This window comes from Epinephelus lanceolatus, chromosome 10 (genome assembly GCF_041903045.1).
Source record: "Epinephelus lanceolatus isolate andai-2023 chromosome 10, ASM4190304v1, whole genome shotgun sequence".
Classification (NCBI taxonomy): domain Eukaryota; kingdom Metazoa; phylum Chordata; class Actinopteri; order Perciformes; family Serranidae; genus Epinephelus; species Epinephelus lanceolatus.
In genome coordinates this window covers 42698963-42771051 of record NC_135743.1, presented here as the reverse complement: position 1 = coordinate 42771051, position 72089 = coordinate 42698963, and the positions used below count along the sequence as shown (strand labels likewise).

Sequence of the window (72089 nt, the reverse complement as noted above, 5' to 3'; positions counted from 1 at the left end):
TGTTTCATTGCGGGGTGAGTTCAGGCTCCATTGCATCCCCCTGTTGTTCTTGTGCTGAAAGAGAAAAAAAAAGAAAGAGGAGAAATGGTTAGTTGCCTTGTGAGATAAGGCACAAGTATGACAAGTGGCATCAGTTTTAACTGCATTTGTTTGAAGTTGTCTCATGGATATGTAATGAGTGTATACATGTTCAGTAAGTATAAAGTGTTCCCAAATACTGTATGCATTCAACCACTATGGGATATGTTTGTGGGTAGACAACAGTGAGTTGTGTGTGGGAAGTCACTGCAGGCACATTTTGGTGCAGACCAGTTTGCCAAGACCAAAAAGGGCAAGACAAAGCTTAGAGCAGATTTAATTCCCACCATCTTTGTGCATCATGTGGACCTGTAACATCATTGTTATTGCCACTCCTGAACTGTAACATTAATGGTCCTCATCCTGCAACACTCCTGACGTGAGGCACGCCGCATCACTGCAGTATAATTCCTTAAAATGTTTACTTATATTTCAGTGTTGGGTGCTGTTGTAACTGATCAGCACACTGGAAACCAGCAAGTGGGTCTACCAGCTCTGGTGTATTAATTTGCACTTGTTGTAGTGACTGACTGGAAAGCCAATTTGCTTTTGTTGTGCTAACCTCAGCATTTGCCTGCTGTGTTTCATGTGACTGGCTCTCAAATATTCATCCCTATCTCATAAGTTATCAGACTTTGATCCTGTGTCTGGTCGTCCCTGTGTCCACAGATATCTCTTTATTTGAAAAGGTCTAGACTATTTAATTGTTTAATATCATCACACTGTTATTTATATAAGCAGGGGATTTTAATACAAAGTTGTAACCACTGTATGTGAATGTGTGAATCGGTCAGATCTGCACTCCAGAGGAGAGCCTTCATTAGACTATGCAAAATCGCCCACTACTGGATTTGTAAGTTAATGAACTGTAATTAAAGCTCTCTGTGCTTTGATTAGCCGCTATGAAACAACATGACCCTCTTCTATTTTATAATGCCTATTAATATTATAATATTATAATGACGGTAACTGGTAATATGCAATGTATTACATTTTCAAAGTAACTTGCCCAACACTGTATATCATATATTATATTCAATATAATTACTCATATAATTAATATAAAATGCAGTATAATACATATTAAGTATGATTCCTTATCTCTGGAACTACTTGAAACACACCTTGTTAAGTTTTAAGTCTCACCAAGGTCGACTCAGCACTTATCTGCAGCGTCCTCTCTCACACAGTGGTCTTGCAGCATCACTCCTCCGCCACCACCCAGTGCTCCTACAGCAGGTTACAAATATACAAGATTACATAACTCATACTGTGATAGAATATATGTTTAGCATGATCATATGTATAACACAGTAATATATTTGGTATTTAGAATAATTCCCCATTTAGCCTGGTATGTTTCATTTATCAGAATTACTTATCTTGTGTTTTAAATCTCATTCCGGTCCTCAAACTTCCCTCTCACTTCGCTATCAATGTAATATCAGCTGATCTGTAACATATTATAGACAGGTATACTCAACAGAATCACAAAGCCTAAAAAACAGACCATAAGTTACGTTTTTGTTTCATTTCACCTCCTCCACTCAGCAATCACGCAGCAATGTCATATTTAACTGAGCTAATATCTAACTCAGACTGGCTCGCAAAAAATCAGGACTGGAAGCACTCTAACTTCCCAATTTTAGATAAAATGGTTTAGGAGAAGACAATTTACAGGCTGTTCATGGTTAGCTACGGAAGCCCTAAACGGTCATACATACATACATTTTATTTCCTCTGTTTTCTTGTGATAATGAGATAATTCCTACGTTTTCCCGTGATAACGAGATAATTTTCCTCCGTTTTCCCATGATAACATAATTTTCCTCCGTTTTCCCGTGATAACGAGATAATTAATTTGAGAGATAATGACTGAAACGTGATAGGCCTGAGATTTCCATCACAGTGACATGTCATGCTGACTGACGTCTCCTTGAACACCAACGTTAAGCCTAGTTCTCTGCTTGCTTGTGTTTTGTTTTGTGTTTTGCAGCGTGCATATCAGTCTGCTCCTCTCACTCAGGAGAAACTGGACACAAATAACCATTCATGCTTAATATACATCTGCAGCCAGAGCGCAATACACTGTCAATCATGGACGTTGGAACTATTTTCTGAGAGGGGGGGCAGGATTTCTGTTGTGAGGGGCGGGGAAAGCACGCTCACTTATCAGTGATTAAGGATTTGATTTGAAGTTATTTTACAATAACATGCAGTTATAAGAGAACTAGAATGGATGAACACGGCATCTTTATGGTTAAGAAAATGAAACTTTGATAACTAAATCAAGCCATTTAAGGAACATAACAGCATTATTTGTAACCTTGAATGAAAAAAAAAGAAAAGTCTGCGTTCCTGACTCAGGGCTTTCATGCATTTCCAAAAATGGACCTTCTCTCAGTTGACCTACTGATGAAGATTTTAAGCAGGGTCGAGACATCGCTTTCATCCATGAGGTCACGGTGAGCATTCATAATAGACTTTCCACCGATCAGATCGGCTTGATCGGATCGGCCGATATTTCACATTTTTTTCAATTTTTCTGACCGGCCCTAAAGTCTTCATTCACCGATCCGATCAATGACGTCATTGTCATTTTGAAACTGTTCCTGTTACAGCCGGCTTGTGATCTGTTTCAACTGTACTGTGACTGCACCGTTTGCTAGTGACGCTATTGATTCAAATTTCAAAAAACTTTATTGTCCGTCCGTCACATAGTAACAGAGCTCAAAACATAAATGAACATAAACATAAAACCCTCATTCACACCGATTAAACTTTTTTTTTTAACAAACAAAGCAAAATAGACACATCTCAGTAGTTTAAATGTGTTTTTATGTCTTTGTGGCATTTATGTTTTGAGCTCTGTCACTATGTGCTGGACAATAAAGTTTTTAGAATCCCGAATACGCTGCACGTAAAACCCTCTTTGGCACGTCGACGTGGGTTGCAAACAAAGTAAACAAACATGTGGGTGGTATGGAATTTTTTCACCGTGAACCAGAGCGATACAACAAAAGCTGTCTGCAACCTGTGTAAAGTTTTAGTACATCATGGAGGAAACTCTGCTAAAGCTTTTACCACAACGAATTTAATTCGGCACTTAGAGAAAGAACACAAGGAGGAGCATGCTGATTTCAAAAAGCGGAGTGCAGAAAAGGAAAAAGAGACACCCAGGCGGCTACAGCAAACGACTTTGGACCGTGTCCAGCCGTACAGCCGTGACAGCGAGAAGGCAAAGGGGGGTACAAGAAAGCTGATGGAGTTTATTGTGCTGGCCGACCTGCCATTTAATATAGTTGAGAACCCCACATTCCAACGCTTGCTGGCGTACTTCGATCCGCGCTATCTCCTCCCAGGGCACTCATACTGCGGCCATACTGGACTAAACGAGCTGCACCGGGTTGTTCATTCTCACGTTGAGGGCCTTCTGAGAGAACACAGTCCCTCGATTAGTTTGACCACTGATATTTGGTCATCAGATGTGAGCCCCATGTCACTGCTTAGTTTAACCGCCCAGTGGATTGACCCAGATTTCAAGCTCCGCGCAGCAGTACTACACGCCCAGGAATTCCGCGGCTCACACACTGCTGCAGCGCTGGTGACGAAATACAACAACATGCTCCAGGTGTGGCAGATTCCGAGAGAGAGGGTTCATGTCGTACTGCGAGACAATGCCGCAAACATGGCAAAAGCCATGCGAGAAGGAAGACTGCCGACCTTACCGTGCATGGCGCACACACTCCAGCTGGCTGTCCATGACGGGCTGCTGGCACAGCGCATAGTGTCAGACATCCTTGCTACGGGAGACGTATCATCGGGCACTTCAAACGCTCCCGTCAAGCGTACTGTGCGTTCCACGACGTGCAGCTGCAGCTGGGCCAAGATGTCAAAAAATTCCAGTAAGACGTTGCCACCCGGTGGAACAGCAGCTATTACATGCTCCAAAGTCTGCTGCAGCAAAAACGGGCACTTGCTGCTTTTGGAGCCGAGCATTAAGTTCCTGCTTCCTTCAATTCCAACCAGTGGGGTCTGATAGAAAACATCCTAAAAATCCTGGAACCATTTGAGGAGCTCACAAAGGCAATAAGCACATCCACTGCATCTGCCACTGATGTGATCCCATCTGTGATGGCCTTTAACCGGTTCCCGAGCAGAGATTCCCCATCAGATCATGGTGTGGGCACCACAAAAGCCGAACTGCTGAGAGCTGTAACCCGGAGATTTGATGGGATTGAAAACGAGCCTCTCAACACTTTGGCTACTCTATTAGAACCAAGGTGAGGAAAAACATTTAGCCTAAAATAATCTGCAAAATATACTTAAGTTGACTTAATAAAACAATGTTATTTATTAGCCTAACACTCACATTTAGAACAGCAAACATATGTTCTGTTAATTGAATAATATCTGTTCTATCTTACATATTTGGCTTTTACACAGTTTTACAGTTTTACACAGAAAAATCCTCAGTGTCAATGTAACTAATGGACCATTTGGTTAGAACAAATGCCCAGTTAAATTAATGTGATATTTTATTTATTATTTTTGTTTTAATAAAGGTACAAGGATCGATGCTTTTCTGCAGAGCTGAAGGCACACACACGGGGGCTGCTGTTAGATCTGCTGGCTACACAGACGGGCCCTGATGAAGGACAAGAACCTGGAGACAACAACACAGATGAGCCAGCTGAGAAGATGCCACAACCTGGTTCCTTGTCATCGATGTTGGATGAGATCATGCAAGAAGAAAGGCCACAGCAGGCCACTACAGCAATGTCTCAGTTGAATCTCTACCTGTCAGAGCCAACCTGTCATCTCTCGAGATGCTGACCCACTGGCTTACTGGAGAGCCAATCAGGATCGCTTTTCTGCCCTCACCATTGCTGCAAGAGCTTACCTGTCAGCACCCTGCACAAGTGTGGACAGTGAGCGCCTGTTCAGTGCTGCATCCAACATCCTGGATGATCGAAGAAGCAGGCTTTCAGCCAAGAAAGTTGAGATGCTCCTCTTTGTTAGAAAGAATCTGCCATTGATGCATAAATAGGCATAGGCATTTATGTAGCCTAAGTAATATAGCAGCAAGTTTAAACCTCCTTTTCTGAATTTAAAATAATGTTTGTTTTGCCTGGGAGGGGGAGCATTGTTTACATTTTATTTAGTACATATACTCGGCTGCTACTTGTTTTATTTATTTTATTTAAGTGCTCCTATACAGACATTTTATTTATTTTATTTGTTGGAAATATATGTGGCCTGGGTGCCTTGCCATATTTTCTGTTCACCTGAGTGCCATTTATGAACGTTTTGAGGGAGCATTACTGCCTTCATTTGCACTACTGTTACTGTTAATTGGAATCATATATATATGAATGTTTTGAGGGACCATTACTGCCTTCATTTGCACTACTGTGGCTGTTAATTGGAGTTATACATTTTGAGGGAGCATTACTGCCTTCATTTGCACTACTGTGGCTGTTAATTGGAGTTATACGTTTTGAGGAAACATTACTGCCTTCATTTGCACTGTGACTGTAAATAATTTCATAGAGTTATATGAATGTTTGAGACAGATTACTGCCCTTTATTTGCAGTATACTTGAAAAGTAATTTAATTACATTAAAGTAATTTAATTACAATAAGTTAAGTTGTTGTGCCCATTATTTGTGTCTCAAATTATTTTGGTTTGTCCTGATTAAACTTGAATGCCCATTAGAGGTTATTGATGTTTAACCTTTTCATCTCAGTCAGTTCAGGACAAAAAATGTCAACAAAAATCCTTTTTATGATACTCAGTAAACTGTATAAATACGGGTAAACAAGTTATTTAAATAGACACATTTGCTTTCTCACGTGATCGGATCGGTGATCGGTGATCAATTTTTTTAAACTATCTGATCGGTGATTGGTGATCGGCCCTTAAAATCCTGATCGTGTAAAGCCTAATTCATAATGGCCAAAAGTCTCTCCTGCGTCATGGTGTTGCGCAGCCAGGTTTTCAGCCTGCGCAAGGCTGAGAAAGAGCGCTCGGATGCCGCGACAGATATGGGCAGGGCCAGACAGAGCTTGATGAGCTTCTCCACCTCCGACAACATGGAGCGGGTTTGGGGCTGCAAGGTTTGCAGAATGGACACAACATCCTGGATGGTGCTAACTTCTCATCCCCTACACACATCCCTCAGTATGTCCAGCTCAAGGCTTAGCCGCTAGACCTTAGATTCTCTGCCCGAGCCCGAGCCCGGCCCGACCCAGGCTGCGGGCCCGAGCCAGAATGAATGGATCACTTTTTAATATTTCCCTCTCTGCACAGAGATGCATTTATTTATAGTAAACACATTTTATAGTGAGCAGCATACATATGTCCCCTACAAATCCCAACCGTGTTTACAAAGTTTGAATGAACGAGACGGATGCAAAGCAAACGGAGGCTGCGCATTGATCTTTTTGCCCCTGTCTGCAGGGACGGACGGACCGCATGATGGGGTCAAACGGATCATGTGCATAATTAACCACAAAACAAGCAAATACTTCATCTTAATGACATATAACACTCATTATGCTTCAGCTGAATCCTCTAAGCAAATGACCATGTTGAATTGAAATTAGTTTATCATGTTAAATGTCTGAAATTGTATGAACTTGCTCCAATGCGTTAAACCAATCTTTGTGGACAATCACACAGCCTGATATGCCCTGGCAAACACAGTGGGACTATTTTCTGAAAGCACAGAGCAAAGAAATGTCTTTTTTTTTTCCTCCCCCAGTCTGCTGTCAGCAGGAGCGGGAATTTCAGCACCACGGACAGAGTGTGTAAAAAGACTTGACTAGCGTCTCCTTTAAATGTGTTTGCTGCTAGAGAAATTATACATAAGAAGTGAAGACAGTGATATTTTCAATTAAAAACAATGAGTTGAACGTTCATTTCAAGCTTTTGAAGTACAACGAAATTCAGAATTGTGCGAGCGCGGACAGAGAGCAGGCGGCAGTGTTTGATGCAGGAATCTCGATATGGACTTGAAAATCAATTTCGGAATGGAGGGCTGTCCCCTGTTGGAACATTGTGCACGCACAGCCCTTCACCACCTGGATCCTAAAATAAACACCTGTTTTATTACATAATCATGTTTCCGTGTTGCGCCATTCATTAAGATCCTATATTTCTGTCATTCAAATAACAAGAATTGTGGTTTAATACTCTTAATTATAACAGCCAGCTTATTGAAAAATAAGGACATAACATGCACGGGCTTGGGCCGGGTTGGGCTGGATTTTTTGGGCCCGATCTAAGCTCTATTAGCCGCTCTTGTGGAAAGGGGGTCAGTTCCGGGGAACCCACATTCACTCATTTCCCCTGAGCTGCCTCAAGAACTGCCTGCTCTCACCCTGCAGCTACGCGGAGTCCCTCCTGATCAAAACGCCGATCCACCTCTGAGCGCAGCAGGTCCAGGGCCTGACAGGCTGCATATCACATCAAAAGCATAGATCTATGCATTCATGATATGAAAGAGATAAATGTAAGTCAGACAAACTGAGTTTAAATTCAGATTCTTTATTTTTTAAAGCGTAATGCAGTGGGTAGGGAGGCTGATGGGGTGCGGGGGGCGGATGGGAGGGGGTGCGGCCGCACCCCTAGTTCCGACGTCTATGCTGTCAATAGGCTTTATGTGTGGGGAATACCAGGATGTGTTATCCAAATAAGGGCATGTACGTCCCATATAGCAGATGGATGTGATTTCCCGTCGATGAGATAAACGCAACTGTCCTCACAGTCAGTGCCGGCGCAGTGAGGGAGAAATGCACAGACTGCTTTATGTTGGAAGTGTTGTAGTTGGACTAACGGACGGTTGGACTACTGGGTATGAAATCTGATGGTCGGAATAATGGCATTAAAATGGTCAGATTAATGGGCAGTCGACATTATGGGACTTAAACGATAAAACTCGTTGTAGACCTGCATGGTCAGATTAGCAGGTTGGAGTTATGGGTAGTCGGACCCCCCTGGTGGCGCCATTGACGTTAGGTATCAATACACACGGGGTGGTTATTTGTGTCCAGTTTCTCCTGAGTGAGAGGAGCAGACTGATATGCATGCTGCACATAAGTTTTATTGTGTGTCAGTAGCAATATGACCAGCGGCGGCAAGCGGTAAATAAGTGATATTGCACACTCTGATACGGTAAGTCACCTTTCTTTTTTCCCTCAACCAAACCATAAAGAAAAATACAACAAAATTATATTGGTAATGAACCAACTATCTTTAGGATCACAGCAGCGTTCCCTCCAACTATGAGTGTGAGGCATAAGTCCAGGGTCATGGAATTCCTGGAACCTGTGTAATTAAACGAATATTTGTAAAAGGTTTTTGAACACAATTGTTTTCATTTATTTAATATATTAATAGACATTTAAATTTAAGAAAGTAAGTTAGAGTACTACTTAAAAATCTATTGCTGCACTGCGCAGGCTGCATCAACTAATATCAAAATTATGTAAAACTTACATTTTTGTAATTTATTTATCACTTACTGGAATACATATAGAAAAAAACATTAAAAACATTATGTTAATGGATTTTAATTGAAAACTACACTATTTCAGTGGGTGCATAGCTGGTCAGCTGATTTAAAATTGTGAAATATGTTTAATACATACAGTTACAATTATATAACAAATATATTATAATAATGGATTACTATTTAATTTTGATCTCGGTTTATCCAGTATCTCTGGTGCAACTAAAAGAAATTTTGTTCCATCTTGCATTACTTGTGCAAATTAATAGCAAGGCAGCAAGCTCTTGAGGGCATACTTTCAAGTATCCAAGAATGACATATTGCTTGAGACAGATGGAAGTTATTAAAAACATAAAAATGCACTTTGGGATTGCACTAGACCAGGGGTCGGAAACCTTTGCTATAAAAACAGCCATTTTTGGCCAAAAGAGGGGGAAAAAATCTTTTTGGAGCCATTAAACATATTTGAAAACATATTTGAGCCTTGTAATGAAGGTGACAGCCTATTAAGTCTAAATTAGTCTACCAATATTACTAATAGGTTTAAAAGAACATTCATTAATTTGTTTTACCATATGTGGCTATTCTTGTTGTCTTGTTGATTCTTGTTGTACCAAGTAAATTATTTTTTAAAAAGTAACATATTTTAGAGAAATATCAGTCTGGTTTTAGGATGAACCACAGTACTGAGACAGCCCTTTTAAAGATTTTAAATGATATCAGGTTGAATGCAGATTCACAAAAACTTTTTGTGAATCCTTTAATACAGCCTTTGATACAGTAGATCACCACATTTTATTAAACAGACTCAGAAACCTGGTGGGCCTCTCTGGTACTGTTTTTAACTGGTTCAGCTCTTATCTCACAGATTGTTGTTTCTTTTTAAGTATGGATACATGTTCCGCCAGAACGCATGAAATTAGGTGTGGGGTGCCCCAAGGGTCAATTTTAGGTCCACTTCATTTTAATCTATATATGCTTCCCCCTGGGGACGTCATCAGGAGGCACGGCATCAGCTTCCACAGTTACGCAGATGACACACAGCTGTACATCGCCGTGTCTCCTGATGACACAGGGCCAACTGATACACTTTTAAACTGTATTTTAGATATCAAGTCATGGATGGCAGTGAATTTCCTACAGCTCAACCAGGACAAAACAGAGGTTTTAATTATTGGTCCTGAAGGCAAGAGAGAGAAACTTTTACCAAAACTACAAGATTTTAAACCTTTACAATGTGTAAAGAACCTGGGCGTCATTTTTGACTCTGAGCTTAGTTTTATTCCACACATAAAAAATGTAACAAAGATAGGTTTTTATCATCTTAAGAATATACCGCACCACAGGGAGAGACAACGTAACCACAGAGCTAAAAGATAATTTGCACTACGGTCTTTTAGCAAAGGACAGCCCAACATGTCTGAAGACTTTGAAACTGAGGAGGAACAGCATTTCTTTGTTGAGACATATTTCTCTCATTTCTCAGCTCATTAGCCTAACCCTCAGCCAGCCGCAGACTACCGGAGTCGAGCACTGGAAACCTGGTGGTGTAGTTGTTTCAAATGCAAAGCAATGCCAACGGTTGAGGAAAGTCTTTGCTGCTCAGACTGGGAATTGGCGATGCCTGCACTTGAGAATCTGGACATCAGTACTGACGAGACTGCTGCTCTTCAGAGACCGTGCATCACCGATCACCCTGAGCGCGTGCACAGAGAAGCAGTCAGAGCTATAGGCTACAGTGAGGCTAAAAACAGAGTTCATATGACGTTTTTCGAAACAACTTTTTATGTTGCAGCTGCAGCACACTTGGATCACTGTGGATGAGCAGTATGGAGGTACTCTGTGGATTCAATTTTGTGTTCTTGGACGTTAGTCTGGGACGCCGTCTACCATTAGGTGTGCTAGCCGCTCCACCCGCCGATCTCTGCAAGGGATGTGAGGACTCTAAAACTTCACCAGGGCCTCCGTCGGCATATGGGTGAGTAGATAATGGCTGAATTTTCATTTTTCAGTGCACTATCCCTTTAAAGTCAGTACTGGAAACCTCTGTTACAGAGGGACATGGTATTAAATTTAAAGCCGATGGAATCATTTCCTTAAATTTTGCTACAGCACTATCTGATAAACACCTAGTATAGTAACTGTTGCAGAGTGGCTTGTAATCGAGTAAAAAGACATCAAAAGTTATTAAACTTTGTGAATAAATATATTTTTATAGAATCATATCTGCTGTCTGTTTAATGTTGCACAAGAGTGAATGAAAAGTCAACCTCTGCTATGTCAAGAAGTCCGAGATCCTTCAGGTTTTTTTTTATTAATTTTGGTTATGGTTTTTAATTTAATTATTAATCGAAAATTCCAAATTGATAGTTTAGTGAACTTTATGAGACTGATATCTTTAACTGGCTTTCATTTTTCCCTTTTTGGGAATGGTGCCCCACAAGGTGATTTAATGAAAATTAAGTCACATTATTTAACATAATTAAAGCCTACATCACAACAAATAGTTTAAATATTAAATATTGTTCCTACATTAATGGTGCCCCTTGGTGAGGCCTATTATTATAATTCCCAACAACTGTAGTATGTGCGGACCATTCCTACGCTAAGTCTCATAAGTTGTTGCAGCAATTTTTGGACTGACACCTGCCTTCAATGAAGGGCTCCTGAGATGCCAGGTCAGGTTAGGCGTTAGAGTAACTCGGGGGAAAAAAAAAATTGGAATCTAGGAGGGTTTGCTAGAAATTGTTCTGACAGAGAGCGTCCTGACGGGGAGCATCACTGCCTGGTACTGAAACGGTACCAGGCAGGAACGAAAGGCCCTGCAAAGTATGGTTCATTCAGCTGAACTCACCATAGGTGCTATTTACACCAGATGCTGCAAAAATTAGGCCAGTAGAATCATTTAAGTTCCCAAATCCCACCCGGATAACTGACTTTTCACCGTGCTGAGGGGAGAAGGTACCGGTTACACCAGGCAGCACTAAGAGGCTCAGAAACAGCTTCTACCCTCAAGCCACAAGAATACTGAATGATGACCCTGCTTCATCCCAACATTAATATTTATGTGTTTATTACTACTATATTTGAGAAACTGACAGCTATTAATTTTACTGAGATCATATTTATGATTTCATGTACAAAACCCAAAACCAGTGAAGTTGGCACGTTATGTAAATCGTAGATAAAAACAGAATACAATGATTTGCAAATCCTTTTCAACTTATATTCAATTGAATACACTGCAAAGACAAGATGTTTAATGTTCAAACTGAGAAACTTTATTTTTTTTTTGCAAATAATCATTAACTTAGAATTTAAAGGCAGCAACACATTGCAAAAAAGTTGGCACAGGGGCCTTTTTACCACTGTGTTACATCGCCTTTCCTTTTAACGACACTCAGTAAACGTTTGGGAACTGAGGAGACCAATTTTTGAAGCTTTTCAGGTGGAACTCTTTCCCATTCTTGCTTGATGTACAGCTTAAGTTGTTCAACAGTCCGGGGTCTCCGTTGTCGTATTTTACGCTTCATAATGCGCCACACATTTTCAATGGGAGACAGGTCTGGACTACAGGCAGGCCAGTCTAGTACCCGCACTCTTTTACTATGGAGCCATGCTGTTGTAACACGTGCAGAATGTGGCTTGGCATTGTCTTGCTGAAATAAGCAGGGGCGTCCATGAAAAAGACGTTGCTTGGATGGCAACATATGTTGCTCCAAAACCTGTATGTACCTTTCAGCATTAATGGTGCCTTCACATATGTGTAAGTTGCCCATGCCTTGGGCACTAATACACCCCCATACCATCACAGATGCTGGCTTTTGAACTTTGTGCCTATAACAGTCCGGATGGTTCTTTTCCTCTTTGGTCCGGAGGACACGACGTCCACAGTTTCCAAAAACAATTTGAAATGTGGACTCGTCAGACCACAGAACACTTTTCCACTTTGCATCAGTCCATCTTAGATGAGCTCGGGCCCAGCAAAGCCGGCGGCGTTTATGGGTGCTGTTGATGAATGGCTTTCGCTTTGCATTGTAGAGTTTTAACTTGCACTTGCAGATGTAGCGACGAACTGTAGTTACTGACAGTGGTTTTCTGAAGTGTTCCTGAGCCCATGTGGTGATGTCCTTTACACACTGATGTCGGTTTTTGATGCAGTACCGCCTGAGGGATCGAAGGTCACGGGCATTCAATGTTGGTTTTCAGCTTTGTTGCTTACGTGCAGTGATTTCTCCAGATTCGTTGAGGAATGTTGTTCTTAAACTGTTCGACAATCAGCTCACGCATTTGTTCACTGAGTGGTGACCCTCGCCCCATCCTTGTTTGTGAATGACTGAGCATTTCAGGGAAGCTGCTTTTATACCTAATCATGGCACCCACCTGTTCCCAATTAGCCCGTTCACCTGTGGGATGTTCCAAATAAGTGTTTGATGAGCATTCCTCAACTTTCTCAGTCTTTTTTGCCACTTGTGCCAGCTTTTTTGAAACATGTTGCAGGCATCAAATTCCAAATGAGCTAATATTTGCAAAAAATTACAAAGTTTACCTGTTCGAACATTAAGTAACTTGTCTTTGCAGTGTATTCAATTGAATATAGGTTGAAAAGGATTTGCAAATCATTGTATTCTGTTTTTATTTACGGTTTACACAACGTGCCAACTTCACTGGTTTTGGGTTTTGTAACAACTGAATTCAAGCTGTTCAAGTATCTGTGCTCCTATCAGTGGTTCAAGTGTACTAGGCCCAGGTTCAAATGGTGCCCTGCTCCCTGCTCCACTCCAGCTCCACTTGGCTGTTCTGATAGCCACAATTCTACATCCTATCCACCTTATTCCTAGCCCCCATGATACCTTGCATGAATTATGTGCACAACTTCCTGTGTTGAACCGAAACCGGCAATTTCCAAACAGTTTGTTTAGAAAACTCTATTCTTCTTTCCAAGAGCAGTTGGGAAACAAAACATGATGGAACACATCACCTGTTATAGGTCAAAGAGAATTATGTGATCATCCCTCTGCCATCTCTGCCAGCCATCTCAAAGCATTTTTTTTTCTTTTCAACTGAGCACGCTAGCAATTAGCTTGCCATGCTCTGTTAAAATATTGTTACTTTTAACATGGCCTGAGCTGGCTTAAGGTAAACATCTGGTCCTCTTAAAGGTGATTTCTGATTCCTGGTGACTTATTAAGAGATACTAACATGTTCGGCAACAATTCAGTATTAACTGTAGCTCCATGTAAAGTGAATGAATGTGATGTTTCCCAGCTAATCCTCCGCTTGTCTGCATTAACAACCCAGTTTACATGTTTTTTTAACTTCTGATTTATTAAGAACTGTATTCTGAGTGAACCATGATGCTGAATTTAGCAGCAGACTTCAGTAATAGTAATATAAAGTACAAGTAAAAGAATAAACTTTTGGCATTCATATTTTGTATATGATACAAAGTATGGTAAATCAATAACAAATTCTCAGCCCTAATGACTAAATACATATTTCCAGGTATGTTGCTGAATTTATTTTATAATGAGCAATTTTCTAATGTAGGTTGAGAATGAAGTCAGATGGGGAAAGTCAGGGATATCATGTACTGACATTGAGTGACGGTCCTGTCAGTCTACGTGTCATTCTCTTCTGCAGATTCTGATTTAATACTTTTTGGCTATGTCTGGTGAAACTCTTGTGTCTTTTATTTATCTACTCATGGTACCTTTGGCAACAGGAACAATCCCTTTTTGTTCTGGTTACATGTTCAACACAGTTGCTGAAGACAAAAATTTAGCTTAGACTGGTTGTTAGTCGTTACAGACACGGACAGTGCAACAGGTCCCAGAGCTCCGCAAAGACATTTTAGAAAATGCTAAGTTAACATTAGTTAAATATTTGTTAAAAAATAAATCAGTATTTGCTAAACTGAAGGCAAATTACTTTCGAAAAGAACCAGCGTTGGCAGTTAGCCGTCAAGAGTAGCCACTGGGACTAACCACAGACAGTCGACGTTTAAATCTGCATGTGAACAACAGTGTTTTCATTTGGTCTCTATTAACCTACATACAAATTTCTTAGGAAAATGGTGATACGAACAGTCTGTTCATTAAAGGGCAGAAGTTAAAATAGACTCTTTTTTTTTTTTTTTTTACAAAATAGTCATGATGTAAATTAAAGCTGCAAGAAGCAACGATCGGGCCCTGGCACCACTGTGAGCGGCAGGGATACTGGTAGGTTGCTGGCTGATGCGGCTTTTCATTTCTGTGGCAGTTAGAAACAGCATGCAGGAGTGAGATGGTATATCCTTCAAGAGCGAGGGCGCTGAAATGACCTATTCTACAATTTATACCACTTCCTGTGTCCACAATGTGGTGCTGGAGAACACACTAATTATATGTCATGTTGCTGTAAATGACCATGATGACACCATGTAAATTCCATATAAATCAAAAGATAATTGTCTACCAAGTCATCTGTTTTGCATGTGGAGGCCTTTAGGTGAGGAGTCTTATAAAACAAGTAAAAGGACTGAAACCAGATCCACATAAATGGCTTGTAGAACACTAGATTCTTTCTTTTCCCCCCATCTGTTCAAAATTCAACAGGCTGCCATTTATGTTCTAATACTGCCATCTAGTGGTCTTGTAGGAGAACACATTATGAACTGAATAAGATGACCAGTATAATATTGTAAACAAGCTACATTTATTCTCATTCTAGTAACCACTAGTCTACAAGCTGAACATAGGTTGGTTTGTTGTTTTATTTATTCAGAAAACAGTGTTTTTCAGTTTTGTGAAAAGATTAGTTGATTGTGATGTTTTTTTTATTACTCCATAAAGCTTTAAGGTGTGCACAGTGTGACATTGTTTTCTATGTTGTTGCCTGTTATAAATAAATGATAACTGTAGACAGTAAATGTGAATGTGTAGCAGGTGCTAGGTGTATTTAGTATAGATATTTAGACACCTCATAAGTGAGCTAGACAGACATTCCCCTGCTCATTACTGTGCACAAATGTACTGTATGTACTGAGGCCTCAACCTCAAAACACCCTCTGGTGCTGGTGGATAGAAACCTCCCGCAAGAGTTCACGTTATGTGCACTGTTGTTGTTTTTTTTAATTATGTGGAAGGGATGCCCCCATCTTCCACTTTAGCACCTGCCCTGTGAATTGTCTGTATACGGCACTGCTGCAGAGACATACACATAAGCGCACTGGCACATTTCCCTATCCTTCTGTGTTTCACTGCATGGAAAAGGATGAGAGCACCTTTAATGAGAATGTCTAATAATTCCATGGACAAGGTGAGAAAAGTGGGATAAGTCCACTGGAGTTGTTTCCCTGATTGAAAGAGCTCCAGGTATGACAGCAAAACACTGAATTAACTAACAGAACAAGACAAAACAATGCGCACCATCATGCTGAGGCAGCCATCGGTGGTGCCATCTTGACAGCAGGATGAAAAGAAACCATGATAGATGACAGATGACTTTGGTACAGGAATGCTGCCTCACATGTGACACTGGATAGCAGCATAGTGTAGAAGTCATGGAGATAAGGACAGGATCATCTGGAGGATGGATGCAAAAAGAACGAACCGGTAGTGGGTGTGTCCTGTAGTGGCTGCTGTCACATAAACAGGGAAAAAAGAAGCACTTTCAACCACATCTTATGACTCACAGGAGTGCTGTCAACTCACTTAGGACTCAGGTCTGAAGAAAGCCTGACATAACTCCTGGGGAAGAGGATTCTTCAGTCTACTGCCCATCGCAGAACAACATGGCACCGACTAAACTGGGTAAATCTGCATTTTCATTCATTCATTCATTCATTTCATTTTTTTTATATTATTGCATTGCATTCATGTTTGCTTCCTTTGCTTGTGCAAACTGTGCTTCAAAAACACAATTAGTAGTGTAAATGTGCTTCTCTTGTAATTATTCTTTGAGTTATTTTATTTTCTACATGCTTAGCATACAAGTCCTTTGTAATGACTTTGGAGGGCTTACAATTTAGACCTTTTTTTCTACTTTTACTACCACGGTCGTGGTTTAAAATCATATGTGTTGGAATCACATGCAGAGTGAGAGCAGATAGGAATCACTGTAGTATGCTGTCTCTGCTGGGTAAACCTGATTAACCAGTTAGTTCAGAGTCTCTGATTGCAGGCTCGTCACACCTAACAAGGGCGACTTTACTTACTTACAAAGCTCAACAGAAAGTCATTTGAGTCTTTCAGAGGTAAATATGAGTGAAAATATAGGAATCTGCTATTCTGTTAAACATTTGTCCAGTCATTGAAAGGTTTCACATTTCATGTTTAATCATGTCAACCCAGGGCACCCACTAGCTCACCTGGTAGAGCGGGCCCCTCATATACAAAGGCCATGTCCTTGTAGCCCTTTGCTGCATGTCATACCCTCTCTCTCCCCCTTTCCTATCCAATAAAGGCAAAATGCCAAAAAATAATCTTAGAAAAATCATGTAGACCAGTGGCTGTATTCACTAACATTCTAAGAACACTCTCAGAGAGCTCCTAACTTAGCCTAAATACTTTTAGTAAAGAGTCTTAGCTTAGGAGTGATTTAGGAAGACTCTCAGAGCAACTCTGAACAAGGAAGAGACAGAAACTTTCACCATAGTGAGGAGGTGTGGTTGACCCTGCCGCTAGGTGTGATGCATTCTTTTAATAGATGTGATTGGTTGTCATAGACACACCCCTTTGTGAGCCTGCAAGGTGTGGACATCCAGTGGAAATGAAATGAACTGCTAACTGTGAAAGTTAAAGCATGCATTGTTAGTGTTAGTGTGATCACTCTGCTGATGGAAGGATTTCACAGACCCAAATCATTAGTGGTGCATTTCTCCAGTTTTCCAAATATCTTAGTATTTTGATCATTTTTATTTCTGGCATTTTAGGATTAGGTGGGAAATATGTGCGTATCCCTATATCAACCACACATATTATCCCTGCACGATCTAATCTGTGGCATTTCATTTACTCACTGTCATCCAGTGTTTCGAGGATATTTCTCTGACCTCTTTGTGATTTCACCATTTTCTTCTCTGCTTGAGAAACTTTTAAGTCTTTTAAAAGTCCTCCTCTCTGCTCCTAACAGTTTTCACCTCAGGAGCTCTTTTAAGGTCTAGGGTGCTCTGTAGATAAATTTTATTTGTACAAGGACCTAATCTTAACTTAAAGGGGACATTCTAAAAAACGTCACAATAATAAGTATTTTCTTTTTGTCACTAGGAGTCACTCTTTGTTCTAGGAGGCTTTGTGAATATGGCCCAGAAGAGCAACTATACAAAAAAGGGCCGGGTCAAGGGCGGGTGTTGGGCAAATTACTCTCAAAATGTAATATATTACATATTACTTGTTACCTTCATTTGAAAGTAATATGTTACTTCACAACATTCCACTATGTGTAAAGTAATAAGTTACTCATTACACTACTTTTGCATTACTTTGATCAAAATTACCTCAGAAGAACTAATGTTGATTTTAAATGGATGAGGGTCATGTTGTTTCACAGCAGATAATCAAAGCACAGAAGCTCCAGTTTATTACATTTAATTTCAAATCCAGTGCTGTACAGTCCTGACCCATTAATGTATTCACATACAGTGGTTACCACTTTGTATTAAAGTGAAAAAAAAATGATACAAAGCGATTAAATAGCCTAGACCTTTTAAAATAAATGAGTAGCCTTGGATACAGGGCGGGTCAGGCAGAGGATCAAAGTCTTATAATTATGAGATATGGCTCAATATTTGTGGGCCTGTGATATGAAAAACAAAAAACAAATGTTGAGGTTGGCACAACAAACAGAAGGGCATGCGATTAAGTCATTTTGACGAGTGCTGATTAAGACACTGGAGCTGGAAGACCAACCTGCCGGTTCCTGGTGCGCCCGTCAGCTACAGCAGCATCAGAGAGAGAGTTATGCATAAGAACCGGACTGTGTGCCTGTGTTGCTCTCTTATCCCCGCTGAACTTCAGGCAGCCTTAGGATGCAAAAGCAGAACGAGATATGTTGTACGTTGTTATATTGATGGAAACACACTGAACATGACAATGCACAGTACGACATGACCCAGCTGTGTTGACCCCCAGCATCCTTCTATAATGTTTTTTGTAGTGACATGACAAGACACATGACATGCGGTGCATGCTGCTGTGTTTATCCCAGGGCGCAGCTGTCTGGCCTTGAAAAACAGGCGCTTGGGAACGCTTGCACATTTCTAAGGCACTGTTCTTGCTTTTGAGTGCCTTGTACGTGTTTATATTAAAAACAGTGGAATTGAGGGCACAAAAAACACGGCATGTGTGCGGGACCTTAATTGTCCTTCACTTCACTAAGCGAAAGACAATCATAGAAATCAATAAAATCAATAAACAGTATATTGCAGTAATTAAGTACATGATCTGCTATTAATCAGGACACAACACTTAACAAGTAATTAACATATCCATCAATCATGGAATGGACCTGCATTTGTATAGCGCCTTTCTAGTCATCTGACCACTCAAAGTGCTTTATACACTACAAGTCACATTCACCCACTCACACACTGATGGAACAGCCATTGGGAGCAATTTGGGGTTCAGTATCTTGCTCAAGGATACTTTGACATGCAGACTGGAGGAGCTGGGGATTGAACCACTGATCTTTTGATTGGTGGACGACCTGCTCTACGTCTAAGCCACAGCCGCCCCATCAGTGGCTGACAGTTTTGTTCTTGTCTTGTTTCAGGAGCTTGGAGTCCTTTAACAGAGGCAGCTGTGGGGTTTGCACTGGGAGCAGTGGGAGGTTCCATACTAGGAGCCACAGAGGATCCAGTGGACAAGATCCTGTCAGTCATGACTTCTGCAGGTCCACTGAAACCAGTGATGGAGGAAGTCAGGACAGTGGGTGCTCTCGGGCTGGGGACCCTTCTTGGAGCCACAGCTTTGACCACTGTGATGACCTCAGTCGTAGCTGGTGTGATTTTGGCAGCAGTGGTAGCTTCAGTATTTGTGGCCATGAGAAGCTGCGGTGCCTCCCACACAGACTCTGCTGGTATGTGGGCATCAGCAGCACTCGCTGGGGCCTTTGGGACCACTCTCAGTGGAGCCACGCTTGGGATTACTATTGAATGGATTGTGAGGGCCTATGGCATGGTGGGCCTCTTGTGGGTGCTGAGCATATTCACCATGCTCAAACCGCCCCTGCACTTTGTATTTAAATTCCTCTGGAAGCAGGGAGAGGCCTGTTGCACTCTGGGATCTACCGTCTGGGACAGGGACAGGAAACAGATGGAGATTACAGAGTTGCAGCACAGGCAGAGAGCAGCTGAGCAGATAGAGCAGACGATACTGACGCTGGAGAAGGGAGGCAGCACCGGTGGGATGGAGAATAAGACGACATGGGCCAGTGAGCGAAGGCAGAGAGAGGAGATAGAAAGGAGGAAGATAGAGAGTGAAGAGGCAGAGATGGAGCAAAGAACAATCCAAGACTGGATCACCACGGTGGTGATCAAATACGTGGATTTCTTGGCTTTCTCTGGGATTCCAATGACAGTGGTCGCCATAGTAACATCAGGGTTCGGGGTGTTTGGTTACGGAGGCCACCAATCTGTATTTATAGTGCTTCTGGCTTTGGTTGTAGTCATAGCCTATTTGCTTATGAAATCTTCTGACTTTAAGTTCTGGATGTTGATAGGTTGCATGGCAATGCTTGCTACATTTGTCATTGCCATACTCACCCTACATGCCGGGCAGGTGGTTGTAACAACTGCCATGAAGATGCAAGCAGCAGGACAGAGTCAGTCCACAGAAAACATCAGTGCTCGTATGAACTACCAGTCCTCTCTGGAAGCTTTGAATGCAGCTGTCTTTGTGGCAAAATTATTTGAGCTGGGTTTAGGGGCTACAGTGGGGGGTCCGCTGGTGAGGCGAGCAGCTGGAGAGGTGAAAGTTATAGCAGGGGCGGCTTCAGTTGCGGGGGGTTTACTTGTGGGGTTGGAGGTTTTAGGCCCGGTTCTGGGAGAAGGGGGGAAAGCTGGGGCACTGCTGGGGGTGGTGGGGGCAGCGGGGGTGTCTGCGGGTGCAGCTGCAGCCTTGGCTGGAAGGTGGTCCTCATGGCTAGGAACTTTGGGAACAATAGCAGGGTTGGTCATAGGAGCATTAGGGGTGGGAAAATGGCATATTGTTAACATTGGACTGCAGCTGCCTGTTGCCTATATCTTTGCTATGACCAATCCCTTTTAACACAACAACCATAAGGCGACTGTCAAACATGTTGTCAAAGCACTAGGAGTTACCAGTGTGTCATTTGTACTAGTTACCTGTTTTGAGTTAATTGAAAGGATAAGTGTAGTTATATTCCATATTTTTCCCTACAATTAACAAATCCCATGTGTAGAGCCAAACCAGCAGTGAAGGTATTATAATAACAAGTATAATATATTCTTCCTCTATGCCAAATGATGACTATGAAAAATGCATCAGCGAGTCACATTGGGTATGTTTACATGCACACTAATAGTGCCCTATCAGCCTTACTAAGAATAACTAATGACCCCCTTCTAGCTGCTAACTCAGGTAATTGCTCCATCCTCTTGCTCCTAGATCTAATTGTAGCCTTTGACAGTGTGGGTTACTCTACTCTCATTCACAGAGTTAAGGAATAGGTGGGCATCTCTGATCCTGCTTTAAACTGGTTCCCTTCATATTTATCCAAAAGATCCTTCTTTGTCTATGTCAGCAACTCATTTTCTTCCTTGGCCCCCATCTACTGTGGTGCACCCCAAGGGTCCATACTTGGTCCAGTCCTCTTCTCTATTTTTTTTTTTACTTTCGTTAGGCCACATTATTCAAATACATAACATGTGTTTTCACTGTTATGTGCATGACACGCAGATCTACCTTCCCTTAGAGCCAAACAACATCAACAAACTAACTGAACTTGGGAACTGTCTTCATGACATCAAACCCTGCAAAGATTCCAGTTTTCTCCAGCTCAATGAGAGTAAAACTTAACTTATTGTATTTGGCCCACATCACTTGACCAGCATTATTTCTCCTTATCTTGGCCCATTGGCCCCCTTTGTTAACCCACATGTTAAAAATTATATTTGTTATATTTGATTCAGAATTGAAGTTTGACAAACAAATCAACCAAGTAGTAAAATTAAGTTTCATGCCGCTGCACACCATCTCCAAACTCAGATCAATTCTCTGTACTTCTAACCTAGAGAAAGTCATTCACGCCTTCATATCCTCCTCTGCTTTGATTACTGCAACTCATTATATACCTGGGAATAATTCTGGACAATAAACTCAATTTCGATCAGCACACCAGAGACATACAAAAAAGGAGCCAACAAAGACTGTCAGCTATCCGAAAACTCAAAGGACTCTATGTCGCCCCCCATCTACTGCTACTTCTGTACCAAAGCATCATTCATTGTTTCTTCACCATGCTTTCTGTCACCAATCGGGCCAAACTGACACACATCACACACACCGCTTCCAAGAGATCCCATTGACTCAAAGTGTCCACCTCTGTGAATGAATGTGATGTTTGTGATGTCTGTTATATGTCTGTACCTGTGATATTTGTGATCGATCTCTGTAAATGTACAGTTAGTGGAAACAAATTTCCCTCTGGGACGAATAAAGTAAGTCTAAGTCTAGTCTAAGTCTATATGTTGGCATTACTCACTCTTCTTTCTCCTGTCTTCAGAAAGTCCAAAAGGCAGTCCTGAGATCCAGGACTAAGTATTACAGGTACAAGACTTTCTTTGTCACTCCCCCCAAAGTCTGGAATTCTCTTTCTCCCACCATCTGATTCTCCCCCACCACTGAGATTTTCAAGAGTCAATATAAAACACACTTGTACTCACTACCCTTTAATTGTGCATAATGTGATTGTCATTATTGCTGTTACTGTCACAGTGTGGTGACAGTATAAAAACAACACTGATGCAGTTTTTTGCTATTGGTGCAATAATCCTGGTAATGACATGTTATCATTGTTGTTATTATTATTTTGTTGCTATTATCACTCAGATTCTCTTGTTTCTCCTTCAGTTGTACACTTTTCTCTGTGTGTGCTATAAGAGCACTTTGGGTCAACTCTGTGTTTAAAGTGTTACATAACTAAAGTTGATTTGACTTGACTATTATTGTGAATATATCAATTTTCTGAATATGATGCAAGTGGCGTGAACAGCATATTCTGTTTAGATATTCCAAATTAGGCCATTATTTTCAATTTTAGATTTTTTCTTAGAAAGTGGAGTATGGAAATATTTTAATAGATTTTAATAGCATTATTTAGTCATGTACTGTATACAGCACATGCCTGTGGGACTGTCCGGTCAAGCATTGCATCACTTTGAGGGCAGAAAGTGCATCCTCATCCTCAGCAGTTACATCCTCAAGCTCTTGCGGGAAATCTGGAACATCTTTTAGGAGCTCTTAGATTTTGCACATTTCAAGAAGGTGGTTGAAGAATTGAAAGATGGAAGGTGTATTTGCTCAATCCAACAAGTCCTGCAGCGGAAACTTTGAAAAAGTCATATTATGATGCAAAGAAGCAAAATGACAAGCAGCTCTAGCTGTTCCACTTTTCTGTTTTAAGAAGTGATACATCAACAACATGTTAAAAAAACAATTAATCTGAGTATGCAGGGTGATATACAGGAGTTTTATTGGAATATTCTTTTTTTTTTATCAGCTACGTAAACACCTTAGTAGGAATATTACCTTTTTCAGAATATGGGCAAAAAATAGAATATTTTGTGTGTAAAAATGTAGTCACTGTTGCACTGGGTGACATGTTCCGTCATTACCATGAACACACAGACACACACACACACACACACACACACACACACACACACACTGTATTTCATACACTGTGATGACTTAATCCCATATACACCATGCTTTTGAAAAGTAGAGCACATCATGTGGATTCATCCAAAAAATAAGCCTTTTTTTAAAGATGAAACTTTATTTTTTTATTTATTTATTTACATCTTCACTGGGAACCAGTGGGCTTGGGGCTGAATGCCACAGAGAGAGTAGGGATGTCATAAAGTATTGAGACATGCACAAACACACTGAAGGTTTTGATTTTTTAATAAGATTTTTAACCATAAGAAAAAAAAAACAGAGTAACATTCTGACTGGTCCTTTAAAGCTAAATTCCACCCACTTTTGACCAGGCAGGGGCTCAGGTGAACACTGGAAGAAGTGCAAGCTAGTTTGTAGCTGCATACTGTTGCAAGACAACAGAAGTCACTAAAATTACCAAAGATTTAATTACCAATTTCCTGGTCATCTCAAGTTTGCTGGAAATGTTATTCAAGGCCCAGTTTTTCTGCTGGTTGTCCTTACAAGTTGCTGGCGCCATAATGCTGGGTGTTTAGACGTCATCATTATCAGTTCCTCCATCTTGTCTTCTCTCTGCTTCAGTGATTCACACTAGTTGACTGGCTAAAGCCAGGCGACAGCTGCCTCATTGAAATGACTGGAGGCAGCGAGATAGCGTGCAGCGGTGTGAAAACCCCTATAGAGCTTGAAATCTTTCCTGCCAGATAAGGCTCTAAAACCAACAAAACTGTAACAGTTCACCTACAAAATCCAACTCCTGTTTTATACTTTATATTGAAGCTGGGGCAGCACTGTGTTAGCACTGCCACCTCACAGCCAAGAGGGTTCTGGGTGTAACCCACCAGCCAGTTTTTCCTTTTGATAGTTATCTGTAATGTTTTGTAGTGTACACTATGCTTAAGATTATTGCATTCTTACATGTCTGTACCAGGGGCCCACTGCAATATAACCTCTCTGTGTAAACTGATTAAATTGAAGATGTGTTATCTTTCAGAAAAAGATCTACCTCTGCTCTAAATCATTTCACATTTTATTTGAAGGTTATCTCAAATATCTTAATAAATAAAATGGTGGGATGCAAGAGATTTTTGAGTCATAAGGATGTCTCTGTGATCCAGTTCCACTAAACATACTGTGTCTTCTACTATGGTCCTAGGAAACCAAATCCTATATTTGTGATTCCACAGGCCAGTAAAGGCTGCCCCTTCTCCTTATACGCTGACTAAAGATCAACATTGTTAGTTTAGCCACATGACAGTTCACATTAGAGTCAGTATCTTGCATGAAAAATTGCACAATTCAATTCAGTTTAGCTCAATCCAATTCAATGCAAGAAATCTTTATTTATCCTGAAGTTACAGCAACACAAAATACATACATGTCAGCATCCTCCTGTCTGACACCTCCTCTACAGACTCCTGTTCCACTACTAGGACAGAACCAGCTTTCCTGATGAGCTTATAGAGCCTGTTAGCATCAGCTGCCCTCACCCTGCTGTCCTAGCACACTACAACGTAGAAGATGACGCTGGCTACTAAAACATCTGCAACATAGTTCTGCAGATGTTGATATATCTGAGCCTCCCGAGAAAGTATAGGCGATTTATAAGTAAAGCAGTGATATGACAGGTTTATGTATTCTCTCTGTAAGTTTCAGCCTCAGGAAAGACCTGTGTACGTTTAACTGCTTCTCTCAGGTCCCTTCAAGGAACATGTATGGAAATGAAAGGCTTTTCAAGTCATGTCATCACCTACATGTGATAAGTAGTGTGTGAAAGAATGTGGCAGAACCTGTTTTTCATGGTAAACCACCACACGTCTGAACCTCCAGCTACCAGTGAAGGTAAAAGAAAACTCAACTGTAAAATACAAAGAAATTCAAACTGTCACTATGCCTTGTGCCTTGTTCCCAACACAGATCTTTCTCAGTTTAGAGTTTCATGTTTTATTAAATTAAATATATTAATCAATTACATTGTTTCTGAAAAGCATAGCAATTATGGTCATTTTGTTTCTTTCTCACATGAGCAGTCCACTTAGAAACTGCTGTTATTAAAGCAATAATGCAACACCAACATCAGCATTACACTCTGCAAAACATGAACGAAAATGTCTAATGAAAAACAACTACAGAATACAAGTGAGTGTGAACTATAAATGCATAGAGATGCAAACAATATGCAACATGACATTTCACCACAATGCCAAATTTCTGCCTCTTCAATCAGTTTCCTGTTTTATCATGTGACACACAGCAGTCACATGACACTCAGCTTACCTTACCAGGAAGACATAAATGCTGCACCTGAGGGGAAAGTCCAGGAGAAGACAGTGTAGGCCTGCCTGCAATAACAATCCTGACACTGGGTTTATAGATCAGCCGTGTGCAAGTTAAAGTTTCAGGTAAACAGGTAGGAGACCGTCATTTTCATCATTTTAATAATGGCTTCATACCTTTTCACTAATGTAAAAAATCTTGAACAGGCATTGTTACGTCTGAGTGTGTGTGTGTGTGTGTGTGTGTGTGTGTGTGTGTAAACAGGATCTCAGCTGCTCCAGTGATCTTTGACCCACAGAGAGCTTTATTTTGTCTTGCTAAGATATCATGCATAACTCATGCAGAAATAAGGGAACAAATCGTAAGGGGGAAGTGGTGGTGGGAGTGGGAGGGGTCATCTTATTAAAGAGCTGTTAATAAAGTAACTTCATCAATGATGGTCCATCTACAAGGTTGTGATTTCCATGCTGATCCAAATGTTGTTTAAGAACCCTTTGAAATCTCATGTTAATTTTAATTTAATCTTGTCAATATTGTGTAATCTCATTTGGAATTTACAGCACATTCACAGGTTCTCTTAAAGGGTAACTTTTAAAATTTTAAAGTGGAGCCTATAGCCAACATTTGTTTGTGGGGTCCATGTGGGTAGTAAATGGGCTGAAAAATGGTCCGTTTATGGGATTGTTCACAGGTCAGAGTCCTGCATGGGTCCATTTCTGAAAACCCGCACCCATCCATACCCGTAAAACTCAATGTCACAAACCACCTGTTATCTGTTATTATGTCTAAGTCAAATACACACCCGCCCACACCCGTTAATAAAAGTCCCATGACCCGACCTGCACCTGTGATTAAACACAAACACATGCACATCTTTTTCATTTGTCGGTGAAGATTCTCAGTCATCCAGGTCATGGTAATCGTAAGTGCTATCTCGTAGGCAACTGGACTTGCTTGCGTTTCTTGAAGACATTTCAGTTCTCATCCAAGAAGTTTCTTCAGTTCTAAATGGCTGGTACGAAGTTGCAGGCTATAAACCCTGTGTGGATGGGAACGGTTACAGAGTCGTAGGGGTCATGTGAGCTCTTAGTTTCAGAGTCCTTAAGGTCACAATGTGAGTCGTTGACCCACCTGGCCACCATGTGAGTCGTTAGGGTCAGGTGGGACCAGGGGTGAATGGGTGTGAAGTCATCTGGGGAGGGATCTCAATGTAGTCTTGACTTCTACGACTCTGCAAGGGTTCCCACCCACACAGGGTTTATAGCCTGCAACTTCGTACCAGTCATTTAGAAGTGAAGAAGCTTCTTGGATGAGAGGCGAAACGTCTTCAAGAAATGCAGCTAAGTCCAGTTGCCTATCTTTTTTCATTTGTTTTATGTTGAAAAATTTTTTTTTTAGTTCATTTTTACCCTTGAATTTATATATATACAAATTGTTTACCTATTACACAGCTTTTGTGGGTTACCTGTCGAGTACCTGATGATACCTGACCCAGTGCAGAACTCATTCAGTGAATGTAGAGTCTGTAGGCAAACTCGGAGATCTTGCCTCCGGAAGAAGAGCGGAAAAGCCCTGGTTTTCGGTTGTAGGCTGTTTGTAGTCCGCATGATATTGTCCAATCACGTTTGAGCCGGCTGCAGTTGTTGCCAGGTTAAACGGTCCATGTGATGAACTAACGAGGCAGAACATAACTGGCGTCACTGCAAACTCTGAATCCATCACAGTGGTTCAGCATATTTACTTATAATGGAAGTCGGAAACGGAAATTCGCCTCCTCCGCCCAAATCAAACCGGAATGCCAAAAAATCGGGGGTCTGCCCCCAGAGGCTGTATCGCCGTCTGCCGGAAGTCAGACGCCGAATACAGCCGATGGGTTCCGAGAATGGGCACAACCTAACGTGGGGTAAACAAGAAGAAAGACTTTTTAAGTAGTTACACAGCCCCAAGGGGCACAAGCCAGTGTTCTCATTGGGCCGGTCCCAAGCCCGGATAAATGCAAAGGGTTGTGTCAGGAAGGGCATCCGATGCATGCAAATCACGAAAATGACTTCCATACTGGATCGGTCGAGGCCTGGGTTAACAACGTCCACCACTGGTGCTGTTGACCTACAGGATGCCAGTGGAAATTGGACACAGGGTTGATCCTTTCATGCCTCCGGCCAGTTGACCAAAATACTGCCAAACGGTGACCCGTGAAATGTAATGAGATATTAAGTCAAAATTATGAGATACTAAGTCAAAATAATGACTTACTAAGTCAAAATGAGATACTAAGTCAAAATAATGACTTGCTAAGTCAAAATAATGACTTGCTAAGTCAAAAATAATGAGACACTAAGTCAAAATAATGACTTACTAAGTCAAAATGAGATACTAAGTCAAAATAATGACTTGCTAAGTCAAAAATAATGACATACTAAGTCAAAATTATGAGATACTAAGTCAAAATAATGACTTACTAAGTCAAAATTGTGAGATACTAAGTCAAAATAATGAGATACTAAGTCGAAATAATGACTTACTAAGTCAAAATAATGAGATAGTAAGTCAAAATAATGTGATACTAAGTCAAAAATAATGACTTGCTAAGTCAAAATAATGAGATAGTAAGTCAAAAATAATGAGATTACTAAGTCAAAATAATGACTTGCTAAGTCAAAATAATAGATACCAAGTCCAATAATGAGGTGAATGAGTACAGTTTCAGCCTTCAACAATCCATACTGTTCATCTCTCAGTCACAATGGTTAACATCGAGGGATACTAACTCAAAACAATGAGGTCATAACTCATGTACATCGGATATGCCACACACTACACTTTGATGTGACGTATGTTTGGCTACTTCACATCAAAGTGTAGTGTGTGGCATATCCGATGTACATGAGTTATTACCACACTGTTTTGAGTTAGTATCCCTCAATGATGTTATCCATCGTGACTGAGAGATGAACAGTATGGATTGTTGAAGGCTGTAACTGTACTCATTCACCTCATTATTGGACTTGGTATCTCATTATTTTGACTTAGCAAGTCATTATTTTTGACTTAGTATCACATTATTTTGACTTACTATCTCATTATTTTGACTTAATAAGTCATTATTTTGACTTAGTATCTCATAATTTTGACTTAGCAAGTCATTATTTTGACTTAGTATCTCATTATTTTGACTTAGTATCTCATTATTTTGACTTAGTAAGTCATTATTTTGACTTAGTATCTCAATATTTTGACTTAGCAAGTCATTATTTTGACTTAGTATCTCATTATTTTGACTTAGCAAGTCATAGTTTTGACTTAGTAAGTCATTATTTTGACTTAGTATCTCATAATTTTGACTTAGTATCTCATTATTTTGACTTAGTAAGTCATTTTTTTTAACTTAGTATCTCATTATTTTGACTTAGTAAGTCATTATTTTGACTTAGTATCTCAGAATTTTGACTTCGTATCATTATTTTGACTTAGTAAGTCATAATTTTGACTTAGTGTCTCATTATTTTGATTTAGTAAGTCATTATTTTGACTTAGTAAGTCATTATTTTGACTTAGTATCTCATTATTTTTGACTTATTAGATCTTATTTTTTTCCATCAAGTGGCGGAAATGGGCTTCCATAGATGACAGAGACCTCTGCTGATCTCACAAGGAAAAAAAACAAAAAAAACATCAGCACCATCTAGTGGACCAAAACAGCAACTGATTTTATTATTCTAGTACCAAAAGTTGGGGAAGCTCTAAAAAATTTGTGGTTGTCCCAGTTGGACCTTTGTGAAAACAGCAGCCCATTCCAGGAAGAACAAGGTGGGTGATGAAGAAAAGAACAAACGCAATAACATTGTCATCCCCTATGTGTCTGGGGTATCTGAAAAACTCAGGAGGATCTTCAACAAACACCGCATCCCTGTGTATTTCAAACACAGTAACACACTCAGACAAAGACTGGTACATCCAAAAGACCATACACCCCACAGCCAGAAGAGCAACCTGGTGTACCCTGTCCAGTGAAGTGAGGAATGCCCAGACTTGTACATTGGTGAAACAAAACTAACTTGTCAGGGCAAGACTCAGCTGTCTATTTACACCTCAAGGAGGAAGTACACTCCTTTGAAGGCAGCAATGTGCCCATTTTGGACAGGGAAGACAGATGGTTTGAAAGAGGTGTAAAAGAAGCCATCTATGTGAAATTGGAAAAACCATCTCTCAATAGAGGAGGAGGTCTGCGACACCACCTATCCCCCACCTATAATGCTGTCCTTTCATCCTTGCCCAGGATATTTAACAGCTTAACTTCCAAAAACAATGGTCGTTCACAAATGGCCTCATGTGACTCTAACGACTCCAAGGACCACCGTTGCAGCAGGAGTTTCCACGACCGTCATTGACACACCATTGGAGCACTAACAAATCAGTGACATCATTGGCCTTGTGAAGACCTCCTCAGAGGTTAAATACCTGGGTGTTTTCCACACCAATTTGTCAGACTAGTTCCAGCCTAGTCAGACAAGCATGAACTGATGAAGCCTCTTGGATAAAAGGTGAAATGTCTTCTAAGACAAAACTAAGTCCAGTTGCGTTCGATTCAGTTGCCTTGAGATAACTATGACCTGGATAAATGAGAATATCCACAGGCATTAAACTGTGTATTTGCCAAAATTTAAAATGTATAGCAAGTGTTACAACTGACCCTCTGCCTGTTAATGAACTTCACCCATGGGGTGTGTTGCAACATTTCACCTCCACCATTGTAGAAAAAGGTAAGTACTAGGAAAAAAAACAACTTAATTTGTAGCAGAGTTGTACACGTTAAAATAAAACAAACAAAAAAACCCCCAACAATTTCACTGTTTTAATACATTAGCCGTAACTAAAATGTGTTAGGTTGTGCCCCACTCTCTCCTACAGTTGCTGAAAATTCAGACAATATTTTTATTTTGTATGTATGCTAGTGTATGCAAGTATTTTTTTTTAATTATTATTATTATTATTATTATTATTATTTTTTTTTTTTAGAAATGGTGCCCGTAGCAGTAACTCGGCTCCTCGCCTTGATCTCACTGACTGTGGCCCTAGACAACGGATTGCTGAGGACTCCACCTATGGGATGGATGGCCTGGGAACGCTTTCGCTGTGAAATTGACTGTAAAAATGACCCAGAGAACTGCATCAGGTCCAATTGATTGGGAAATTTCTGTGATTAAAATTATCCTGGATATTCTAAGCAAAGATATTGAAAGCTTAATCACTAACAACATAAAATACTCAGGTACAAACCAATCAATATCCAGCAATTACAGAGGGCATGACAAAGACAACTCGGTCAGTTGCTAGAGTGGGAGGAAAATAAGGGACTGTGTCAGATTACAATATGATTTCATCCAATTTTATCTCACAGAAATATGTCAGATGACCAAAACCTCTTAACACGGCATTACGTTGTGGTGGCACGTATTGTGTTGAAATCACATGGTGGCAGCACAGTGGGTCTGGGCACCAAAACTCCTTTGTTAGGTTTAGTAAGAGACTGTGTTTTTGGTTAAAATAACTCTTAATATATATATTTTTTTAATCTACGGGATGCAAATACATAATGTAACAATACTACATAAAACATGTAAGTATGTTATCTTAAAATAAGTCGACACGTACTGGGTAAAAGTCCATTGTTTATTTGACCCATCTACCACCCCAACCTTCTCCCTATGCAGACTTTCTCACTCAATATACCATCTATGGGGCTGTAGCAGTAACCACCACCCACTGTGTGATGATGTTGAACCAGGAAATTCATACACCACACCAAAGCATCCAAATTGACTTTCCATTGGCACAGTTTCTGTGATGCTGGCAGGTAATTTCAACACAATATGGGCCACCATATAATGTGAGAGAAAGAGGTTGTGGTCTTTTCATGTATTTCTGTGATCCCTGCTCGTCATATTTTGACGCTTGGGCAGAATCTCCTAACACAAATTTAATGATGCTTGGGGCAGCCTTTTGCATTGTATCTTAAAACAGATGCCATCAGCAGATCTTGATAGAAGGGTTGGCAGTAAGTCATGTTATCTTTCAATTGGTGTAAGATCAACCCTACCTCTTGAGCCACAGCTGCCCCAAAATATGCCATTTAAATTTGTTTCCAATAGCACAGTGCATTCAAAACTTTTTGTTATGTACCAAATTTGTACAGTGGGGAAAACTGTGCAAAAAATTAAATGCATGCAATCTCATGGATAGGAATTGTTGTGGTGATATACAGGTATGTATGTGTTGGACTCAGAAAAAAAGATTTTGATTCATTGCCTCACAGTTGTTGGGAATTATGGGTTAAAACATTAAGTGCACTAGAAATGGCCCCATGGCGGTGCCATTCACAGCCCAAAAAAAAAAATCTTCCTTGGCCAATGACTTAACCTCCACATTTTATGGGACCTTGTTTAAAACACAAATGATGCAGAAAATGTGACTTAAATGTACATAAATGTGTTTCATGAATGGCTGACAAAGTCTTTTCCTTTCTTTGATCCACAGCGAGAGTCTGTTCAGAGACATGGCCGACCGGCTGGCTGAGGATGGCTGGAAGGAGCTGGGCTATGAGTATGTAATCATAGACGATTGCTGGATGTCCATGCTGAGAGATGAACAGGGGAGGCTGCAGCCTGAACCCTCCAGGTTGATATACTCTGCTTACTTTGCAGATTCATTATGTCTGTGTTCCATCAGTATTCATTATGATTCAATTATTTCTCTTGAAAGCACTGCAGTAGAGACTTCCAGATTCAGTAATTTAAATTGTTTTTGATGACCTCCTGAAGTAAAATGTTAAGGGTCGTGTATCTTTCCCTTTAAAAGGATAGTGCACCCAAAAATGAAAATTCAGCCATTATCCACTCACCCATATGCCGACGGAGGCCCTGGTGAAGCTTTAGAGTCCTCACATCCCTTGCAGAGATCGGAGGGTGGAGCGGCTAGCACACCTAATGGTAGACGGCGCCCCAGACTAATGTCCAAGAACACAAAATTGAATCCACAGAGTATCTCCATACTGCTCATCCATAGTGATCCAAGTGTGCTGCAGCCGCGACATAAAAAGTTGTTTCGACAAACGTCATATGAACTCTGTTTTTAGCCTCACTGTAACCTGTAGCTCTGACTGTTTCTCTGTGCTCCGTGCTCACGTGCGCGCGCCTGCGCGAGACCAGCGAAAGCATGAGCAGTATGGAGATACTCTGTGGATTCAATTTTGTGTTCTTGGATGTTAGTCTGGGGCGCCGTCCACCACCTATTGGATGTTTAGTGACACTGCACCTTGAAAAATGTCATTTAGTCTCCCAGCATGCCTGGCAGTCTTGGTTTTGTTATTGTGCTGTGATCTGAGCCGACGCAGTAAAGTTTCATATCAATGAAGCTATATGTGTGCCGTTTCATCATTGTTACACCACGAACCCAAACACTATCCCTTTAAGACGACTCAAAGCCAGGTGTGCATCAGCCCACTTCTGATTGACAACTGATGTTTGATACCCAATGATAAATTCAGTAAGTTAGATCAGTAATTCAGTCTGATAAAATGCGTAGCGACATTAGCTATGCCAACATGTTGTCTGGAAAATTTCCGACCCGGAGCTAGTTAGCTAGCTATCTAGCTAACGTACTAATGTATTCCCAATAAGCAAAAGGAACTAAAGATGAAATATGCATCAAAAGTTGTCACGAAAAACTGTCTGAGGCAAGACTAGTTGATAATTCATGTTGCCTACTAGTGAACCAGCTAGATTAAATATAAATGTGCTTACTTGATAACGATGGTTTCAGTTCTGAAGAAGATGGTGGCAAGCCTCTTTCATGGACAAACTTGACTGGTGCACAGAGGCAGTAATTGTAGCTAGTTGGCTATAATTCAGGAATTCAAAATATGATATAATGATGAAGTGATGACATTTATCCAAAAGGTCAAATGTCAGCTTTACTGTGACATCATAATATTCCACATAGAACACTTTTCTGGCCATTACTCAGCATCATATCTCAGGAACAGAAGGGGAAACATTTGATCAGATACTGAATTGGTGACTCTCATCTTGGGTGTCCACATTAAAGCTGTGCTGATTGTATAGATCTTATGTGCTGTCGGGGTGAAGATGTGTGTGAAGTGCATTAGGACCAGAGGCTTGTACTACGAAACCAGTTTAACTTACCCAGGGTATCTTTTTCTTATCTGACTTGACTAACCTTAACACTGGCCATCTGAATAATGTGTAGCCCAAAGCTGATTATTGACTACTTCAGTCAACTTTGGGTTTTCTTATCTAGCCATGGATGCATTCATGTGAAAGAGGTGGGGGTGTTAATTGACCCTTCGCTAAGTCCCGCCTCCAGACGCAGACTGGCCAATCATAACATAGCATCAGGCTGGCTCAGACCAGGGTCCAACAACAACACAGCTGTGCTCCATTGACTCTAATGCAATCATTTCAGATTTCCTTCATTTTCAGACTGGTTTTGTGGATTTGGAGCTAAATGTTGTGCCTCAGGCACGTCCTGTATTAATGATTCTCGTTACCTAGAGAGGTTAGAAAAAGATTTAAGTTTCTTCCCGGTTCCAAAACCAAAATCAAACCCTGAAAAGTGTAGGGTTAGCTAGCTTGCTACTGAAGATATAGCCTGCTGAAACATGCTGCTTTTGCTTTTTAATGATTATAACACTGAAATAAAGACCTGCCCTGTTCTACAGGAACCAGTGAAGGGAAGCAGGGAAACTTTGCTGATATTCAACCAGCTGTGTGTCAACGTATTGTGCGCAGACGAACGTTTTTTGCCTTCTTCCACAGCCCCCGACAGTCCAGCTGCCAGTCTGGGTGCTGGGAGCGGCACGGGGGTGAAGCTAAACACTGTTTATCTGCAAACACTGCGATGCCACACAGCTGGTTCAATATCAGCAAAGTTTCCCTTTATATTCATTGTCTTCTGTGGCGATCAGCATTGATGTGGTGGTTCACTTTTACTCTGTGATCTGTAGGCCTTAGCTTCAATCTTTATTTTGTTACCTTGATTTCGTTGCTGTGTCAGTCTGACATCCTGAATATATCCTTCAAATGCATATTGTAGACCCTTCTGTCTGCTTCTGTCTGAAATCGCTTTTTTGTTTTTCCAAAAATTTTAGAGTATTTCTCCAGGGAGTGCAGTTAGCAACAGTGGGAGCGCCATGCCAGTCTACCTCCGAAACCGAAAGTTTGTCGGACTTAGCGACAGTAACTAAGGGGGGCGGGCCTAAGCGAAGGGTGAATTATGAGTGACATCATCAGACCCTTGAATGAAGTTGGCTGCTTCAAATTGTATGAGATAAAATGGTGCGAAAAGTGTCTGGGACTGCGAGACAGTAAAATGTTAATGTGTGGGATGTAAATGATACTCTGTGATCTTATCAAAGAAAATACAGAAAAATTATAAATACTATCCAAAACTTCCCTACCAGCCGAGACATAATATAACATATATGTGTCACTAGGCTATATCAGACTCAGAGAATCAGAATCAGCTTTATTCACCAAGTTTGTGTGTACATACAAGGAATTTGAATCCGGTAGACTTGCTCTCAATGTATCAGAATTGACATAAGTACTCAAATTTAGGCAAAATACGTGACATCAGTTGTGAATAATTTTTTGTTACTTAGTTGGATGATGATGAAACTACTCTGAATATGTCACATAAAGGACTTTAAAGTAATCTCAGACTGTTTTTGCTACTGAAGTAAAGGGTGCAAAAGTAGCCTTTTCATTGACAGATGAGGTCTATTTGACCCATATGTTGCATTTATAATAATGGGAGCCAATTAACAGTGTGTGGATTATTTTTTAGATAAAATATTATCTTTTCTTTGTTCTCATCACACGTGTCTCCTGTTATTTTCAGCCGCAGTGATGGAATCAGAGTGTAAAAGTAGCAGCACTATAGAAGCTATAACAGCTCATCCAAATGATTTTTTTTCTCCTGTTTTAGTTTCATAATGTTTAGAGACCTGAAGAAGTAAGGTTAGTTAGTAATTCACAAAAGTAAATAAAAAATGTAACAGCAAAGTGCAATTTTGTGTAGTGTAAATGTTTTTATTCCTGGGATCCTATCAAGCACACAATATACTTGTGTGTACATGTTTGCATATCTGTGATAGTTTGTGTGACGTACATACTTTTTACATGCCCATTTCCTGTAATCCCTTGTGCAGTAAAATGAAATTATCTAGTGCATAAAATCAAATTGGATGCACCCAGCTTTTGTGAGGTGCTTTTACACCTATAGTTCAGTTCATTTGGTCATACCAGAGGTAAAAATGATACATTGTTGCATTTTAGTTTTGGTTCGGTTCCTCTTCACAATGACTGTATGCAAACAAACCAGTAAACATGAAGTTCTACTGACTGGACAATTTGTCACCCTGCATCATCAGGACCCACTTGGGGAAAGCCATTCTGGTGACTGACAGAAGTTTCTGCTGCAGCACTTAAATGCTTCTAAAGTCTTTATATTTCTGTTCTTTGGTTTCACAAAGACCTCAGAGAGAAATAACTGATTGTAAGCAATGGCATGTTATTTATTGGACTGTAAATCAATGGCATGTTATGAATAAAGACTAACATTGAGACAAGATGAAAAGAAGGCGTCTTGTTCAGTAGGTTAGGTGTGAAAGCACCCTAAGTACACATGGGGCCTGTTTAACTAAAACATCTGTATAGTCTGGGGTCAAGTTTGAATTTAATTTAAATGAATCCTTACTTACCTCCAGGTTTCCAGGGGGCATTGCAAAACTGGCAAAGTATATCCATGACCGTGGGCTAAAGTTGGGTATCTATGCAGACATTGATACTCAGACATGTATGGGATTCCCTGGCACCACACTGGATAAAATCGAGATTGATGCCCTGACCTTTGCTAGCTGGGGGGTAGACTATCTGAAGTTTGATGGCTGTTCCTCAAATTCTGTGGAACAAATGCTGGGTAAGAGCATACTAACCTTCTTAGTAGTATGGAATGAAGTCAGTGAAAACCTACAACTCTTTTGTAAAAGAAACCATGAGGAATTGTAGACGAGCCATACCAAGTGTTTTTGTGTTTCACACAGGTTACCCTCTGATGTCCAAGGCTTTGAATGCTACAGGCAGACCTATGGCCTTCTCCTGTAGTTGGCCTGTCTATGTGGGAGGCCTTCCCCCTAACGTGAGTGTCATCCCTTCGTCACTGTCAAAAAAAGATGTTGGGTCACTGGGACTCACTGGGACTGTTCTGAAACAAGACTGGATAAAGACAATCGCTCCACTGAAACTAGAAAAAAAGTTTATTTGTATTGACGATATATTTCATACTTGTTTTACATAAAGATAAATTTAGAACTCATTAAGAGACAAAATAACTTGATAAATTTAAAATTTTTAGTCATGTGGCAGCATGGATGGCAATCCATGAATGACAATGCTGGTCTGTTGGTCCACCGCTCCACAGGTCCAGACTGAAATATCTCAGCTGGATGCATTACTATGGCATTTGTATAGATATTCATGTTTCACCTAATTAGAATCAGCTTTATTGTTCACACACCATTTGCACTGCTTTCAATGTACTTACACAGAAATAACCAAAACACTATCTGCTTAACATCGGCATGTAGTATGCTGAAGTTGAGAAATGTTGAGGCCGAGTGCTGCCTCACAGTTGCCAGCATGGCTGTAGACCTGTAGACCTGTAATCTTGTCTGCTTTTGACTCGGCCATTTAATGAACCTTCGCACAGTCAAACATGAACAAACCAGCATGTAGCTTTCTGTGCTGTTTACATAATTCTTAAGGAGATGGCACATTTTGCTTTGTTGTGTTTCCCTGCTCCCACCAGGTGAATTACTCTTTCCTGGGTGATATTTGTAACCTGTGGAGGAATTACTACGATATCCAAGACTCATGGGATAGTGTGCAAGGCATTGTTGAGTGGTTCTCCAACAACCAGGATGATCTGCAGCCTGCTGCAGGGCCTGGACGATGGAATGATCCTGACATGGTATGATGGATTTGTCTTCATTATTGATCCTAAAACATTACACAACTGATCATGGGGGCATCCAGAACACTAACTACTATCTCTCAAGGGCTCTGTCTACACCTTGTACAGTATTTACATGCCTCCTGGGTGATCGGATCACAAATGGACAACTCTAAGTACTGATGTGAATGCACTCAATGTGTCCTCAATGCATCTTGACATCCATTCGCTCAGACCTTATTTGGAGGTGGTCTGGGGCACCTATGGCTGAATTCTTTCAACATCCGCGAATGTGTCCTGGGCCACATTGCAGGACTACCTAATCGAGTGACGTCCTTGCTTATCTGACTTTTGCCGCTGTTACACAGGTGAGACACAGCGCTGAAGGACTATCTCCAGAGCTACTGTGAACAGTCATTTCAACGTCTGCCGGGTTAGCATGAGCTAATACAGAAACAGTGGTTAAACAGTCCCAACAATCTCACACCAACACTGAAACAGCTCACCTCTGTTGTTAAAACGGTTAATAATGTTAGCCATGTGATGCTAACAGTAAACTTGGCCGTCTCGTTGCGTGTGCAGGCAGACTCTCATCAACTGTTCCCGGCTTGGAGCTCAATAGTCAGTAGTACTACTACTCAGTAGTAGTAGGAGTCATCAGCAGTAGTCTCCTAATGATGGTGAATGAAATGATATCCATGTTTATCTGCATAAACAACAGGGAAGTGAGATTCGTTCACAAGTGGTTACTGGAGACACACATGGAGACGTATTCTAACACCAGGTTTGAACAGACAGACAGAGAGATCCACCTGTGATCGGATCACCAAAAATGCATGATAATACAAGATGTAAAAAGGGTCAAGGTGCATTCGCTTCCAAGGTCACCCTTTTCAAAACCATATATGTTTTCCTTACTGCATTTTTGTATTTACCGTGTTTGGGTTCATACTGTTCAATTGTGTGCAAACCTCAACTCATAGAGTTTCATTGACTAATGTCACAGCGAAAGTCATCCTTTCCCTGTGACATTACCTTTGTCCATAATGATGTGTTACATTTGAAGACACATCGTTTCTGCTGCTTAAGCCTATCATTCACACTAAGCTGTTGTGTTTCACATGTAAAGATGGTCCTTTTCAAAAATGCTGGATGAGCCTGAATCAACATTCGTGTTGTAGAGAAGGAAGACACATCTTCAAAACTATGATGTCTGCTCTCACAGATGAGTGGCTGATGTGTGGCGGCAATGTTAAGGGGCCCCTTATCTCTTCCTTCTCAGCTCTTGTTTGCCTTACTGTATACACATTTACTGCCCATGCCTCACATACCTCTGATATCTCTCTTCAGCTCATTATTGGAAACTTTGGTCTGAGTGAGGACCAGGCTTGCTCTCAGATGGCTCTGTGGGCTATAATGGCTGCACCACTCATCATGTCCAATGACCTTCGAAACCTGGATAAAAGCGCGACGGCCATCCTGCAAAACAAAGTGGCCATTGCCATCAACCAGGACCCTATGGGGATCCAGGGAAGACGCCTGCTGCAGGTCATCATCATTATTAAGACATGACCTTTTTTTTTTTTTTTACAGAAATTATACAGTGATTAATACACTAATGTTAAAGGTCCTGAAACGTCAGGCATTTTGGGGATTTGGAGTCACAGTGGCGCTATAACAAATCAGGGAGTGTATTTTTAAGAAACAGTCTCACATTATGTGTGTTTGTGTGTGTTGTTGCACAGGAGAAGAGCCATATTGAGGTGTTCTGGAGGCCTCTATCTCAATCAGCAAGTGCCCTTGTGTTCCTGAGTCGACGGACAGATATGCCCTACCTCTACCACACCTGTCTGGCTAAACTCAACTATGATGCTGGCAACTATGAGGTTTGCACACCCTCTGTGTCTTACCCTGTGTATTCATCTTTGAATTGAGTTTATTAATGGATTAGTTAGAGTCAGTCAACAAAATGAATTAACAATTTTAATAATCAATTAATTGTTGTAGTTCATTTATCAAGAGAAAATGCTAAAAAGTCTCTGGTTCCAGCTTCTCCAGATAGTTTCTGCTAAATATTGTTAGCCACTGCCAACAGGGGATACTTGGATGTGTGATGTGCAGGGGGAAGAATTAGTCCGAACAAGGAATATAATTTTTATATTCGTTTACTGAAGATTTGCAGACTTGTACATACTGGGGAACGCTCTAACTCCAGTGCAGACGAACTTTGAAAGTCCACAACAGAGCCACCGAGCGACCACGATAACACATGTACAAAAAGCGCTTAACACACCTATGTAATTCTGGTAGGGAGGTGACATTTCCATAACAAATATTGCTATTATTTTAACATGCTATATTAACTAAATTTAACAGAATTTACTAAATAACATGGGGCATAGTAACACGTCTGACATTAATACTACCATTATTACTAGGCATGTCCCAATCCGATCACGTGATCGGAAATCAGGGCCAATCACGTGGTTTCAGACTCGATCGGAATCGGAAGTTACATCCCGATCAGGGATCGGATATAGGCCTATGACATATCAGATACATGTCAGGGTTTTCCCTATTTGTCTAAAGCAAGACGGGCCGCATGGGGGGCGTTCAGATGTAGCTCTTTTGCACTCTCAAACCCATTACTTTTACTGTAGACGTGCGTCATGTGCGCTCATAACCCAAAGCGACGCCAGTGGCACGCCTTCGGTGCAACGTGCTTGTTTTTCGTGCACGTCCGTGTGTGTGTGGCTGCGTCGTTGCGGACATGTAACGATACGAAATGACGGCGCTTGCGAGAGTGTGAGAGACGATCGTCCGTGTCACCGTGTCAGCTGACTGTTTAGTACGTGTGTGTGGCTGAATTGTTTCACTGCTGACTTCCAAGCAGCTGTTGTTGTTGATGTTTGAGCGCTACAGACCCCAGCAGCAACAACAGTCACTGCAGCTTCTACTGAGAGCGAGTCAGACGTAACGCACGTGAGACAGACACACGGACAGACTGCGCAGATGTCGCGGACATCGTTAAACTTCTCACACTGTTGTGTGACGGCAGATACAGAACCAGGTATTTATTTAAAGTTAGAGAGGGAGAAGGAGTGAGGTGAGCTGGGTGAGGTAGGGAGGGAGGGAGGGAATGAGGGAGGGAGAAGGAGCGAGGGGGGGGAGTGAGTGAGGTGGGGGCAGAGAGGCAGGTGAGGGAGGGATAAAGGGAAAGAGGCTGGTGATTGAGAAAGGCATGATAAGCTATTTTATTTTTGACCAAATGTTCTTGTTGTTGACTAATGGATAATGGAATTAATATTATACCGTGGAGCTACTGTACTATTATCATACAGTGAGGTTTTGATATCATGACATGTCTTACAATACTGCAATAAATGTCATGGGCTTGTTATTGGGGTACAGTATTGTAATATTGTGAGATTGTGATATTGTTACATCCCTAGTAGAGCACAAAGAACAGAAAAATAGTGGGATAATACAGTTAATCTACAGTAAAAAATTTTACTGCATTGCCAAAGTATCGGATCGGGACTCGGTATCGGCAGATACTCAAAATCAAATGACTCGGACTTGGACTCGGGGGCAGAAAAATGTGATTGGGACATCCCTAATTATTACCCTACTTTCCTCTTTAAAGCATGCTGAGTCCCTTGGATACCAACTAATGTAACAGTAAATTACACAAAAGAAATTCAGTCAAAACTGAAATCACATCCTAAACTGGTTTAGAACACTTTCTCCACATTTAGACAACTACTTTTTAACTGTTAGGCATTTCTCCATAATAGACACATATTTCACGTCCCTTAAGAGTTTTTTCCTGGTGGGTGGTCTTTGGTTGTCCTTGTCTGAATCGGAGGTGCACATTTCCCCCTGGTCTTGGTGTACTGTGGGCTTCCTGCACCTGCATGCTGCGACCTGTCGCTTACCTTTTCTTCTTTGAAGCCTGGGAGTGGCAGACCCAGGTGAACCCAGTCCATTGTCACTAATACTACGGATGGAACAATCCTGACCGCATTTGGTGGCGGAAAACTTACCAGAGCTGATACATCCGCAGCGGGCCCAGTTTTGGGCCCTTAGTGGTAAGTTTCTCCTCCACTTTCGGTCGAAAATCTGCCGTTTCACCGCTGTGGGCTTTTGTACAGAGCTAGAGCGAGTAAATTGTATCCCTGCTTTCAGACGACCTTAATGTGGCCGACGTCAGCTCTGCTCCTCTGTGCCTGTCGTTTCTGTCTTTGGTGTTTACTCCTCTTTTCAGCTCCACTTATGGCCCCATTAGCGGAGGTTGCTGAGCTGAAAGGTGAACTGCGATCCATTGAGCGGCTCATCGAGGATCTCCTCCAGTGGCAGACGGAGCTATGTTCCTGGCTAACGACTCTTGAGTCTGCGGATAGCCAACGGCCTTGGCCTCGCCTGCAGCAGCTACCCATGCTGACGTCCCTGGCCTGACTTTACCTTTTCCCGAATCCCGGATGTCTGTTCTTAAGGGTCACAAAAGGCTCTCTCTCCCCCCATATGACCCGCCTGGTATCGGTGGTGATGATATCCCACTCTCTAACTTCTTCTCTCCTCTGGCTGAGCTGCCGCCATAACCCGTCCTCTCCCCTATTCCACCTCCTGCTCACGGAGCAGTCTGTGTCAGGCCTGCCATCAGAAAGCGCTCCACACCCGACAGTTTCACTCTGTCTTCTGGCTCACCGTCCCCATCATCCAACAGATCTTCTCTCGAATAAAGGTTGCTGGTCAGGGAAAAAGTCACCATATTCATAGGATATAATACAAAAAAAGCTAGACTGTGTGTGACAGCAGGAAGAGCGTAAAAAGTAGCGTAAAAAGATAGAGAACTCAACACACACACGGGAGCAACTAATTGCAGCTTGTGTACACAAGCGCATGCGCACTAAACCAGATTATGGTGACATCTTGTACAGGCATGCTTCGGTAGCGACTTTAAAACCCCTTGATGCTGTCTACCATTCTGCACTCAGGTTTATTACTGGTAGACTCACAAGTCAGTCTGTAGACTCTTTGCTTAACTAAAGACTGATGTCTTTCTCCCTGATTTTGTGTTTAGATGGGCGGTTACAATTTCAGAGTTTAAAAAAACTCCCTACGTTGCAGAACCAATAGTAAATCTGCAGGGCGGTCCTTCGGTGGCTCGCTGAACTCTTGTGCTCGTAAAACATAGTCCAACTGCGTTAAAAGTTTTAAACAAAGTCGCTGTAAGTCCTTCATTTCCACTGAGATGGATGGATGCTGAGAGTTAAATCTCTCGGCATGCCGAGAGTTTAATCTCTCGGCATCCATTTTGAAGCTCTCTGTGTGTTTGTGTCCTTGCGGACGAGAAAAGGGGGAGCGCACATTTCCGGGAGGGCGTGTCCTTTTCAAAAATGCAAGAGGCGTTGCTTTGTTGCCGGGCGTTTTCTCCGGTGTGTTAAACACACTTTAGAAAGGAGTGTCCCCAGACTGTCAGAAGGCGGAGATCTCTGATTGTCTGGTGGCGAGACTACATTACTGGTGATGCTTATAACATTCACAACTGCACCCTGTACAAAAATGTTGGGTGGTCCTCTCTCTCTGAGAGGCGAGATTTGCACATGTATCTGTTTATTTACAAGGCCCTTATTGGAAAGCTGCCTTCTTACATTAATTCCATGATAGTTTGGTCCACTGGACCACATTACACAAGAATTAATGACTGGCTTACACTCTACGTCACTAGTGTTCATACAGAGCTTGGAAGAACTGCTTTTGGCTTCTTTGCACCATCAACCTGGAACACACTACAAAGCACTTTAAAAATGAATTCATTGGTAACTCTTGGTCATTTTAAATCCACAGTCTCAAACCTTTTAACTTCTGTTTGTACCTGTTTTTAATTGATTTTGTTGTTACTCTATTTTAATTGTATTTATATGTTTGTTTTATTGGTTGTCCTCTTTCTTGCTTGACGTCATTGCAAATGAGGGCTTTGCCCTCAATGATTTTCGAGTTTGAATAAAGACAAATAAATAAATAAATAATAGGGTTAGTCGACTCAGGCTGTTGTGCAGCGGGGTTCGGGTGGTGTGACTGGCTACTGACACTGGAGGACTTTGTGCCTCTGCCTTCTGATCCATGTAGGGAATCACATCAACTCATGTAAGGCTTGAGCTGATCATGGTGCACAATCTTCTTGTCACGCTGAGTCAAGATTTCAGAGCACAGGGCCACAGCAAGCTCTGACAATACATGGGCCTTTCCAGGGGGATTGTAACTTGGGACTGAAACCCTTTTTTTTTGTGCTGTCCCTTACCCCCAATTTCGACAAACTCCATCAGCGGCGCGCAGCGCAGCGACGTGGATCTGGAGCGACCGATGACGTGTACCCTCGCCGATGCGTTTCTGGAGCGTCGAGCAGTGTAGCGGAGCTGCAAGCTCACATGGGAACTGCGAGATCACACGATAAAAAGCAATTGATAAAGTGTAGGGCAGTCTCCTGGTCGACTAGTCCAACCAAATTCTCATTAGTCGAATAATCGCCGTGTTACTTTCATAAGGAGAAAAGTGCTACATCAATAGCTTTCCAGGATTAATCCATTATTTCCTGCGGCGGGGGGACAGGCTAAGTTACCTGTGAAAATTGTTGACACAATAACAACAACAACAACAACAACAGACACAATAAATTGTGAAGACAGTAAAGCCTCCACTAAACAGCATTTAAGTCTTGTGTGTGATTTATCCTTCAGAGATTTATACTTCAGGATTTATCCTGGCTTCATATGAGCAGAGGAAATCTCCGCTTGTCGCTAGGCTAATGTAGGCTATACCACCAGGATATAATTGCCCAGATTGCCCACCATAGATCGCCCAAAGGTTAAGTTTCTGACTGTAATTTCTCCCCAGTATGTTCCGTTGTGTGTGTTTAGAGATGTTAACATATTAATGCAACTGCTATGTTTCCTGCCTTTTTTGGATAAGCGGGGAACATAGAGCCTTTTTTTAGTAAGAGGGAAACATAGAACCTTTTTTGTGTAAGCGGGGAACATAGAACCTTTTTTGCAGGGTTAAATGGGGAACACAGAACCCGGGGAACATAGATACGCTCCCTTTTGAATCAACTATATAAATAAAGTTTGATTTGAACTAAACTTTACAGCACTTAACACAGTCCTCCACCGCCGACTAGTGTTTTGGAGGTGTAACTGCAGAGTGACACAGACACACCGCTGCAGAAGTAAAAATAACGTGCAGATTTTTTTTCCCCCACGATTAATCGATTAGTTGAAGATTATGTGCGACTTTAGTTGACCAAGATTTTCTTTGGTTGACTACAGCCCTAATAAAGTGTGAGCCAGACCAAAACAATAGTTCATTCAGAAGGAGAAAGAGAGAAAACAAGTTAAACTTGAGATCGATTTCTGGTTTGGTGTGATCTGAGCTATGTGGCGGCTTGACGTGAAATGGAAGCGTAGTCGCTGATAAATAGATCTGGTGTGTATCTCCAACGAAGTGTAGCGGCGTGCAGCTTCTGGGACGCTCCAGAGAAGCTGCGCGCCGTTCGCTGTGTGTATTTGCTACATGGTGCGCTACGTAGTGCGCTACTCCTCTGACGGAGTATGTGGAAATTGGGGGTTAGATAGACCAGGTCTTCGACAGCATAGCTGTGCTGCTGAGCTCGTAAGTCATGAGTCCTCTTCTGCCTCTGCTGCGCTGCACAAAGGTGTCGGCAAGTCATCTCATGGACCCCACTGAGGATCTTTTCCAGGTCATGCACATATTCAGGGGGTTCCTTTTCACCGTGTTCATGTTGTGCCACCCCTAACCAGGTGTCCTGCGGCTGATGGACTTCTTTTCCCAGCATTATCATGTTGGGTGTGAAGCCAGTGCCAGAATGCTCTGCACTGCGGTATGCAGCTGTTAGCAGGGGTAGGTGTTCATCCCATCCCAGTCTGGTCCTGATCTACATAGCAGCGGATCATCTGGAGAAGGGTACGATTAAAACGTTCCACCTACCCGTTTAAAGCTGGATGGTACATTGTGGTCTTGATCTTTGAGATCTGAAAGAGCTGGCAGATGTTCTTGAACAGTGCACTGGTCTGTATGGAGGTCCAATGGAGCTCCGAAGCATGAGATGGATTCTGGATTCTCTGAATCTTTTGATGATACTATGGATTTTAGATGGTGAAAACTCTATATTCTTTGCTATTGTGCTTTGAGAAACTTATGATTGAAATTTATTTCTTAGGATAAACCCCTTGAGATGTATCATCTCATTTTCGTGGGGGTCCCAAACACTTACAAGTGGGAAAATGAACAATACAATGTACAATAATGTGTAACAGGTTTCCTGTTACCTTTGCAAAACAAACAACAAAGGAACAAACAGAGACCTAAATAACAAAACACAGACAACAACAACAACATACATACAAAAAGGACATAATTTACAACCTTAAATTAGACACAATCAAAAAAAGATCAATCTACAGATAAAAGGAACAACAAGGAACAGTGACATCATTCCGAAAAACATTGGCAATTTGCCTTAAAGCAGCTGTGCGGAACTTTTTACTATTAATAAAACTGTCCCTAGTTTGTGTCATCCCCCCTTGAAGATCTGCATATTTATTTGAACCCAACAGCGACAAAAAAGCCTTTCTTTATATGGCTATTTAGCGTAGCCTCGCTCGGGTCGGACACACAGCGGAAGTCAGCAAACCAGAATACGGAACCCGAGGCGGAAGTGATTCTGCTCGCCCGCAGCGGCCCACAGTGATTAAACCACAGAAGAAGGAGCCGTGTTTACAGTGTTCTTCGAGTAAGCAGTATGCAGCGAGCATTGCTGAACACATAACACCTAACAGTTTTACCAGAGATGTATCTATGAGGACTTGGTTGTACTTTTGATGTCATGGCGGAAAACGAAGGAGCATCATGTAAAATTATCTGTGACTGTGACCATGAACACAAATATACAGCAGGCAGTTGTCCTCAGTTTATAAGAAATTCAGAGCTACACCAGAACATTTATGAACAGGTCTTACTTCACTACTAACTGTAACGTTAGCATGTTAGCATGTTTCCACTAATTAGTTGGACTGACCTAACGTTAGTAGCGTTAGCTTTGCAAGCGAAGGCTGCAGGTAACAGCTTTGCTGTGTTAGGATTATGTTATGTCTTCACTGTGTATCTTCACATAAAAGAATACTCCGACAATTTGGGAGTTATGCCCTTTCTCTATCATTTTCATATTGAGACAACATGATCGATATCTTTTTTTGTGTCTGTACATCCAGTGGCTGGGTCTCAGTGTTTAGCATTGCGCTTATAGGGGGTCAGTACGTCCTGCGCTGTGATCCACGGACGGATACACCGGTGAGCAGGCACAGACGTAGCTTGTAAACAAAACTCAGCTGTTTATTTAGCCTAGCGATATCTCCGGATTTTAGTAGCTGCAATGGATGACTGTGAATGCGATTTTGAAGAGTTTCTTGTAGCGGACACAGATCCAGAGCCATACCTGTTTGAGCCGGAGTATACCGATGAGGAACTCCAGGTGTTGGATGCTGAGTAGGCGAGAAGAGAGGCTGAATCCTCCGCTCCCATTGTGCTGCACAGAATGGGATTCGGTGCTACCATCGTTGGGAAGATATATCATCAGGAGGAAAACCGCTGCAGAGAGTGCATCACAAGGAGTGAAAACTTTTCAGCAATCACTAATCCTGGCGTGACTGAAACGTTTTTTCATGTTCCTAAGATGAACTGGAAAAAACGCCCCAGGCCTGCAGGAGCTGATGGACAGCTTTCAGTCGGGTGAGTAATATCGTCCGTGTCGTCTCTTTGTTTGCTTTTACTGAGTGACCTAGCGTACCTGTCCCAGAGCCACCTGCAGCTGTTGCTCACTGGTGTATCCCTCCGCGCAAGATGTACTGACCCCCTACAAGTGCCATGCTAACCGCTGTCTCAATATGAAAATGATAGAGAAAGGTCATAACTCCCAAATATTAGTATTCTTTTCACATAATAATGCAGACTCAGCAGATGACTTGTTAACTGTTTATTCCTCCTTACACCGAACGTACACGGCTGCTTCTCATTGTTTCCAGTAGCACAACAACGGTTACTACATTACCCAGAATAACTTGAGGCTCACACTACTACGGTAGCCTTAGTAGCTCAAAATACACAACAGATTAGATTAGATCAGAACAGAAACACAACAGGAGAATTTACTGAGTAATTTTGCTGTTTCCACTAATTACTTGGACTGACCTGATGTCAGTTAATCCAGTTGGTAGTGAAGTGGATAGTGCCGGCACCCCATGTACAGAGTGTTGGACTAAGAGTCTCATCCTACTCTCCAATGTGCTATGTGTGAGCTCAGTCCTGCGTGTTCTTTAATGAAGCAATAGGAGAAGATATTTGGTCTCAGTTAATGTAGTTTATTAAGCAGTAAAGGAATAAAATTACAGAGCTCTGGGTCTCAACTTCACGTCCCTGACGAACAACAAAGGTGTGTCAGTTCACGAAGTCTGACCTCCTGTCCTTTCCCTGACCCAGTATATTTGAGCGTAACAGAGTGTCATTGTGCACGCAAGGCGTTGTCCTCTTCTCATTGGCAGTTCCACTTCCTCCTTCACCACACCACGCCCCTGCCTCGTGTTAATCTGACTCCTTCCCGCTGGCGGTGGGGGCGTGGTTCCTGTTTTGAAAGACAAGAGAACAACACAACTCCCTACACGTTCTGTACCTTACTATCTGTATATCACTTTCTATTCTTTTTACCATATATGAAACTAATTATCTAAGCATTGCGGTATGTGCTCCTCAGACTTCATGTCTCTTCCTCTCCTGTACTTCTCCACTTCTGCAAAGCAAACACATTCAGATCAGCTGAAATCATCTCAGTATTCTCATTGTTCACACATCTAAAACTTATATAGTGAAACACAACTTATAGTAAAACACATAAAATCATTCTATTCCCAACAAGAGGCATTGCCTCGCTGCAGCGGTCGCGGGTTCGGTTCCAGCCTGCAACCCTTTGCTGCGTGTCAGTCCCCACTCTCTCTCTGTCTCCCTATTTCACACACTATCCTATCCATTAAAGGCAAAAGCCCACAAAAATAATCTTAAAAAAAATCATTAATTTAAGAAGATAGAATTGCAACAAAATAAGTGATATAGTTTTACATGTCAACCATCAACATGTCAACTGTTTGCCTTCAAATATTTAGCAGAAACTAAACAAAAATGATCTCTCATTTCTTGTGTTTGTGAACAACAGTAACACAGTGAGATTCAGATTCGATGTACAATATTAATAGTGCAACTAAATAAACTCTACCAAAAATTACACATTTAAACAGTTCCCAAATACAACAAAATGTACTCTAGGATTTTTATATATATCTATATATATATATATATATATATATATATATATATATATATATAATGTGTAAATATAAAACAGGTGATTACCTTCTCTTTTAGCAAAATCCGAAATGATTAAGTTGTTTTTTTTCCACCTGGACCTTTATGCTCTGCCATTTCTCCTACGCTGTAACCCTTAGCCTGAGCCAACTTCAATCTACGGTTTTATCAGATTTTACATAATTGCAATTCAATTAATCACATTGACATAGACATGTTGAAATATTGGTATCACTAGTCAATCCCTGGAAAGAGTAGTGACTGCCATCAGGTATACATGTATATACATGCGTATACTATGTATTGTTTTGTAGTTCTGTGTAGTTTTTTTTTTTTTTGCTCATATTGGTAGATTCCTTCAGTCGGTCAGTCAGTTTGTTGGATATGGCTCAAATCAACAAATGTGAGTTACTTTATATTGTTCAGTGTAACATATGTTCTTCTCTTGATTTTAGGCCTATGATGTGTTCACTGGCTCAACGGTGATGGGGTTGAATGCCACCACAGAGTTTACTGTCTCCATCAACCCCTCAGGTGTTGTCATGTGGTACGTCTACCCAGAGCAACAGTCCAAACAGACGGAGACACTCCACTACTAGCACAAGAAAGCCTCACAATTCACACTTGACAAAGCTAAATCTGTACATCATACTGTTGATACTGTATGATGGAACTGACACGGATTAAAAAAAACAAAAACAAAAAAAAAAACAGAACTTTATAGAATCATTTCAAATGCTGACAGACACAGCCACAACTTGATTTTCACTGATTGTTGAAGAGATGTTCTTTTGCACTGATGTATGTTTTTATGAAACCAAACATTGTTTTTAAATGTGTTCTTTGTCAGAATTGTTCAGAGGTGTCAGTTAAATTATTAAAACATTTACTAGTTGTTGTCCTGTTTGTGATGTTCATGCAAGGATGTAATTTAAAGTAATTGCGTCCAGATTTAGTTTAAAGCAGTGGCTTCCACCCACGGGGTCCAGATTTCTCCTTACGATTCAAAGCTCTGTGCCAGAACTTTACTGCTCTTAAGCCCAGCATACACTGTACGATTTTTGACCGGATTTGACCCGATTTTTGAGACGCACGACCTGCCGACGCTCAGGCCGGATTTCTGCTTCGTCGTGCATCTTTTGTCGTGCAGTGTACAGGGGGGGCGAGGGCCAATCATCTGTTCGAGAACCGCGGTCGGACGGTCGGATGAATTTCTGACATGTCAAAAATTTTGGTCGGCCGGCACAGACATTCGCACAGTTGAAGCAGAGCCACGAGCCGATTCGCCAACGTCTGTGCATTTATCCCTCACTGCGCCTGCACGAAAACATAGATCACCATGGCGACACGTCGGTGGACTGTAAATATGGAGGCCAGGTTGGTTGAGCTGTGGCAACAGTATGAGTGCCTGTTCGACGTTTCTTCTTCCACCTACCACGACCGCTATCAACGAGAGAAACGCTGGCAGGAGATAGCCAATATTCTTCAGCTGCCTGGTAAGTTTTTTCTGCTCTCATTTTCAAGCAAGCGCAACAAACATACAAGCTAGCGTGCTAGACGAGGTACAACACACGCACACACACACACACACACACACACACACACACACACACAGAGGGTGCACCCGGCTGTAGCTGGCTTACCTCCGACTCTCGTTGTAAAATGGACAAACCGTACTGTCCACATCTCTCAAGCCATCTGTGAGTCCATATGCGCTGACGCCTCTTCTTTTGGACGTTTCGGCACACAGTATAGCGCAAATCATCAAAGCAAACTGCTTGTCCTGCACTTCCGGAACAAATCGGAGCTTTCAAATGTATCTTTATTGACAGCTGTCAATGGGCAGGACAGTCAGCAGGGGCCGACGAGCCGTTTTCACCCGTACAGTGTGAGCTCTCTGATCGTGCTTGATGATCAGAACGTACAGTGTGAGCACATCGTGAGCTTTGGCCGCACATCGCAGACGATTCACTCGTACAGTGTGAGCTGGTATTAACAACAAGATTTTAAAAATCGTACAGTGTATGCTGGGCTTTACTTTCGGTTAATTCAGAATGGACCCATGACCCACTTTTGGAATGTGACCTGACAGTTGGGATCCACTGGTTTAAATGTTTCCATTATTAATACATATAATCAGGGGTGGAAGTAATTAAGTACATGTACTCTCATTACTCTACCAAACTCATATTTTTGTGTTGTAGCACTTTGAGTATTTAGAAAAATTGAGCATAGCGTTACTTAAGGCAGGACGCAATGTCAAGCTCAGCTCACATCACAGCTACATCAGCTGATCTCTAACAGCCAATCAACTGATGGAGCAGCTGATTGATGAAAGGGAGTCAGCTGATAGATCACATGATTCCTTTCTATTCTTATGCTGCTCGTCATGTTGAGCCCTGTCCACGATGAGGATCCACCTTGACAACTTTAGGCATCATGGATTAACAGCAAAAGCAATCTGAAGCACAGGAAGCCAATCTGAAGAGAGCACTGTTCTCACCGTCAGAGCTCTCATCTGGCAAGTAGTTAAAAATGTTTCCAGTATTACCAGTATTCCAGTACTGGCCAGTATCCAGGCCTTCTGGTAGCATTGCTTCAAACAATATTAATCTATGGCAGCAGTCGCAGCTTAGCAGGAAGACATATCCCACTACTTGTGGAAGATCAGAGTGGAAATGCCATCTGCAGATGTCTCCATCTGGTCCGAGGGAAGCCACCAAAACAAGCAAACGGCTCCCGCAACTTAATTGCAGTTTCAGTACAGCCGCCACTCCTCTGTCCTAATGAGCCGGTGCCCCAGCTCATTCAGCCAGCTCCGCGGTTCAGAAAGATAATCCCATCTGTCAGCCTGCTCTTCCATTCAGTCATCGCTCGCCAAAATGAACTCCAAAGCAAAGATGTTGAATCCTGTTCAACAGCAGCTGCTGGTCCATTTTTTCCCTGTCCCCTGTCCTCCCCCACTGCTGTGGGTGCATACATGGCCATGATGACGTCAATACATTGCGCTTAGATGACAGCTCGAATCTAGCAGGTAATGGCATCAATCTTGTTTAAATCTCGTGGTGCTCAGTGAGAGGTTTATTGTGGCCTCTGGAGATATGTCCATGATGCTAAAGCACAAAATGGCATTTGGTGTATTCAGAGATGTCATCTGTGAAGTGTATCCATTCCATAGAGGTGATCTGGGTACTTATCTAGCCGTCATGTCTGATCTGACCATGGCCTACAGAGGAACACTTTTTATGAATATATGAATTATGAAAATAATAATGGACATAATGTATGTTTAAAAAAAAAAAAAGGCACCAAGTTATGTCCATCCATAGACTGGACTGGTCAGTATTCGACCTAGCTCTCATTTATAGGCCTCCCCACAGCTCCTTCTCCCATTTCCCTGTGTCATCAATTGAAGCCTTTCCCAGGGAGACTAAGGGGATTCCGCTAGGCTCCCATGCGTTCTATTGTTGCGACAATATATGCAAGTTCCTTAATAAAAAAATATATCCATGCTTGCAGCTATTCAAATGAATGAATGAATGAATGAATGAAATCAATTAAATTAAAATAAATAAATAAATTAAATAAAAGCTGTCAACCTCCCTGAGTTTGGAAAAGCTAACAAAAAAACCAAACATCCTATCTGCTGTTTTAACCGGAATGGTACAAGGGTTCCTAGCTGGCTTGACGTGGTTGACAAGCTTGCAATATTTTACAATTTGCTTGAAGGAGCCCAGGATAGTGGTGCATGCCTGAAAAAGAGGCCAAGAAGACTTAATGATCGTTTCATTTGACAAATCGCCCTTTTCAACAAATTGTATTAATCCTACAGGTATAGCTACCTATGATATTCTGGGAATCATTAAAACAAGCTCAAAGCATCATAGTCTCATCCCTCTGCACTGTTTTCATGGTTTTATGCTTTTGGGTGATGCCATAAAGTTTATTAAGAAGCAGGAAGGCAGTTATCAATGACGTTTTCAAGCATGCCTTTACACCCTTCCCAGCGGCATCCATTTGATGTTTAAATGGAGAGAGGGATGTATATTTTCAGTTAGGCTCACCTTTGGTTGTTGCAGCAGCCCAAATAATTATTAGTCACTTTTTTTCAGATGCACTTTACTGGTAAATTAGATATTTCTCTTCCAAAAACATCAGGTTAAGATAATACACTTCTAGGCATCACCTTAGATATCAACTAGACGAAGCAAAATATGAGTAGGTAACACTTTATATTAAGGTACTGTAATAAGCCTTCATTAATGCTTAATAAGCACAAATTAACAGTTAATGAGCACTTATAAGATGCTTATTAACATTAATAAGACTATTTAAGTGTTATTACAGCATAACTTGACAGTTATTATTGTTTATAGGAGCATTATAAGCACTTAATAGAAACTTTGGTAACCTATACTAACTATTAATACGATGCCTATTTAAATTAATTATCATTTATAAGGGTTAATTATAGAATAATAACCACATTTATTACTGGTTTTTAAGACACTATAAGACCCTATCAGATGAAATTAATAAGGTCTATTATATTATATTGTTTATTAACATTAATAAGACCTTTATTAACATTAATAAGACCTAATGAGTGTTAATAATAGTATACAACACATTTATTATTGTCTTATAAGATATTATTGGGTACTAGAACATCCTTAAGAGTTTATAGGCAATTTATCAATATTAACAAGATGTTTATTAACATTAATGAGACTATATGAAGTTAATATAAATGCCATATTATGGTTAATAAATGCTTAATTATGCACTTATTAATAGTAAATAATGAACCTTTGCAGCTACTGGATCTAAAGTGGGAACAGTGTCATATAAACGTTAATAAATTATTAATATGCACTTATTAACAGCTCATAATGCATCTTTGCAGCTACTGGATCTAAAGTGGGACCAGTGTCTTGTTGACATTCATAAACCCTTCATTATGCACTCACTGAAGTTAATATTTCTATTAATTATGCACCTATTGCAACATCCAGATATCAATCATTATTTCAACATTAAAGAATTCTGATGCATTCTTTTCACTCTATTATGTTATTATTTTCTTTAGCAAAGGATCATAGGAATCTCATTTCCTCAAAATAGCATAATAAGACAAACGAGTTATTTGAACTAAAAAAAAACTGAGTAGATAGATTCAGAGTTAGCTGCTTTATTCACTCGTGATGAGAATTCAGCCTACTAATGGTGTTGAAAACACAACATAAGGACATATTTCCTTTTCATATTGATTTTTAATGCAACCACTATTGTCAAAAACAGGGAAAAAAGGATTGGAAAATCCTAGTTGAGTTCTGAAAAATGACAGATCTGAGTTCATTTGGCTTTATCAAAAGTTTTGTTACTTAGATTGACTGTTCGGGAATACAGTGTTCCACAAAGCTCCCTGTAACCCATCAGTTTTCTGAAAGTGAGTGACAAAAGTCTCAACATCGGCAGGGCCAAAGGTGGCCAGGTCAGTGATGTCCTCTGGCCAGTTGCTTAGGTCATACATGGTGGCAGCGGCCTTCAAGACACCCTCATCAAGGTTGCCAAACCGCATGGTGAGGTTGTCACAGAAGCCATTGATTAATTTATCTTTCACTTTGTGGAAGTCATCATCATCCACTTGTTTCCTGTTGAGTTTTACACCAGAGAAGGTGTTTCTGGGAAAAGGTCCCACTTCATCCAGGAACTGCTTCAGATGCTGACCTGGGACTGTCTGAAATACAGAAGAAAAAACTTTCACTGTCACGATTGCTAAACATACACCATAGCATATTAATTCTTCTCTAGGGAGTTTATTTTGTTTACCTGCATGGCTACAAGACACCATCTGCAATGTCAGCCCATCCCTCTGAAAGAGAAGGCTCAGAATTAAACTCATAAACATCACAAAGTGATCTAGGGTGTGTTGGTCTCGGGATTCTGATGCAGCTTCTTCTCCAGCTCTCTCTGTGCTGCCTCAGGTGTGTTATGGCTCAACTTTTCACCATCATTAGTCACCATTAGCCAGGCAGAGTGGAGTATCCCGACTCTTAACTTCTGTCTTTTAAGTTCTTGTATGATGTCGTTGAATTCTCCGTGTTGTCTCCTCACCTCCACTGTCAGATCCTGCCGTATGTAAAAGGGCCGATTTTCCCAGAGGAGAGTTTTTTTTTATCTCTTACTGCAGCCATTATCTTCTGTTTATCTCCAACCTTAGAAGCCGCACTATGATGTTACGTGGCGGATCCTCAGGATTCGGCCATGGCTGCAGCGCTCTGTGGGCCTGGTCCACTTCAGGTAGCTGGAGACTGATTTGTTTGCCCACGGGCGGCTGGAGTGGCAGGGCTGCGTCACTGCGTCCTTGATCTTCAGTTTTCCAGCGGACCGTTCGAGCAAGTCCGGCTTCTCTGCTGCTAACGCTGCTGCTGGGATACAGCTGAGGAGAAGCCGGCTGCTAATGCTATGTACTGGGACACTGCTAACGCTGCTGCTGGGATACAGCTGAGGAAACTACTAATGCTATGTACTGGGACACTGCTAATGCTGCTTGCCGTGCTGCTGTAGCTCAGTCGTAACTTTAACTGATGCTGAGACTCTATCGACTGCGTGACTGGTAGACGGCGGTGGGTGGCGCAACAGACCAAAATACAAATTCAAAACGTAAACATGATTTGCGGACTGTAAAATATTTTTTTAGATGCAAATATTCTGGCTGTACTAGGGTGACCATATTTTGATTTCCAAAAAAGAGGACACTCGGCCAGCCACGACATAGCCTACTTAAATGATACTCGCACTTTATTCAAAGATGCCTTATAATTTTAATATATTTAAAATTTATATGTATGGATAGATTCAGTTATATTACAAAATAATATCTCTCAAAGACAGAAATTCAGATAGGCCCCAATAGGGGACACATACACACAGTGTAAAAATAAATAAAATCCTATTGTCTGTCCTGTTTATTGCTTGGGCACTGTTATTTACGTGACAACACCTGAACACAACACACACAGACACACATTGGCTGTTTGTTTCTACCTCTCTCCTTGCTGGAGGTCTTGGACCTCCCGCCGCCAGCCTCCGCCTTGATTAAACGCTGAAAATAAAATAAAAGAGGGAGACAGGTGTCTCCTATTTTATCTTATTTTGTTTTATTTCTCCCTCTCCTCTGACTAGAAGCATCGGACCTCCCGCCTCCCGCTCCCGTCTCAAACACGTAGGTCTCCCTCTCTGCAGGTGAGCACCCACGGCGCACGCCCGGCCTGTTAAATAGCCTATAACCACTGTGTGACACAAACTCAGTGCTTTGGTCATTAAATAATGTCGGGCTCGGTTCGGGTTCAGACAGAAATATGCTGCCCGTGCCCCACTCTAACACACACACACAAACACACAGAAAACCGGACATTATCATCAGTTTATAAAAATCCCCTGGACGCCCTGGACGGGACGTGAAAAGTGGACATGTCCGGGCAAAAGAGGACGTTTGGTCAGCCTAGGCTGTACTATTGTTGTTGGTGAGATCAATATGTTATATGAACATTATTCCTTAGTCACTGTGACATATTAGGATGATTTTACGACTATTTGCTTTAGATTTCTTACATATAGCTCTTTTAATTGATGTAAAATAATATGCTGATGGTGACATTTTCCACCGGTCCGCTGCGCTCTGAGTCTGGTGTCAGTGACACCTGCTGCTCTGAGTCGCGCATCTGTCTGCTTGCGCTGCAGTGCGCGCAGAGGGTTTTAATTTTTAGTGTTAAATCAAAAATTAAACACTACTTATCAGCAACCAGAAGTGTTTTTTCATTTGTGAATATTTTTATCTTAATTCTAGGGTTGCAAGAAACTACCTTTTCGCCATAATTTGTAAGTTATTAGTTAGTTTTTGCTCAGCAAAAAAAAAAAAAATGTTGTTTGCTTGCTCATCCCTAACTAAAATGATGACCTTCTTCTGAACATTAACTTTGTCCCTGGTCTATAAGCTGCTTATAGACCAGGGACAAAGTTAATATTCCATAACTTTCCACCACATGAACCACTAACAAACCCACCTTGCATTTTGACATACTGGGTGACATAATGTTGACCCTTTGCTTCTTTCTCCTCTCTTAGCTTCCTTCCTTTCTTTCCGTTTTTGGCTACCTGATTTTTGAGGCATATTGCTGCTCCGCCTCCTTACCCGCTGTCTGTGACAAATTGCTGGCGCACTGCAGCTGATCCAGTTGGACTGAACCATTTTATGTAAATTGGGGGGGGGGGGGGGGTTAATGTTTCCAAAACAAATAAAGTTATTGTTACCAGTACATTGTAAATAAAATATAATTGTGTTTATATGTTAGTTAATAACTTAGTGTCATATTATTTTTTGTCAGTATTATAATTTTATTAGGGGCCTCTCTGGGCCCCTAGAATCCTTCTCCTTTTCCCCCCCTTTTCGGCGCCCCAGCAGCAGAGACTGCTTGATGTTACAGATACCACTGGGTGCAGACTGAACTGAAAAGGACCATCAGATATTTGGGCTCCTTATGTCTCTCTTGACACAATCACAGATGTGATGAGGTCTGCTGCCTCAACCTTCAGCCCAGAGTGATGCAAGGTCATGGCTCAGGCTGGGTCCAGTGTGTCTGGACTGTGTGGTGTAAGCCTGTTTAAGCCTGGTGTCAGATAAAGTGTGCATTGAGCCTTCTCAATCTACACTGAGCTTCCACAGGGCTGTGGATTAGTGTAATAATAGTGTACATTTGGTTTAGAGTTAAATGACATGTATTCAGTAATGTCCTGTTGTCCTGCAGTCTATACCAATGGACACAAAAACCTCCATATTATGTAGAAGATTACTAACCAACGGATCAGTCAGCTGCAATTTAATTTTGTTAAAGGGGCAAAAAGCGAAATCGTTTCACCGCTAGGTTTGCTGTTGTGCACTGCCTGTAGACCAAAACAAAGTGTGTCAGGAGCCACTCCTCCCTCTACCTCTGCTCTCCACCCCCCACTCCCCCACTCGCCTCGTCTAGCAGTTAGCAATGTCTCGGTCTCTGCTGTGTTTAGCTATTCCCCTGCCTACTTCAATGATGATGGTACCTGTAATAAATGTAATATATTTGCTGAGATGGAGGCGAGGCTCAGTGACTAGAAGAGCTGGTAGAAGCGCTCCATAGCTGTTAAAGGGATAGTTCGGGTTTTTGGACATGAAGTTGTGTGAAACGCTGACCATCTGTAGCTCTGATGTGACGGTGTCATTACTGTCAACAAGCCTCCTGCTCTGAGAAATGGCCCGTAGCTTACTGGAGAAAAAGTAGTTCTTAAGATGTAAGGGGGACATGTAACCAAAAGGTTTTAAGCTACAAGAAAGTATGCATGTGTTTTGTTAGACTATTTCAATCATTTTAAAACATCCCCACATTACGTCAGACCTTGCTATCAATTGGGACTATTTTCTGGCCAGTATCACTCCGCCGTGCAGGCCCGCAAGACAGCACGCCAACAGAAATCAATCAGACAGTTCATCACCACGCTGTGCAGATGCACAGGATAGCAACAGCTAACGAAAACTTCATCGGCTGTTTCCAACAGAGAACCAGTAGGCTATTATTAGTGAGGAAGAAAATGTACTAGCCCTATACTACAGCGCGAACACCGGCTCAGGCTCACGACACACCCTCGTCAGCTGCTGTAGGTAAACAGAGGAATACCAAAATGGTGCAAACTTGTGATTTCCCCAGCTGTGGGAATAAAAACATTGCCGGCTCCCAATTCCATCGGTTTCCTGTTACAGATGTAACCCGTAGGCAACTTGGGCTAACCCACCACCAGAACAAAGCAGAGATTGGTCATAATCACATATGAATTCACATTTCTATGTGATTGATTACTCATGTCATGGATTTAGCAGTTCGCCTAATATAATAAACTACCGTAAAACTCAGAATATAAGTCGCACTGGCATATAAGTCGCAGTCTATTTTTTAAGGTCTCAAACAGGGAAAACAAGGTTTTATATTACTATTTGTTAATAAAAACGTTATACAAGTTATTCCTACACTGTTTCCCTTTATTTTTAATTTGAAACACATTCAAAACACAATAACCTCTTAAGCAGCTTTGGTTACTTTTCAGATTGCAATTTTCCAAACAACCTCTTCAGGAAATAAAATTACGGTATAACAACATCTGAGCCATAAAAATGAGTTTAAATTAACGTTAAACTTCTTTTTTCTTTTTTAAGAAGACAGCATTACAGTACCTTATTACAGTGTGGGCTGTAACTATACATGCTTACTCAAATCCCAAAAACGAATGAGTTTAAATTACTACGTAGCGCCATCTTGTGGGTCAGATTACCTATGTCAGCATTTACCTTGGTCTATAGGTCGCACCGGTCTATAACCCGCATCCAATTTTTTAGATGAAAAAACGGGAAAAAAAGTGCGACTTATACACCAAGTTTTACGGTAAATGCCGACGGTAAAACGAGGCCACGTATAATGTACTCTCCACAACACAACAGGCTATTAGTTCAATCAAACATTTTGTTTTACAGACAATCAGCTACAGACATCGTTATATAGACTGGTATTAGGTAATATATCTCTCTTTGGGCACAGCAGTGCGGAAATTGCGTTTTCTCTGTCCGTCGGGATCTGTGGGCAGCTGAAGTGAGCTTGACATAAGCACAGTTGCTTCACCCTCGCCGGCTTGGTAGCGAGGTTCATCCCAATTGACACAAGCCCAAGTTGCCTACAGGTTACATCTGTAACAGGAAACCAATAGAATTGGGAGCCAGCGATGTTTTTATTCCCACAGCTGGGGAAATCACAAATCGCACCATTTTGGTATTCCTCTGTTTACCTACAGCAGCTGATTAGGGTGTGTCGTGAGCCTGAGCCGGTGTTCACGCTGTAGTATAGGGCTAGTACATCTTCTTCCTCACTAATAATAGCCTACTGGTTCTCTGTTGGAAACAGCCGATGAAGTTTTCGTTAGCCGTTGCTATCCTGCGCATCTGCACGGCGTGGTGATGAACTGTCTGATTGATTTCTGTTGGCGTGCTGTCTTGCGGGCCTGCACGGCGGAGTGATACTGGCCAGAAAATAGTCCCAATTGATAGCAAGGTCTGACGTAATGTGGGGATGTTTTAAAATGATTGAAATAGTCTAACAAAACACATGCATACTTTCTTGTAGCTTAAAACCTTTTGGTTACGTGTCCCCCTTATATCTTAAGAACTACTTTTTCTCCGGTAAGCTACGGGCCATTTCTCAGAGCAGGAGGCTCGTTGACAGTAGTGACACCGTCACATCAGAGCTACAGATGGTCAGCATTTCACACAACTTCATGTCTAAAAACCCGAACTATCCCTTTAAGTTACTCCAGTAGCCGGTGGCAGCCGACTCGGCTAGTGCTAACACCGGGTGCTAACGTTAACGTTCCTCCTCTTCTCCGTGAGTGAGAGCGATGTTTTAGCCTAGCAGGCAGCTGGCTCGCAGGCTGCCTGCTAGGCTAAAACATCGCTTCAGGTTAAAGTGGGAAGAAGCAGTGGGTTTATCGGGCAGCTGAGTGAAGCTGGGTGAAGTGGAGGCTGCGGAGGAAACATCGGGATGGGTTAATGTCCAGAGCTTGAGCTGCCCGCCAGGCTGCCTGCCAGGCTGCCCACCAGGCTCGTGGGCTGCCTGCTAGGCTAAAACATTGCTCTCACTCACGGAGAAGAGTAGGAACGTTAGCTTTAGCGTCCGGTGTTAGCACTAGCCGGGATCAGGCGATGTCTCTGGCCGAGTTGGCTGCCACCGGCTACTGGAGTAACTTACAGCTATGGAGCGCTTCTATCAGCTCTTCTAGTCACTGAGCCTCGCCTCCATCTCAGCAAATATATTACAAAAATGTAGCCTCGTGGGCTGCCTGCGAGCCCGCCAGGCTGCCCACGAGGCTACATTTAACAATGCTAATTGAAAATGTTAGCTGGGCTGCCGGGCTAACTTACTCACTTAACACAACCGTAACGCCTGACCCATTGCTGGGACTGAGCCGCTAATAACTCAAGCTCCAGACATTAACCCATCCCGGTGTTTCCTCCGCAGCCTCCACTTCACCCAGCTTCATTCAGCTGCCCGATAAACCTGCTGCTTCTTCCCACATTAACCTGAATAACAAACCAGGGCTCGGTGTTCCGGTTGGATCCAAACAGAGAACCGGGGCTAGTTGGGAAGCTAGCGGAGGCTAACTGGCTGTGCTTCCCTCCAGTCATGCTGCGGCTAACGCCTCGCCAGCTGCTCCCAGCTAGCTCCGGGTTGTTATTGAGGTTAAAGTGGGAGAGGCGGTGCATCTGTGGGGCAGGTGAGTGAAGTGGAGCCTGAGGAGGAAGCACCGGTTAGCCCCGGTTTCGTTCCACTCTCTGCCATTTCATTTCGAAAATATGCGCTGCCATTGCTCACTGGCTGTAGCCTTTTATAGGGAGGGAGGGCCAAGGGCTCCGAGAGGGGGGTGGGGGGGGTGGGGGGGATATTCACATGAACGTACATGAATGCGCAGCTGGACCGGCTTGTAAACAATGGGCTGGAGATCAACACAGAGAGAGGGTGTGTGAGGTCATGCTATACTCCAGATGAAATTACACTTCTAGTTCTTCACATAGCAATTTTTTAATTCCGTCAATCTAGAAATGATGAATTTCGCTTATTGCTCCTTTAAGTTCAGACAAAACTGAAGTTATTGTTCTTGACCCCAAACACTTCAGAAACTCTAAAGATATGGTTTCTCTGGATGGCATTGCTCTGGTCTCTCGCACAACTCTTAGAAACTTTGGAGTAATATTTGATCATGATTTGTCTTTTAACTCCCATATAAAACCAACTTCAAGAACTGCTTTCTTTCACCTGCATAATATCAGGCATATCCTGTCACAAAAAAACACAGAAAAACTGGTCCACACATTTGTTACCTCTAGGCTGGATTCCGTATCATCAGGTTGCTCTAATAAGTCTTTGAAAGCTCTCCAGCTGATCCAGAATGCTGAGGCAAATGTACTGAACATTAAAAGAGATCATATTTCTCCTATTTTAGCCTTTGTGCACTGGCTCCCTATAAAATCATAATTTAATTCAAAATCCCTCTCCTAATTTACAAAGCTGTAAATGGTCAGGCTCCATTATATCTCAATGAGCTCATAGTAACCCACTATTCCACCAGAACATGGCACTCTGAAGATGCAGGGTTACTTGCAACAACTGTTATATTCTAATATAACAGTTTGTATGTTATCCTACTAATTTGCACCCCATGAATGACGTTACGTCCTTTATGTACAGTAACATAATTAACGATAAGTTACAGAGGTTAGGTTCAGGAAGAGAAACAAGGTAAGGATTTACCTTAAAATGACTCAAAGTTCACGTGGATTTGAACATGCGACTCCAGGTAAAGTCCCAGGTGAAGGTTTTTTTTGTGACCCGTCCATCACCCCAACATGCCTCCTTACAAGTGCTTGAGACTGCTTCCGTTTACTGCTGTCAGCGCATTAATCATGTGATTGCAGCCTTTTAAAATGCGTGATATACTAAATAAATTTGGGTGCACTGTTTTTATAACCCTCAGGCATCACTATGGACATTTTTGTCCAGTAGGGCAAATTTTTCCTCCTCGTCTGGCCATCATTTTGGCTGTATTGGTGATACAGCACAATTTTATGTAACAAAGTCTATCTCGTGACAAAGTTTGGAATTCAAATTTAAATTTTTCTAATACATCATTAGAACACTTTGAAAAAAACGCACTACCCTCTTGAGTCATTAGAGACAAAAATGTCCACTTCCAATAAACTGCTATAGAAATATGACAGATTCATGTTTTTTCTGCATAAATCTCTTAAACAACTTCAGCCCTGCACAAATCTACCAAACATTCAATCATTATAAGGATTTTAACCCTTTAAATGCCAGTTCGATTGCTTGATGTCACTGTTGTTATTTATGAAAAAAAAAAAAATACATTTTTTTTATCAGTGTTGGATATGCCAAAGATTAGTCAAAATATTGATGTGGATGCATTATTAGTTTTTGTGTGGCATCAGATTTAAAATATACCCTCTTAAGTCATTAGCGGACAAAAATGTCCCATTGAGTCCCATTAAAACCACATTTTCAATCTCATAGCCAATACAAAACATAATCATGCATTCTGTAATATTAGGGTTTCATTATAGTAAAATTTGTCATTTTTACTGTTCACCACTAAAATCAGCCATTTCCCCATTATAGGCCTCTGCATAAAATGCTTATCATTTCATTAGTTTTTGTGCTTGTGTTATTGACCTTAGTAGGCTATTTCAAGAAAGTGTGTGTGTGTGTGTGTGTGTGTGTGTGTGTGTGTTTTTGCTGTTTCATGTGTCTTTGAAGTAGACAGATTGACCTTAGCTTTAACGTACTGTTGAACTTTATAATGTCTGATAAATTTACTTCAGTATACTGTCATACACAGCCATACATTGCACTCTTTCAAGTTAATAAAAACATGACCCCCCTTTCTTACTGCACTTCAGAGAGGTCACTGGGAAGAAAACAAAAACAATGCTTAGTGAGTTTATGCATCTGGCTGAAGTCCTGTCAAAAACTGCTTGTTGCTCTGCTGCCTGGTCATTTCGTTCCTGTGACAATGAAGAGGCACTTCTCTGTGGAAGAGGCTCAGGATGAAATCATGCAGCCTGTATCTCCCTGAGAGATGCAAGACAGTGAAACATCCACATCCTCAGAAGGAGAGTCTGATGTGGACTTTGTGGAGTCAGATCATTCTGCTTCCTCTTCTTCATCTCCTGACCTTTCCACTGAGAGTGGAGAGGACACAAATGATCCTGCCACAGAATGGACTTCAAAAAGTGGGCAAGTCTGGTTTCCTACCAATGCAGAGAATACCCACTATGTTCCTGTTGCCAGAGGTTCGATCCCGGGCTGACATGGTACACCATTCTCAAGGATTTGCAATATGGAATCCTCTTTTGATTTATTTTTCACTCCAGAGATCATCGACATTGTCAACATGACAAACCTGAATGGAAGACGTGCAGTGCGAAACTGGAGAGATATCGATGACACAGATGTGAGAGCATATACTGGACTCATGATTTTGGCTGGTGTCTATCGGTCCAAGGGGGAATCCACATACAACCTCTGGGATGACCAAAGTGGACATGCAATCTTCCGGGCCACCATGAATCACACCAAATTCAGGGTAATCAACTCCACCCTCCGGTTTGATGACAAGCTGAACAGACCTTCCCGTCTCAGAGAGGACAAGCTTGCCCCTATCTGCTCAATCTGAGAGATGAAGACGCAGCGCCTCCCGATGCTTTTCAACCCTGGGAGAGATGTGTGTGTTGATGAGCAGCTTGTCCCTTTCAAAGGCCGGTGCAACTTTCGCCAGTGTATGCCAAGCAAGCCGGCAAAGTATGGCTTGATAATCTGGGTCACTGCTGATGTTGCCACTTCCTATGCCTGGAAGTGCCAGATTTATACAGAAAAGGCTGCTGGCAATGCTGTGGAGGGAAAATGTGTCGTCCTGGACATGACAGAGGACCTCCAAGGGGTCACTGTCACATGTGATAATTTTTTTTTTACATCATATTCACTTGTGCAGGAACTTCTGAAGAGGAAAGTGGCCCTGGTTGGGACCATAAGAATAAATAAGCCTGAGCGTCCACCCAAACTCCTGCAGCTGAGAGGGAGACCTGTCCTGTCCTCTGTTTTTGCGTTCACAAAGACAACCTAAGGGGTGAGCTTCATTCCCAAACGGGGGAAAAATGTACCCCTTCTCAGCAGCAAATATCGAGACACAGCTGTCAATGAGGATGAGAAAAAGAAACCTGTGATCATCACAGATTATAGCCACTGTAAGGGAGGTGTTGACTACTTGGACAGGACATGAGCCTTTACACATTTATTACAGCATGCATCTTTTCCAAATTTAGCCTACTTATTCTTGCTGAAATATGGGCTTGTCTGAAATATACTGTATTTGGTGATTTTATTTATTTTAGTATTCAGTTGGCTTATTTGTTATTTTGGTCTTTTGTAGGTAACCAGCACCTACAGCGTCAGACAGAAGACCTGTTGGTTTCCACAGGTTCTTTTCTTCAACATGATCAATGTGTCTGCCTTCAACTCCTTTGTGCTTTTTACTGCTGTGGATCCTTCCCCTGAACGCACGCACGCACAGACACACAGACACACACACACACACACACACACACACTTTTTGTTCTATAAATTACTCCAAAGTTTCTAAATTGTTAAAATGTATATAGCTTGTTAACATTGATCAATATTCTGATTTTCTGTGACAATCACACATATTAACATATCAGTAACATACTGTTCTGTTTTGAATGTTCAATTTGATTTTGAATGTTGATTGTGGTTCACAGAATTGTGGAAGTATTTAAAATAAATATTCACTGATAAATCTGATGCCGATTTAAAAATGATTTCAGTGGAAAAGTGTAAATAGTATTGCTGTAGTATTTTTACAGATGCTTTATCACCAAGAAATGACAAGCATTTTGTGCAGAGGCCTATAATGGGGAAATGGTTGATTTTAGTAGTGAACAGTAAAAATGACAAATTTTACTATAATTCTCAAAAATGAAACCCCAACATTACAGAATACATGATTTTATTTTGTAATGGCTATGAGATTAAAAATGTGGTTTTAATGGGACTCAATGGGACGTTTTTGTCCGCTAATGACTTAAGAGGGTAGTAAGTTTTAAATCTGATGCTACACAGAAACTAATAATGCATTCAAGTCAATATTTTGGCTAATCTTTGACATATCCAAGACTGATTTTTAAAAAATCCCCCAGCCATCCAACATTTGTTATATGGAAAATAACTAATTTTTGTGTGTTTTTTTTCATAAAAAATATCAGCATCATGTAATCAAACTGGCATTTAAGGGTGATCAGGACTGAAGTTAATCAAAAGATCTGACCCAAAAAAACAGAAAAAATATTAATCTGTACTTTTTTATAGCAGTTTTTGGAAGCGGACATGCTAATGACTTAAAGAGGCAACAGATAGAATTCGTTTTTTTGTAGCTTGGCGCCACCTAGTGTCAGCAGTGTTGCTCGCACTGTCGCAATGACCAAATTGACCGTAATTTCTGTCCAAAGGCTGCTGTAGAATGGCAACGAGGATGTCAGCCGACCAACACTCGCTACCCGGTCCCTGGTTGTGGCCAGCTAGGAGTTAACTAGCAGCCAGTACAGTACAGTCCTCTCGTCTAGCTAACATTTAGCCGTGTTACTTACTGATCCATCAGAGAGAAAGCTAGCTGGACATCGGTTTTGAAGCTTCTTTGGTCACGGAGCTCCCTCCATCTTTTGATTGCCTGAGGTTTACTCTTGTTTTTCCTCTTCTTTTATCACTCTCCTTTTTGCTCTTCTTTGCCTCCTCAGACAGAGGAGCTAATTTTCTTTCGCTAGGCTGTTTTTCACTCGTCTCCAAAATTTGTTCGTCTGCCATTGTGCCCATGACTCAACTATCTCATGCCCAGCTCCTCATAAGAACTCGCTCCAGTCCCTGATTAGCTGACCAACCAGTTTCGCAATACATGACGCGTTTCCTGCCGCAAAGCAGATTTTTTCCACGAAATTTCGGCACTGGTGGCAGAAACTTATTGCAAAGATTGCAAAGCCACTAAGTAACCTATGTAAATGCTGATAGTCTGATTTTACTGTGGCCACTACCCTGTGCAACCCACATTATTTTCATAATGATATATTTAGGAAAAAATGCTGTCTGTTGCCTCTTCAACTGTTTTTTATTTTGGGAACAGACTGACCATTGCTGCAGAACACTAGCCTCATAGCACCCTGGGTGCTGTTGGGAATAGAATGATTTTATGTGTTTTACTATAAGTTGTGTTTCACTATATAAGTTTTAGATGTGTGAACAATGAGAATACTGAGATGATTTCAGCTGATCTGAATGTGTTTGCTTTGCAGAAGTGGAGAAGTACAGGAGAGGAAGAGACATGAAGTCTGAGGAGCACTCTAAGCAATGCTTAGATAATTAGTTTCATATATGGTAAAAAGAATAGAAAGTGATATACAGATAGTAAGGTACAGCACGTGTAGGGAGTTGTGTTGTTCTCTTGTCTTTCAAAACAGGAACCACGCCCCCACCGCCAGCGGGAAGGAGTCAGATTAACACGAGGCAGGGGCGTGGTGTGGTGAAGGAGGAAGTGGAACTGCCAATGAGAAGAGGACAACACCTTGCGTGCACAATGACACTCTGTTACGCTCAAATATACTGGGTCAGGGAAAGGACAGGAGGTCAGACTTCGTGAACTGACACACCTTTGTTGTTCGTCAGGGACGTGAAGTTGAGACCCAGAGCTCTGTAATTTTATTCCTTTACTGCTTAATAAACTACATTAACTGAGACCGAATATCTTCTCCTATTGCTTCATTAAAGAACACGCAGGACTGAGCTCACACATAGCACATTGGAGAGTAGGATGAGACTCTTAGTCCAACAGTGCCTTGGTTGTTGATATTCTGGGATGCTGAACAGGACAGTTTGGATAGTCTCTTTCAAAATACTACAGCAGTACAAACAACACTATCAACGGTATCACTGTCCGAGGGCTGCCGTAGAATGGCAACAAGGATGTCAGCCGACAAACACTTGCTACCCGGTCCCTGGTTGCAGCGATTTGCGATGCTGGCCAGCTAGGAATGAACTAGCAGCCAGTACAGTACAGCCCTCTCTCGTCTAGCTAACATTTAGCCGTGTTACTTAACGTTACTGATCCATTAGAGAGAAAGCTAGCTGGACATTGGTTTTGAAGCCTCTTTGGTCACGGAGCTCCCTCCATCTCTTGAACGCCTGACTGAGGTTTACTCTTGTTTTTCCTCTTCTTTTATCACTCTCCTTTTTGCTCTTCTTTGCCTCCTCAGACAGAGGAGCTAATTTTCTTTCGCTAGGCTGTTTTTCACTTGTTTACAAACTTTGTCCATCTGCCATCGTGCTCCTGACTCAACTACAACCAACTACAAAATTCGTCCCCGGTGGCAGAAGCTTATTGCAAAGCTTGCAAAGCCATTAAGTAACCTATGTAAACGCTAATAGTCTGATTTTACTGTGTATACTACCCTGTGCAACCCTGTGCGACATGCCATCATGTAAACAATACAAGTCATCACGTTATAAAGTGAAACGTTTCACCATATAACATGATAAATAGCATATCCTTATGTTATTATATGAAGCATCCATAGCACAAAATAATATAACTTTAGTTTATGAAGAGATAAGATGGGGTCCTCTCCTCTCCTCTCCTCTCCTCTCTATGCTTTACTCACAAGTATGAGTGTGAATTGGATATGAAGCATCCATAGCACCAAATAATATAACGGTAGTTTCTAAAGAGCAAAAAAAATAAATCAGCAGCAGCGGTCATATTTCAGCAGCGGAGCACCACCGCTGCTAGTTGCATATAGGGGAAACACTGTTGCTCAATGCTCACTGTTTTGGAATACACAGTATTCTTCCAAATTAGTGTTAGTGTATTTTAATATTGAGAATTTCGCTTCGACAAACTCACTCTTTTTTGACCATACACCTGTTTGCATCCATGAGAATAATGCCCAACAACATTGCTCAAAAAATTGCTCTGTGTATCATCAGTCTAACAGTTGTGAGTCAAAATGAATGAGGGCTGCGCAATATTAGACAAAACTGACAATGCGACGACGATTTTGTATACTGCCATATGTATTGCAATATACAGTGTATTGCAATAACTTGAATAGCTCTATTTGGAAAGAAGTCATCATTTGTGCTTTGGAAAGGCTGTATTTGCATGAAATATACATTTTACAATCAAACTGTCATGGAAATTGAGAACTTCACAACCTAAAGGATTAACCAGCAAAATAAGTATGGCATATTGCCTTTGACTAATATTATATCGATATGATGAACTTATACTGCGAGTCTCACAATGTGACTATTGCACAAGAACACATTGCGATGGTGATGCTCTAATGATATTGAGCAGCCCTAAATTGAATTGAATTCTATGGTTCATCATACAGAAATAACCTGTTTTTGGATTGGATTTATGACCCCTGGACCATTTTTGCACTGCATAGTGACCCCCATCAAATTGTTGGAAGTAACTAAGTAACTTCTACTTTAAGTACATTTTAAACTAACTACTTTTTACTTTTACTTGAGTAGATTTTTAAAGGGTAGCTTTACTTAAGTACTTAAGTAGAATTTCATCAAAGTAAAGGAATTTCTACTTGAGTAGAATTTTTCAGTACTTTTTCCACCTCTGAGCATGACTTGTAATTAGCCACTGATGCAACTTGGATTGCAACGGTGGAGATGTTGAATTGTGACAGGCTGAAATGATCTTGCTTCAATCAAAGACCTACTTTGTTGTTTGTGTGTGAACATTAACCTTTGACATCTAAAATAAAACTTAAACAGCCAACATCAAGAGGGTAGACTTACCTGTCACACTGCTACTACACTGTAATCATCATCAGCCTTGTGAAATGACAGTGACACTGTGTGGGTGATGCAGAGTGCAGACCTGTCAAACCTTCTTCAGGGCCAGGCAAACAGTCCATGCTGACAAGACATAAAGAGGAACATTGTCACGTCAAACGTCCAGCACAGCCAGACTTTCTGAGCACATTAGGCATGTAACAGTACACCATATAGAGTGCTAATGTCTCTATCAGCATGTTTTGGAGTTATTTGTCAACTTGTGGCCAAAAATTGATGAAAGCAGATTTCAAAGCCAGTGTCATAGAGACAGGTGGACTTGGACATGCATATGCAAACTGTTTTATATCATGTGCACCCTCTCTGCCAAGCTGTGTGGGCTGATCTGTAGCCTTAACTGGCTCTGGGGGCTTCCTCCACCCTGGGATCTGCTGAGGCAGAGGAAGTGGTCCATGTCCACCCACGTCTTTCCCACACATCCCCTTTCTGGTCGGCCTGGGGTCAGCGTGGGTCAGCGCCTCTCTGCCAGCTGCTATCACTCACGGATGAATCCACAAAGGAAGACACCAAACATGCTGAGAGTCATACACGTGTCCCTTTGATGTATGTGCTCACACACACTAAAATATTTATAACAGAGGCCCAGAGCCACTTTGATTGCTCAACAAAAAGGTGCTGTCGTAAAGCAGTACTTGGGCATCCTGCATTGCAAGTCTCGAATCGCAAGTTGTAGGGGGGATTCTTAAAATTACTTTTTCTTCATGAAACGTAATAACCCAAAGTACCACTCTGTTTACAGTGTTTAACATATACACAAAGCATCTCTGAACTTGCCTCAGCCTGTGCCATATTGGAGGGTTGTTACATGCTCTACAAGTGCATCACACAAAATTAACATTTAAAGATTAGAGAGCAAAATGGAGATGAGGATATTCAGACACTGATTTGACCAGCTGTTTGTTTGAGGCATACTGAAGAGGCCCATACTTCAAGACTGATGTAAGCTTAAATGGATAGTTTGAATTAATTGGTAGTGGGGCTATGTAAGGTAGTTATCTATGGCCGGTGTATTACCTTCAGTTAATGGCAGTTGGCAATGTTCCCAGTTTGGAGAAGCATATGGGAGTCCCACCATGGTAGATGTGCAATACAAAAAAAAATCCATATAAGAGTAAGTGGATGCTATATTTTGAATATATGCACTGCTTTACCTTGCTGTCAGACAGCTCTTTCTTCTGGCACTACATTTCTACATTTTTCTCAGCCGGAGCCCCTCTATATTCCTATGCAAAAGCCCAACTGTGCCGTGCACTGTATTATACTCCAATCAATCAATCAATCAATCAATCAGTCAGTCAGTCAGTCACTCAATCAATCATTTATGTGTCACATGGAATTATACAAAGTAAAACTCCAGTGAAATGTGAGCCCATCAGCTCCTTTAACTTATGTACTGTAATTTAGTCCTTTTTTGCGTTGTCTTTGATTGTTCAGTTCCAGTGTCAGACACCAATGAAAAAAGACGTCCTTTCATGTCAGCACAACATACCATTATTGTGGGAAACGCGGCTGGACGACAACATAAGTGAAGGGGGTGAAAAGTTTGAGTAGGGCAGGTGGGAGAGGTGGTGGATGGGTCCAAAAACCACAAACTTTCATCTGAGAGGCCAGTGTTCGCTTCCCATAAGATTGTAAAGCCAAACCATGTTCTTTTTTTCTAAACCCAATCATGTACATGTGTTGGCTGAATGTAACCATGTGCGTTTGTTAAAGGAAAACCAAAAGAAAATCAATTTGGGGTGTTGTACTGATGTAGTATTTTGAAAAAGACTGTGCCCGAACTGTCCCATTCAGCGTCCCAGAATATCAACAACCAAGGCACCCAGGGTGCCATGAGGCCAGTGTTCTGCAGCAATGGTCAGTCTGCTCCCAAAATAAAACACAGTTGAATTTGTTACTTTTTAAGACTTCCTTTTTAAAGGGACAAGGGACTTCTCAGGACATTTTAATTTTTAAGACAGTTTTAAAAGACTATTTTAACTTTGGTCATTTACATGTTTCTCTAAATTTGCGGTATTTATTAATGAATTGTTACTTTTAACTTTACTTTAAACTGTCACTCCTCCTTGAGTGTCCAGTTTGCCTCCCACCTAATCAAAAGAATCCCTTTTAGTGAATAATCCTTAACGCTTATACCCCTGTTACAAATACAAATGCTCTACAGTTGAAAAATGTAGTGCCAAAGGAAAGGTCTGTCTGACGGCAGGGTAGTGAAAATATTCTCAATATATCGTCCACTTAAACAGATAGTGTGTTACAGTCGGTAGGCCATGGCAAAAATATGTTTTGC

At 41.4% G+C, this 72089-nt stretch overlaps 2 protein-coding genes across 10 annotated transcripts; both read left to right on the top strand.

The window, feature by feature from the left end:
• The first annotated feature begins 14794 nt into the window (after window positions 1-14794).
• LOC117265507 (uncharacterized) lies at window positions 14795-22756 on the top strand. Its single transcript, XM_078172018.1, has 2 exons — window positions 14795-16388; window positions 19348-22756. The coding sequence occupies exons 1-2, from the start codon at window positions 16370-16372 to the stop codon at window positions 20841-20843; spliced, it is 1515 nt and encodes a 504-aa protein (XP_078028144.1). The 5' UTR covers window positions 14795-16369; the 3' UTR covers window positions 20844-22756.
• A 2992-nt stretch (window positions 22757-25748) lies between these two features.
• On the top strand, window positions 25749-67667 carry LOC117266424 (alpha-N-acetylgalactosaminidase-like). Of its 9 annotated transcripts, none has more exons than XR_013492242.1 (11): window positions 25749-25887; window positions 30771-30927; window positions 32289-32429; window positions 36541-36752; window positions 36877-36971; window positions 37641-37802; window positions 39135-39332; window positions 39530-39670; window positions 47536-47591; window positions 49670-49761; window positions 67387-67667. XR_013492242.1 is itself a non-coding variant. In XM_078172019.1 (10 exons), exons 2-10 carry the CDS (start codon window positions 30773-30775, stop codon window positions 67424-67426), a joined length of 1236 nt encoding a protein of 411 aa, XP_078028145.1. In that variant the 5' UTR covers window positions 25749-25887; window positions 30771-30772; the 3' UTR covers window positions 67427-67667. The 9 variants fall into 9 exon arrangements, 7 of the variants coding, with proteins under 7 accessions (XP_078028145.1, XP_078028146.1, XP_078028147.1 ...); XR_013492241.1 differs by having other exon boundaries at window positions 65292-67667; XM_078172019.1 differs by lacking the exon at window positions 47536-47591.
• The last annotated feature ends 4422 nt before the right edge of the window (window positions 67668-72089 follow it).

Excerpts from the sequence above, each read along its gene's own strand:
- LOC117266424 (XM_033641618.2), top strand. The coding sequence starts at position 30,773 with ATGGTGCCCGTAGCAGTAACTCGGCTCCTCGCCTTGATCTCACTGACT. Across the intron at positions 36,753-36,876 it reads TTCTGTGGAACAAATGCTGG|GTTACCCTCTGATGTCCAAG; the intron begins GTAAGAGCATAC and ends TGTTTCACACAG. Across the intron at positions 37,803-39,134 it reads GATGGAATGATCCTGACATG|CTCATTATTGGAAACTTTGG; the intron begins GTATGATGGATT and ends ATCTCTCTTCAG.